Below are 72,089 nucleotides of genomic sequence, written 5' to 3'. Positions count from 1 at the left end.
ACAAAAAAGAGTTACAAAGATTATGAGAAATGTTTAAAAGTACACACCGATTAGGATACAATTTCAAATAAAACAAAAGGGAATAATTTTTAGAAATCTAACTTACTCAATCGTAGTTAGCCTTCTGTGTGGAGGGATTTCACAATGTAAGAGATATGGTGCATTCCCAGTTCCTGGCTGCTTCCCTCAGAAATGAACAACCCAGTGTGGGTGAGAGGGGCAAATATAACCCCCTCACAGCTTCGGCCCCCACTCTTTCCTTAACTCTCTCACTGCTGTATACCTGCGCAGTGAGAAACCAGATTTACTTTTTAAACAGCTGTATTCTTAAGTTTCAATAGGTCAGGTTTCTTGACCTGGCCTGGCTTTCTGTAATGTTGCTCCTAAGTAAAGTTTATAGCTTCTTAGATAAGGTAAGGGCCATAAACTAACCTCTGACTCCCCCCTATACATCAGTGTCCTCTACTCCCATATCTATGTAGCTATGAGTTCACTTAGAGGACAGGCTGGCAGCCATGTTGTGTCACAGACTCCATTACAATATACACGTAGACATTACATACAAGTCTTATATCGCTAAATGCAAATGAATGTCCCATTTGCCACACCCAAACATATGGACACTGAGCTAGAAATAAATCAGTGTGCACGTTCATCCATTGGATGGGGAGGTTAGGCTGCTTAAATATTAATCTGCACATAAGCAGGGCCATTCAGGGGGGGTGGTCTCCCAAGTCCCCCCTTAGGTTTTTCCACTGTGGTCAGGCCCCAAAAAGTATCCAGACCCGGCCCTGCATATTTACTACTAGCTCAGGTTTTATGGGGTCACACTGACTGGGCAAACACTACCGGCATAGCCGGCCCTAGGCATAGGCAAACTAGGCAAATGCCTAGGGGCACAAGCAGATTCTACTGATTAAAATGACATGTGGGCATGCCTATAAATAAACTGCAATGCTACGTTGCAGTTTATTCCTGGAAATCACTGTAATGTAGCATTTCGTACACAGATACAGTCACAGTTACACACAGAATATAGGCATGCCGCATATCATTTTAATCGGTATAAGCTTCTTGTGCATCCCAGCCACATTGTAATGCAAATAAGATGCCTTTTCATAAAAAAAAGGAGCCCGACGTTAGCAGAGCTGCCAGCTGACTCATGCCAGGCATCTCCTGCTGCATGGCATATTGAAGCAAGATGTATGAGGACACATCTGTATCCAAGCAGAGGCAGAGGTCACAGTGTTAGAGGCCATGTGAGTGCTGTGTATGGGTGGGTTGGTTGTGCAGTAGTGTTTGGCTTATATGTAAGGGGCTTTATGTGTGTCATGTGTATAAATGCATTAATAATGTGTGTCAAATGTATAAGGGGCACTATGTGTGTCATTATGTGTATAAGTGCACTAATAATGTGCGGCATATGTAAAAGGGGCATTATGTGTGTGGTATTATGTGTATAAATGCATTACTAACGTGTGGCATTATGTGTATAAGGTACACTACTGTGTGGTGTAACATATAGAAAGGGCACTACTGTGTGGTCTAATGTGAATATGAGGCACTACTGAGAAGTAACGTTTATAAGATAAAGTGGTACTACCGTGTGATGTAACGTGAATCAGGGACACTATTGCATGATAAAATGTGAACAAAGTTGCACTACTGTGTGGCGTAATTTGAATTGGGGCTACTATTGTGTGGCCATGCCCTTTCCCAGCAAGAACACACCCCTTTTTGGGGGCACTGTTCCTATTTAAAGTATAGGGGTAAGGAACCACAAAATGAGGACTGCTATGAGTGAGGGGTGATGGTGCTGGGAAAGGGGTGCAGGGTCAGAGGCGGAACTAGCGGCGGTGCTAGGGGGCACCAGCCAAAATCTTGCCTAGGGTATCATACTGGTTAGGGCCGGCTCTGACTACCGGGATCAGTATTATGAGTAGCCAGCTTTAATAAACTTTCTATAAATAACCATGCTATAAATTATAGATATAATATTTAAGTTGTATATCTATTTTTGTTTCTGGGACTGGAATGCACTCATTGTAAAAATGACATGTTTGAAAAAAACATAGTTTAATATAGCAATAACTATTTTTCCCATTTTCTTGCTGTTAATGCCATCATTATATGATGTTAATAGAATAGTTATAGGGATGGCATTTTTTATCATATTGAAGCTTCATAAATACACTTGCTCCATGCCTTTATTGACATAGGGTTCTATTTAGTAAAGGAAACAAAGGGGTATATTTACTAAAAATCGTATTTTCCCGAATGAGGTTAAAGTTCAATCACGAATGACATCGAAAGTGTAAAACTGCAACTTTTTGAATTTATTACGACTAATTTACTATGCTGTCGTATTCTGCATTTTCGTATTTACCGATGTCGATGTCATTCGTTTTTTTGGCAGTGTTTTACGGGAGTGAATTGTAAAACACTGCCGACTTTAACACAATGAATATCGGCCGGATCTGTGAGATCCGTGCTGGGCTTCATTGTGCACCTTTCGTAAAAAATTAAACATTAAACATTATTAAACTTTGTGGTCAGCGGTGAGGTTACTTTCGGTCAACCGCTGACCACAAAGTTCCCACCATTGGTTACAATGGAGCGCATAGGCGCTACATTGTATCACTGCCGTGTGCTGTCTGTCATACACTACAGGAGCACACAGCCAATCAGGAGGGTGCCACAACGTGGTGCTCCCTGATTGGCTGAAGGAACTCTCTTAGACAGAAGTCAGGGGGGGTTCCTGGCAGTCGGGGAAAGGGGTCCCATGTGAAAACATGGGGCCCCTTTCAGTGCGTGGTCGTGTATCCATTTTTTTATTTTGCAAAGTACGTGGATTACAAATCGAACAGAGGAGGACCCATCTACACTGGATTATGTGAGTATAATTTTCCCAACAGGTACCCCATGGATTCTACATAGAGAAGAGGACCGACCCTTGTGTGAACATAGGTAAGTATGTGTGTATGGAGGTGTGGATGTATGAATTAAAGTTTTACTTTCAAGGTGTGTGTCTTCTGTTTTTATTGGGGTATTTTTTTAGTAGTAGTACTACAGGTACCAGCGGGCCCGGTTTTCCACCGCATGCTGGTACTTGTGGTTCTCCAAGTACCAGCTTGCAGGGGAGGCTTGCTGGGACTTGTAGTACTGCTACTAAAAACAATATTCACATTTTGACAAAAAGGCTATCAGCCCCCCATCCGCAGCCCTTGGATGGGGGGGACAGCCTCGGGCTTCACCCCTGGCCCTTGGGTGGCTGGAGGGGGAGGACCCCTTGATTGAAGGGGTCCCCACTACTCCAGGGTACCCCGGCCAGGGGTGACTAGTTGGGTATGTAATGCCAGGGCCGCAGGGACCAATATAAAAGTGTCCCCCGGCTGTGGCATTACGTATCTGGCTAGTGGAGCCTGGTGCTGGTTTCAGAAATACGGGGGACCCCTATGCTTTTTGTCCCCCGTATTTTTGGAACCAGGACCAGGCGCAGAGCCCGGTGCTGGTTGTTTAAATATGGTGGAACCCCTGTCACTTTGTTTCCCATATTTTTTCAACTAGGACCGGCTCAAAGAGCCCGAGGCTGGTTTTGCTTAGGAGGGGGGACCCCACGCATTTTTTTTTTAAATTAACACTTTCCCACCCCTTCCCACTGAAAAACATGCACGGATCTCATGGATCCGTGCATGCCTATCCGAACACGGTAAAAAAAAGCAGGTCTGTTTTATTTTAGCACTTTTTCACGATTTGTATTTTTTCACGGCAGTGTTTGGCTATTGTCTGCAGTGTTTGTGAATTGCACTTTTTAGTAAATTACCGATTTCTACCAAATTCCAGGCGTATTTGACCGATGGTGTATTCATTCGTATTTTTTCCCTAGGACTTCCAAAAAAATACGAATGCCCTCATCACTGCCGTGATTTGAGTTTAGTAAATTCCCGAGATGACACTTTGAAGAAAAAACACCATCTCGGTCAAAATCGTACCCCAAATATACCCCAAAGTCTTTTCTTCATCAGTTTTGCTTCATCATTTCGGTTCCCACTAGTTAGAAAAAAGAAAAGTGCGGAGAAATCACTGGCTTTTCCGCCTTTTCTCTAATAATAGATTTCAATAGGGGTTGCAAGCGATCTTTAAGTAATAAAATGTGAGAAATGAAGCTTCTCTCTGCAACATAACACCATCTCAGGATTGCGTTATGTAAAGGGGGTACACACAGAGCGATGTCCAGCTAATTTCAAAGCAATCTGACTAAATTGCTTAGAAATTAGCTGAACATCGCTCCATGTGTAGGGGTGCAGGCGACAGCGATGCGCGGTCCTGCGCATCACTATCGCCGGTGCTAAATTGACCTGCACGCACTGCAGGCACAATCTAGCAGGTTGCTCATTTCACCGCTGGGTGAAATGAGCGGCTCCCTGTGAGCATCCCCCCCTCGCTCAGCACATTGCGCTGTGCTGTGCGGGGGGAGAGATGTGCGATGAGCGGTCTGTGTGCTGACTGCTCAGCACACATCTCTGGGGAAATCTCCCCGTCAGTACGGCACTTAAGTCCTCAGGGGAGATAAGCCAGAAGAGACTGTTCTTTACCAGCTTTCCCCCATGCTACGTTGCGCCCCTTGGCCCCTTCGGCTATGAGGCACATGCGCACACTGCAAATGCGGTCTTTCGCAAAGGCAAAAGTCGGCACTGGGCTTTGATATCTTCCCTCCGGGACTGACCTTTAGCGCTAGGTCTGTCCTGGCACCCCACAAAATGTAAATACAGAGATAAAAGGGAAGCAAAAAGCTGTGATGTTTTTATACCGCTTTCAATTTCATTTTTAAATAGCGCCTTGAATCTGGTAATACTTCACACAATGCTTTGATAAATAGGTTGCTGATTGTGTCAATTTCACTAAATAACAGACCAAATAGAAGGTAAGACAAAATACATAGATAGAAATAATTTCTCTCCTACCCACTAAACAAAGTTGAATTATATTCGTAGGCCTCTAAATAGAACCAGTCCATTACAAATTGTGCTGAGGGCAACACAACCAAACTAGTTTAACTATTTTCTATGGGTTAATTTATTATACAGTATATGAGCACAATAAATGTCTGATAATATGTATTGAAAAGTTGGAGTTTTAGTACACTATTGTTTAGCTAGTAACTCTGTGATAATAGCTTCCGCACCACCACCACACCAATGCTAGATGGGACACTTGCATAACCCTACACAATGGGGGTCATTCGCTGCCATTTTTTGCAGCGCAGCGAACAGGTTACTACTGCACATGCATATGCACCGCAATGCACAGGCGGGTACAAAGCGGATCATTGCTGGGCGATGGATTTAACAAAGAATCCATTCGCACAGCCGACCACAAGGAGATTGACAGGAAGAGGGCGTTTGTGGATGGCAACTGACCGTTTGCACACTTGCAAAGCGAAAGTACACTCCCCAGTGGGTGGTGACTATGCGTTTGCACGGCTGCTAAAAGTAGCTAGCGAGCTATCAACTCGGAATGACCCCCAATGTGACCCTTACATGCGCAGCGATAGTCAAGTGGTTACACGCTCATGCACCATGAGCGCCACCCCTCTGAGAGCCCCACTATAACTATAGTTTTTCTGTTAGCCACCATGTCCGAGCATATATATTTTACAGTGTATGTGTGCATTAAAGTATTATATTACTGTATACATACTGGGCTACTGCAGTGTGGATATGTATTTATTAATTATATTTTAAATGATTAGTGTTACCATCCTCAATGAAGATTTTATACAGAAGCACATTGCAATAGAACTTGGTAGGAATGTAATTATGCTGCAGAGGGTGATACAGATGGCAGCTGCTGCCCTGAATGAATTGAAGCTGGAGGAGACCTCAGCTCAAGCTCTGTTAATTAAGCGTTATAGCACAATACACCGAGGACTGGGCGCATTTCATTGGTGACATTTGTGAATAGTGACACTGTGCCATTAGAACAGAAGCCACTCCCCCCACCCCCCCTTCAATATCACCATTAGGTCAGGCCAGGGCTGCCTTTGTTGTATTCTTCTCTATGAGAAGCAGGTGGATTGAAGCCAGACAATTCTTATTGACCTCTGTTTTGTGGTTTAGAGAGATGTCATGTTTTATTTGTTATTTATGATATCTGAATAAATAATAATAAATAGGATAGTAATTATTTCCATATGTCACTGCTTTTTTAGGGTAGTTAGATGAAAAGGTCTACTATGATAATTTCTGTATTATCATAGATTTTTCTTACTCCTATTAGGGTCTTTTATGGGCAACATTGTAATGAGTATATTTGTAACAAAGTCTTTATATTTCTAAAGTTAACAGTAGCTTATAACCCCAGAGATTTCTTTGTATTCTTTATTTATTAACGTAAAAGTTGTGTTATCACTGCTGCTGGAATTTTCATGCTTGCAGTCACAGATAACACTGTAGCACTGTAAAACTGCATACTGTATCAATATATAAATGAGAAATACGTCTTTACCGTACTGTACTGACTTGACAAGTATAACAAACACCTTTACAAGTGGAATATACTTGGGCATGCTGATAATGAAACTGCACAGACAAATGTAATAGGTTACATGCATTGAGCACCTCTTACATCATTAACCTTTCCATACTGTGGTTTACAGTTACATAGTTTCACTTAAAGGTCTGTAATGTTTAATGTATATTCTTTTTTATCAGCACATTCTTACAACATGCTGACCACAGAAGTTTAGCATACTTCTGTGATGACCTTCTTTACTACATCTTAGTAGATGGTATGTGGGCTACCCTGAGAACAGCTTCTCCTAAACTGATTACCTTACACACCTAAAACATCTGTAGGTTAGGTAAGGTACAGCAGGCATTATTGACGCATTTCATATAACTGGAGAAGCATTACATTACAGTTATAGGAACATTTATGTAGACCACCCAACCATTAATCTGTGACTTCCTGAAGTGGACGGGATTAGCATGGTCTGGAGCATCATCCTCCCTTCGGAATGGCTCCCTTTGTCCAAACAAAAGTAGCATTTGTATTTTATCTCCCAATATTCCCTGTAACACTCGGATTACAATGCCATAAACCTGGACCATATATTTATTTTCAATGGGTGTTTTTATTAACAAATTTACATTTTTGTTTTCTCCATGTGTACCCTGTTTTGGAGTAAGCAAAGAATAACCTGAATTCAGACCAGCCATATTTCATGTTCTCATAGTAATTTGAATATTTTGCTTGGATAATATGAGTCTCCTGTTACTTTATCTTGCACCCTATGTCCACAGAGGGAGAGGGAGGAGATCGGAGTGATGGCTGCTAGTGTTGCTCCCAAGCATCCCCTCTAAATCAGTTGGTGTGAGTTCTCTGGATCATGTAAGCAATAGAGGTAACACAACAGGAAAGAGAGAGAGAGAGAGAGAGAGAGAGAGAGAGAGAGATTTATCAAATCATCTAAGGAGAACAACTAATCAGATACCAGCTATCATTTTATAGAATGTACTAGTAAGTGATAGCTAGAATCTGATTGGTTCCAGCATCTACATTTGTCTTCTTTCGAATGTTGATAAATATACCCCGATATCCCATAGGGGTAGATTTACTAAGGCTTCTAAAGCAGACAACTGGAGGTGTTGCCTTTAGCAACCAATCAGATTTTGTCTATCAATTTCTAGAATGCAATAGAGAAATTATAGCTAGAATTTGATTGGGCAACACTTCCACTTTTAATTTTTAGAATCTTTAGTAAATTTAGCCCATAGTCCAGGGACGAATTGGTCATAGGACTCACCAGGAAGATTCCTGGTAGGCTGACGTGTCTGTGGGGCCTGTTATGTGTGTTGTCATATGGCCCCACATGACAGGCAGCCCACCGCATTCATTACACTACATTGTACCCATTCACTCTGTTATTCCATCTCTGCAGTACAGCAACTCTGCCATCCAGTGACGCTGTAATAGCAACACAGTATGTTATACCTCTTGTGCTGCCCATGTCAGTCCACTTCTGCAAAATTTTACAGGGCCACTTTTAGTTCCCAATCCACCCTGCCATAGTCTTACATACTGTATGGGGGTGTACTCACTAAATGGGGAAATCTTATATATCTGGTTGCATGTGAAGCTATACTTACTATGTGATGATGTGTAGGGCTATATGTAACTGTACTGACTATGTGATGATGTGTGGGGCTATTCAGAAGTGTATTGGCAATGTGATGATGTGTGGGGATATACACAAGTGTATTGACTATGTGATGATATGTGGGGCTATTCAGAAGTGTATTGGCATTGTGATGATGTGTGGGGATATACACAAGTGTATTGGCCATGTGATGATGTGTGGTGCTATACAGAACTGTACTGACTATATGATGATGTGTGGGGCTATACAGAAGTGTATTGGCTATGTGATGATGTGTGGGGCTATACAGAACTGTACTGACTATATGATGATATGTGGGGCTATACAGAAGTGTATTGGCTATGTGATGATATGTGGGGCTATACAGAAGTGTATTGGCTGTGATGATGTGTGGGGCTATACAGAACTGTATTGGCTATGTGATGATATGTGGGGCTATACAGAAGTGTATTGGCTATGTGATGATGTGTGAGGATATACACAAGTGTATTGACTATGTGATGATGTGTGAGGATATACACAAGTGTATTGGCTATGTGATGATGTGTGGGGCTATACAGAAGTGTACTGACTATATGATAATGTGTGGGGCTATACAGAAGTGTATTGGCTATGTGATGATATGCAGGACTATACAGAAGTGTATTGGCTATGTGATGATATGTGGGGCTATACAGAAGTGTATTGGCTATGTGATGATGTATGGGGGATATACACAAGTATATTGGCTATGTGATGATGTGTGGGGCTATACAGAAGTGTATTGGCTATGTGATGATATGTGGGGATATACACAAGTGTATTGGCTATGTGATGATGCATGGGGATATACACAAGTATATTGGCTATGTGATGATGTGTGGGGATATACAGAACTGTACTGACTATATGATGATGTGGGGGGCTATACAGAAGTGTATTGGCTATGTGATGATGTGTGGGGCTATACAGAACTGTACTGACTATATGATGATATGTGGGGCTATACAGAAGTGTATTGGCTATGTGATGATATGTGGGGCTATACAGAAGTGTATTGGTTATGTGATGATGTGTGGGGCTATACAGAAGTATATTGGCTATGTGTTGATATGTGGGGCTATACAGAACTGTACTGACTATATGATGATATGTGCGGCTATACAGAAGTGTATTGGATATGTGATGATATGTGGGGCTATACAGAAGTGTATTGGTTATGTGATGATGTGTGGGGCTATACAGAAGTGTATTGGCTATGTGATGATATGTGGGGATATACACAAGTGTATTGGCTATGTGATGATGTATGGGGATATACACAAGTATATTGGCTATGTGATGATGTGTGGGGATATACAGAACTGTACTGACTATGTGATGATGTGTGGGGCTATACAGAAGTATATTGGCTATGTGTTGATATGTGGAGCTATACAGAACTGTACTGACTATATGATGATATGTGCGGCTATACAGAAGTGTATTGGATATGTGATGATATGTGGGGCTATACAGAAGTGTATTGGTTATGTGATGATGTGTGGGGCTATACAGAAGTATATTGGCTATGTGTTGATATGTGGGGCTATATAGAACTGTACTGACTATATGATGATATGTGGGGCTATGAAGAAGTGTATTGGCTATGTGATGATGTGTGAACTATATGTAAGTATTCAAGCTATGTGCATATAAGTTCTTCTATACACTTACACAGAAATTTGATGGGAGACCAGAACTACTTTGCTCTTCTAGTCTGCCACACCACTGGGATTCATTTTTTGTTGGGAGACAATTAACCTAACAGTATATTTTTGGATTGTGGGAGGAAACTGTAGTACCCAGAGGAAACCCACGCAAGCATGGGGAGAATATAAAAACTCCACACAGTTAAGGCCATGGTGGGAATCCAAGTGCTGTGAGGTAGTAATGCTACCCATTACACCATCCATATTAGATGATCCTCGGCTCATCCCTACACTTTGTACAAAGGATTTTTATTCATAAAGAAGTTTCCCTTCACCTGCCAGGAGCCAACATGAGCGACTGATCGGCTTCCCATATTCAGATGCTTATTCAGAAGAGCCATGCATGATAAAGTTCTTCTGCTTTACAGCTCACCACAAAAGAAACAGGGTATATGCATTCAGCAGCAAATCTATAATGGGTGCACCCATTTCTTTAATACTTACCTCTCCAGAGTCCCATGTCGGCAGCAACAGCGCTGCACAAATCACCAGGAAAATGTTGCGCAGCCATTTTCCCATTGTTTTGCGCTTGTGCAGTAGGGAAATCACTGGGAAAATGGCCACCACTTTGCCCAATATAAAGGCCATAGTAATCATTCACTCTCATAATTAATTTAGGATAACAGGCCGATACTGTACATCACAACCCATGAAGATAGCGTTAGCTAACTGGGCCAAGCTCTGTAATGCTTTCCATCATAATGCTGTTAAAATGAGCAGTAAAGCTCTGGGGGTGTGGATCATAGGTTTGACAGTAACTAGGTTGACAGTGACTAGGTCGACACCTGAAATAGGTCAACACGATCATTAGGTCGACATGGAAAAGGTTGTCATGGAAAAAGATCGACATGAGTTTTTTTATATTTTTTGGTGTCGTTTTCGTAAAGTGACCGGGAACCCCATTAGTGCACCGTGTCCCCTCGCATGGCTTGCTTTGCTTCAGTTACTATTCCCAGTCCTAGTCCACATGGATCGTAAAGTATTAAAAAGTTGAAAAAATGATTTTTCTTTAAAACTCATGTCGACCTTTTCATGTGTCGACCTTTGCCATGTCGACCTAGTGAAAAAACAAAAATCAGTAATCGGTACAGAAGGTTACCAATTGTGATCAACGGCGCTTAGTTAGAATACTATTTATTTAAATAGAAGATTGATTCAGCAGCTGAGTAAAACAACTTGCCAGGTTGCAACAATTAGAAACTAAAAGAAAAGGGAAGATACTCTGCGCTTGAAACAATATATGTAAAAATATATATGTGCAGTCTGACATAGAAGAAAGATTGACTCAGTGAGACTTAGATATATTATAAAACAATTTATATAGTGTCTCTAAGACTAAACATTTATAACATACAATACAACAAACAATTAATACATTCTCTCACACATAATAGAATGAATGAGAATTTAAGATTGTGTGCAACATGCAATAAAATTAATTGCTATACCCTTTCAAATGGTGATTATAATAGTCCGAATACTGGCGTCCCAGTATGTTATTATAATAAATTTGTAGCTCCCGCAATGAACTTTTCACAGTCTCAATTTAGTTTAATATTTATGTATAACTGAAGAAAAGGTGCAGCCTTTACTCAATGCTCCCGTGCTGGTTCCTGTATGTATATGCAGTCAGGGTCCTTTATAAGGATGGGATACACATGGAGCGGAGATATACCATTCAGTCACTGTTTAAATAACGGCAGATGACTGTCACCTTTTTCAAAGTAACATTTCGTTGGTATAAACTGTAATTAGCGCTTGTTCATAGACGGTAAGTCTAGCCGCCGCCAGAATGGCTCCTGGTAACAGGTGTTAGGCCCCACAGCGGGGGTCAGATGGAACTCGCCCGACCAATATTGGAGAGGCGTGCGGCAAGGATGGATCCAACGTGCGGCAGATAGCTACGGCTAAGGCTGTCACGGCTGTACTGAGCCGGCTGTGTTGAGCCGTGGACTGTGTTCGTGCGGCGGGTATCACCAATTGGAGAGCGTAACAGAGAGTGGCCGTCTATGAACAAGCGCTAATTACAGTTTATACCAACGAAATGTTACTTTGAAAAAGGTGACAGTCATCTGCCGTTATTTAAACAGTGACTGAATGGTATATCTCCGCTCCATGTGTATCCCATCCTTATAAAGGACCCTGACAGCATATACATACAGGAACCAGTACGGGAGCATTGAGTAAAGGCTGCACCTTTTCTTCAGTTATACATAAATATTAAACTAAATTGAGACTGTGAAAAGTTCATTGCGGAAGCTACAAATTTATTATAATAACATACTGGGACGCCAGTATTCGGACTATTATAATCACCATTTGAAAGGGTATAGCAATTAATTTTATTGCATGTTGCACACAATCTTAAATTCTCATTCATTCTATTATGTGTGAGAGAATGTATTAATTGTTTGTTGTATTGTATGTTATAAATGTTTAGTCTTAGAGACACTATATAAATTATTTTATAATATATCTAAGTCTCACTGAGTCAATCTTTCTTCTATGTCAGACTGCACATATATATTTTTAGTTATATTGTTTCAAGCGCAGAGTATCTTCCCTTTTCATGTCGACCTAGTGACCATGTTGACCGAATGACCATGCCAGTCTAATGCGTGTCGACCAATAGTGGTTGACCTAATGAGTGTCGACCTTATTGCTGTCGACCTACTGACCGGATACCAGCTCTGGAACTAGGGTTCCATTTCTGGTACAAAAAGAGGCATATGAAAACAGAGGTGAAGTGTGTAGAGGGGAAAACAGCAGGATAAAGATAGACCACCATTACTAAAGAACAAGTGAGAAAAAGTATAGGGCCCTACACATTTAACGATCCGCCGCCGAGCTGCCCGACGGCGGATACGGGCGACGGGCGACCCGGTGGCAGGGGGGGGGGAGTGACGGGGGGAGTGAAGTTCCTTCACTCCCCCATCACCCGGCTCCATAGAAGTGCAGGCAAATATGGACGAGATCGTCCATATTGGTCTGCATGCACAGCCGACGGGGCACCAGCGATGAACGAGCGCGGGGCCGCTCATCGTTCATCGCTTGTGCCTCCACACTGAAAGATATGAATGGTATCTCGTTCATTAATGAACGAGATCGTTCATATCTTTCAGTCAGATTGACCAGTGTCTGGGGCCTATAAGTGTATGGAAAGTGAATGCTGCAGAGGAGCCAAGAGATATAAATGTAATAAACGAGCTATGGAGAGGACATTGTGAAAATAAAACTTTATTACTCCTCCTAATCTCAGTGCCGCAGCTTTATACTCTTCACTACAGCACTTATAGAAAGCGAACACTTGTGCCTGTTAAACATTTGCAATTACGGTTTGGTGGATAGTGAGTTGCGCTCACGGCTGTGATGCCAGAACACCAGAAGAAATAGTAGTATTCCAGTTTCCTTCACTTTTTTTTATCCGTTCTATAACAAAAGCACAATTCTTCCATAATCCCTGTGTGTCACACGAGCACCTGCTACAGCTCAGCCTGAGTTCTGCTCAGAAGATTCTGATCTGGAAGTACTGGAAGTTGTAGTCATGTGTTTGTGGGAAACAACTTTTGCTAGTAGCTTTCAGAAAACGTGATAGAAAGTACTAATCATGGGCACAGAAATAATATTACTTTACAATGGGTGATTTTAAACATTTTTCATCATATTGGAATGCTCCTGATATTAAAGGTTGGCATGAGCAATGCCAGAGGTATGTTTGGTTTTCTCAGGGTGGTTCGCTAACCTGTGAGAACACAGGCACACCTGCTTATTCCCAGCCAGCTCAGTCACGCAACTATTAATACCCTACATTTACATAATGGGATACATTAAATGATTCATGTCAGAGAGAGAGAGCTGAAGTCTATGGAGAGAAATAGAAGCAGGGAAACTGACTGTATAAACAAAAGATTACCAATTGCCTTACTGGAAATATGCTCTAAAAATAGATCACTTGTAGTTCCATTGCAAAACACTTTCCAAAGAATGTAAATACACTACATGCTAAATCTCTATACATAATAAACCCAGTTAAATAAACTGGACACATTATGCTACTTTCACCGAGGTCGACATGATTACTAGGTCGACATGGTCATTAGGTCGACATGTACTAGGTCGACATGGAAAAAGGTTAACATGAGGTTTTTTTTTCTTTTTTTGTGTCATTTTCTTCCAAAATTGACGGGAAACCCCAATTAGTGCACCGTAACCCCTCGCATGGCTCGCCATGCTTCGGGCAAAGTGCCTCGCTCAGCTACCACTGTGCTCTGCACAGGTTACCATTCCCAATTGTAGTCCACGTGGATCGTTAAGTATGAAAAAGGTCAAAAAAGGAAAAAATTTGTGAAAAACTCATGTCAACCTTTTTCCATGTCGACCTAATGGGTGGTCTTCTGGTTGCCGGCGGCCGGCCTCCCGGCGCCCACCATCCCGGCGCCAGAATCCCGACCACTGGCATACCGACATCTTTTCTCCCTCTTGGGGGTCCACGCCCCCCCTGGAGGGAGAATAGATAGCGTGGCGCGCGTAATGCACCACCGTGCCCGCAGCGCTGCGAGCACAGCGAGCCCGCAAGGAGCCCATTTGCGCCCACCCAGCTGTCGGTATGCCAGTGGTCAGGATTCCGGCGCCGGTATGCTGGTCGCCGGGACCCCGACCGCTGGCAAACCATACCACACCCGACCTAATACATGTCGACCTAGTGATCATGTCGACCTAATGCATGTCAACCAAATGTGGTTGACCCAGTGTATGTCGACCTAATTGATGTTGACCTGATGACCGCAATCCAATTTTAATATGTGTAATCACTGCACTAGTATGGTTGTAGACTTGTGCAAAGGGGCAAACAAATGTAACATAACTTCTCTATCCCCAGTAAAAGGAAGAGGATGACAAAATACATACAATGATTAAAAAAAAACTATTTTTTAAATAATTGTATGTAATTTTCTCATATACTTCCTTTTTCTCATTTCCACCGCTTATCTTGCCCTTTCTATTTTCCGTATTGTCCAGTGTATACATTTTTTAACCTACTGGCAACTGAGATATTGTAGTCCAGCATCTTTGAGGGCAGCCCAGCATCTCTGGGGATTCTGGTCATGCCCAGTGTGGGTGCTTCCGGTGATGCTACAGCCCAATAGTGACGGGGGCACTTCCATGAGGCCATACTCACTTGCCGCAAAGTTACACAGCCTTCTCTGCAGCGTGGGATACATTGCCAATACCAAAGCTACTTTATACAGTTATCGTTCCAATGTACAGAGTATACAGTATGACACTTGTACCTATACAGTACAACGTATATGCCCACAGTACACATTGCTACCATGTCTACGGTTTATAATATGATCCAGTAACCTAATTAATCCTTACAGTAAAGCTCCGTGGCCTTAGTATACATTATACAGTAATGCTACTATCCTCCCAATACAAAGTACAATTCTACCACATGTCTCTATATTCATTAGTGCACTGAGTCAAGGTCATAACTAGGTCTGTGTGGCTGTTGCACCCACCCAGAGCACAAGGCAGAGGAGGTGACACCATTACTGTCACGTGACACCTATATATGGCATGCAGGATGCCTAGAACCACGCCATGCAGATCTTCCGAACAGCCGGCCCTAGCGTCCTTACAATGCATCGGGAGCTCAGCTCTGTCAGTATATAGACAATCTCACAACATATCCCAGTATACAGTGCATCTAGAGTGCATCTCCAGTATAAAAGTGCAGCTACAGATGGTCTCAGTAATCAACACAGCAATACCCTCAGTGCAGCTTCCATGCATCAGTGCAGCTTCCATGCATCAGAATGCAGTGCAGCTTTAGGTGGCTGCCTAGGGGTGCCGGCCACTGGAGGGCACCACTGAATTCATCTAGAAAAAAACTGAAAGATGTCTCTGTATGCAAGTCAGTAATGAAATTACAGATGGGGGGATGGAACACAATAAGGAGCATACAAATATATGTCCTGATGAAAATGTTGCATTTATAACATTGAAACGTTGACAAGCTTTGTGACTACGTCTCGTTTTATTCCCCGTTGATGGAGCCGTGACTGTGCCGCCGACTGGGTCTGTTGTTTAAAGACATCCCTGCTGGGGGTGTTATACGGAGGGCACCGGCTTTATTCATCAGTTTTATCTAGCATGGAGTGCTGCTGACCACCGCTATCTGTATGTCTGTGCGTATATATGTATGTATACACATACAATTAAAGGGATGTAGTTGGCATCACGGCAGACAGGATGCCAGCGTGCAGAATATCGGTGCCAGAATCTCGACATCAGTCAGAATGCCGATGCCGGAATCCCGACATCCGGCATCATGAATATTAGTATGCCGGGGAGGGTCAGGGTTAGGCTGCAGGAAGGGAGGGTAAGTGGGAAGGTTAATCAATTTAATTTAAAATGCCTGTATTATGGTGGTCAGGATGACGCTGGCAGTAATCTAACCAGTGGTGTCCCTTACCCAAGCCCACTTAAATATCCCCATCAGACCCCATATACAGTATTATACAGTATATTATGACTAGATGGCTCTCAAGTGAAAGCATATTGTTACAAAGTCACAAAATGCTGTGACTTTGTTTACAATATTCTTCATCACTTTAAAGGTCCTTGATGGTTTTCCATTTTCTTTGTATATGTATAATTATGCAATTCACTCCAGCCCACCTAGTGGCCACCTGCATCTCCCCTCCGGGAGGTGGTGGTGGTGGTGGGAGGAGGGGGGGGGGGGGGGGGGGGGAGTGTTGCAGGTTAGGATGAAGATTTGCCTAGGGTGCAGAAAGACCTTGCACCGGCCTGACTACAGTGACATGCCCAGTACATATTAGAGCTCCATCGCAGGTTTACAGTGTAGATCTCAGTTTACAGTACAGTTGTCATATCTTTAGCATTAATCACCATCTCCTTGTGCTGCCACTGAAAGGGCCATGTGCCGTATGCTACTGCTATTTTTGTTGTCATATTTAATGTATTAGCTACTTCTGATTCACTAATCTCCAATTCTCTGCCAAGTTCACAGAATGTCAGCTACCTAGAGCATTAGTAACCTATGACAGCAGGTTACTGTCATCTACCAGTGAGCCTTTTCCTTACCACTGCATCATGGTGGCAGGATGATCTATGCAACAAAATAACAACACTAAATACATAAAACATGCAGATTTATTTACCTACCTTTCCCCACATGCAGATTTATTACCCACCTTTGACACCTTTATGCTCCAGAGTGACTCTGCATGTTATGGGCCCTACACACAGGGTGATAATACTGAAAGATATGAACGATCTTGTTCATTAATGAACGAGATACCATTCATATCTTTCAGCGTGGAGGCACCAGCGATGAACGATGCGCGACCCTGCGCTCGTTCATCGCTGGTGCCCTGTCGCTTGTGCATGCTGGCCACTATGGCCAATCTTGTCCATATTTGCCTGCACTGCTATAGAGCCGGGTGACGGGGGGAGTGAAGAAACTTCACTCCCCCCATCACTGCCCCCCCCCCCCCCCCCCGCCAGCGGGTCGCCCGTCAGCCGTATCCGCCGTCGGGCAGCTCGGCGGTGAATTGCAAAGTGTGTAGGGCCCATTATTCATCATCAATTCTTACCTTACTGCTACCCTTGTCTCATCTGTACCTCTCATAGGCTATCCTGTCCACCGATTATCTGACATTACTTGTTTCAAGATATTTCATCTGCATGCTATCCTGATACCTAGGGGTATATTTATTAAAAAGTGTAGGGTTTCAAATGTGAAGATGTAGCCATAGCAAACAATCAGATTCTGGCTATTATATTCTAGAACGTGCTAGATAAATGATTAGTAGAATCTGATTGGCTGCTATGGCCAACATCTCCACATTTAAAAACCTGCACTTTAGTAAATATACCCCCTAGTCTCACTCTCTACTGCCTCACTTTTGATCCATTTGTATCTATTGCATCTCTTCTGCCCTCTAGCTGAACTTTGCTGCCAGACACTTGCCTCTCATCTGTCATTTGTCTTCTCCATGGGTGTTTTTATTTTTACCACTGACCCTCCTTTTGTCTTTTCTGCCCCATGGGCAAACGTAGGGGGATTTCAATATACGTCTTCACTTTGGAAAAAAACACAAAAGAAAATGCAATAGACAGCATATTTTTTACAATATTTGTGTTAACTAATATTGATTATCTATTATTCAATATTTTAAATACCAAATGTTCTTAGAATTTCATAAGACCGATTCTGCTTGTATTTGCAATTTATTTATTTATTATATTTTAAGATATTAGGGGTAATTCTGAGTTGATCGCAGCATCAAGTTTGTTAGCAATTGGGCAAAACCATGGGGGTCATTCCGAGTTGTTCGCTCGTTGCCGATTTTCGCAACGGAGCTATTAAGGCAAAAATGCGCATGCGCATGGTACGCAGTGCGCATGCGGTTAGTATTTTAGCACAAAACTTAGTAGATTTACTCACGTCCGAACGAAGATTTTTCATCGTTGAAGTGATCGGAGTGTGATTGACAGGAAGTGGGTGTTTCTGGGTGGAAACTGTCCGTTTTCTGGGAGTGTGTGGAAAAACGCAGGCGTGTCAGGGAAAAACGCGGGAGTGTCTGGAGAAATGGGGGAGTGGCTGGCCGAACGCTGGGCGTGTGTGTGTGACGTCAAACCAGGAACGAAACGGCCTGAGCTGATCGCAATCTGTAAGTCTCGAGCTACTCAGAAACTGCTAAGAAATTTCTATTTGCAATTCTGCTAATCTTTCGTTCGCAATTCTGCTAAGCTAAGATACACTCCCAGAGGGCGGCGGCTTAGCGTGTGCAATGCTGCTAAAAGCAGTTAGTGAGCGAACAACTCGGAATGACCCCCCATGTGCACTGCAGGGGGGCAGATATAACATTTGCAGAGAGAGTTAGATTTGGGTGGGTTATTTCGTTTCTGTGCAGGGTAAATACTGGCTGCTTTATTTTTACACTGCAATTCAGATTTCAGTTTGAACACACCACACCCACATCTAACTCTCTCTGCACTTGTTATATCTGTCCCCCCTGCAGTGCACATGCAGTGCACATGCATGCAGTGCAAATTTGCTGCTGCGATCAACTCAGAATTAGGCCCATTATCTGTTACCTGGCTTATGAGCCCTACACACTGGGCGATTACACTGAACGATCTCGTTCATTAATGAACGAGATGACGAGATAACGTTCATATCTGTCAGTGTGGAGGCACCAGCGATGAACGATGCGCGGCCCCGCGCTCGTTCATCGCTGGTGCCCTGTCGGCTGTGCATGCAGGCCAATATGGATGAGAACGTCCATATTTGCCTGCACGTCTACGGAGCCGGGTGACGGGGGGAGTAAAGTCACTGCCCCCCCCCTCCCCACCGCCGGGTCGCCCGTCTGCTGTATCGGCGGTCGGGCAGCTCGGCGGCACATCGCTGAGTCTGTAGGGCCCATGTGTGCTATACAATTTATACTTTTATCACCTACCACTGTTTGCTGAAACAACAGTGCCCTCCTGTCACGTGTGTCCATGTGCCAGTGTGAGCTACTGCTGTTGGTTACTGCTACTGTATGACACTGACCTATTCTGAGGGCAGAACACATTCTCGCTAATTAAGCCCCTGCTGTTGTACAACATTTAGTAAGTAAACACATGTTCTAGGAAAAGTATGGAAGATTCAATTGGGAGCAAGGTTTAACGAGGTAAAAAACCTCAATAACCTCGCACCCAATTTTGGACTACCACGGGTATGCGCGCACACGATAACCGTGGTATCCAATAAAAAAAATAATGGTCATGGGTTTCCAGTGCTGAAACCCCAGCGGTGCGTAAGAAAAAAACCCAGAAAAAGATGCCTCTCCCGGTGTTTCCACGGCTCCCGGGGGCTGCTGGGCAGGCACAAGGACTGCTGGAAGACGTAGTTCTCCCAGTGGCCATTTCTCTCTCTCTCTCTCTCTCTCTCTCTCTCTCTCTCTCTCTCTCTCTCTCTCTCTATATATATATATATATATATGTATATCTATCTATCTATCCATCCGGGATTCAAACCCATAACCTGTTGCATTTCAGTCAAACACCTTACTCATTGAGCTACTTTATCCTGCATAAAACTATGGGATTTCTAACTATAGATTTGCACTTAATAATCAGCACTGCAATTGAGCAGATCTATGTAGTATGCAGCCACACATCCAATCCCTTGCAGCCATACACTACTACTAGCTCAATGAATAGAGTGTCTGACTGCAATGCCACAGGCGATGGGTTCGAGTCCCGGCTATGTCAGCATCTGGAAATGTAAAAAGGACAGTGTGACAGAATAACAAAGAACTCGCAAGTTAAGTTCATGAATGTTGTATAGGTATTAGCAACGGCAGGGTGGGGAAGGAGACAGGGACGGTCAGGAGATGCTGGGCTTCAAAAGGGGGAAAGCTACAAGTGAAAGTAATTAATACAGATAATTGACAATTGCCACAAACAGCGCCCCCTACCCTGCAGCGTTATGTGTGGTGCCACACTCTCACATACCTAGTTATGGCCCTGGTCCTCATGGTTGCTCTATTTATCATAGACTATAAATTCAGGTAAATGTAATACAGAATGGCATTCCATGGAAAAGCAAAAGCAGACCTTCAAGACAAGTATTTCTTCACAACTCTGAGGGACAGCCTGCACATCTTACGACTTAATTTGTATTCAATTTTCACTCATCCCTAACCACATCTCAATATAACTAAAAGGAAATGTATTCTGTGATCAACAGGTTTCTCTAGTGTTGACTATTGCATTAGAGAAACCTCTGTAAATCATGCATGATCAGCTTATATTTAATGGCTGCATAAGTAACCAATTCAGGAAAACACATTTATTTAGCTTCATGCTATGTAGCATCTGTCTATGTCATTTACTGTGAACTGCTTTTAGCCAGAATCTGAACTTTATTTAATTTAATAACCTCTTGTGTTCTGTTGTTCATGATAGATATATATATATATATATATATAGAGAGAGAGAGAGAGAGAGAGAGAGAGAAATAGGAATAGCAACGCTCAAACCAAAATATCCAAGGTAGACTGCTGCTCAGATATCCATGAAAAAACAACTAAACTCATCCAATTAGCAGAGGCGTCACTGGGGTCATGACACTCAGTGTGCAAAACATCACCTCGGGTGCACTTACCTTCCCCCAATGGCCCCCTAACTCTCCCCTCCCACAGCCTAAACCTAACCCCTCACCTGCAGCCTAACCCTAACCCTCCCCGGGCGTGACTAACCCCCCCATTCCTGCAGCCTAAATCTAACCCTCCCTCCTCCTCGGTGCCTAACCCTAACCCCACCTCCCCGCAGCCTAAACCTAACCCCCCTTCCCGCAGCCTAACCATAACACTCCCCCCCAACCCCCCGCAGCCTAAACCTACCCCCTTCCCCCTTGTGGCTTTCCTGTCCTGCGTGTCGGGAGTGGAGCGATAGGGATTCCGGGTGTCGGTATATCTGGCAAAGTGATAGTATTTGGTATTACTCCATATTTTGATCAAAGTGTTATAGCTTTACTGAGTGTGGGCTTCCTTCTTTTCTGTGTCTGTTTCAAAATAAAATCTAATGTAGTTTTCTGTACTGTCTAAGAAGTCTATAGAAAACCTTTGGGGCATGGATTACAAAGCAGCCTTTGTTGAAGCCCTATCTTTATCAGAAATATTTGTTTTCACTGGATTTAGGAATTATCTCCCTTTAAGAAAATACCCAAATGTCATATTCCATGTATTACATACTTATTTATATATGCTGCAGGTCATCTACTACTGAGGAACCAAGAATAGTTGACTACGTGGAATTATTATGACCCTTTACTATGTGATAAAAAGACAGGATGACCTCTGACTACCTGACCTGACCTAATACACCTGGTAACCTAGCTTTCATGAGAATAGAGCTCACTGTTTATAGAACACCGTGCCAATATACATGTATGTATGAATAATAACAAAGGCTGGTAAATACTGTAAAGCCAAACAGAAACGAGGCCGCTAATCTGAAAGGTGAGGCAGTTATGAGAACTATCTCTCTCTAAAAGTCACAAGAACCAGAGAGACAAATGGATAGCAGGAATCCCATCCTAGATGTAGGCTAAGGAGTTTCTGCTGAACTACAAAGGGTTATTATCGCTTCCCTTTGTGTGTGTGTGTAATCCTCACATAAAAGTCTTCTCATAGAGGTAAAAATGATGAGATTGGTTGTCTTTGAAATAAGGAATAAGTGGTTTCAGGATATTATTGAGAACAATCTTTTTCAGATGTTATTGATACTCTGGAAAATATTAATCTCTCTGTAAGAGAAATGTGTATTTCAACACTTCAGCTTCCTTTCAAGTAACAATACATTGTTAGTAATTGTCTCTAATTTGTATAATTAGTCCCATTTAAAAAAAAAATGTACCCCAGACATTTTGTATTGAATACTGAATGTGTGTACTATTTGTTAATGGCAATAAGCAAAGTACATAGTATACAGCTGCGGATCCACCAAACAGCCCAGAACATAACCAGTATTATGGTTTATTGAGCAGTTGTGTGTTTGTACAGCCAGAGCCGTAACTAGGTGTGTGCGGAGGGGGCACCGCACATAGCGCTGCAGGCTAGGGGGCACTGTTGGCAACGCTTGTCAATGATCTGTTTTAATTACTTTCACCTGCAGCTTCCTCCCGTTTTGAAGCCCAGCATCTCCTGACTGCCTTTGTCTCCTTCCCCCATGCCTTCTGTCGCAAATATCTATACAACATTTATAAACTTAACTTGAGATTTGTTTGTTATCCAGTCACACTGTCATTTATTACATTTTTAAGACGCTGACATAACTTGATTCTAACCCATTGCCAATTACATTGCAGTCAGGCACTCTATTCATTGAGCTATTTGCCCTTGCATAGAAAGCTAGAGAATTCTTACTAATTGAAGCTTACCTTGTACTTTGTGAAAAAATGATCAACATTGCAGTTGAGCAGATCCATGTAGTGTGTGGTTGCAAGGAATTTGATGTGTGCCTGCACATTACATAGATCTGCTCAATTGCAATACTGATTTTTTTTTTTTACAAAGTACAAGTAGCTTAATATAGTTAGAAATCTCATAGTTTTTATGCAGGATCAAATAGATCAATGAGTAGGGAATGCAACAGGTTATAGGTTTGAATTCTGGGTATGGCAGTTTATTGAAATGTGTTATTTAACAAAAGGTATTGTAACTCAATAACAATGATTTTGGCATATCCCTACCCCCCGAGGCATGCATCTTGTCTCCCTCTATTGGAAAAATGGGGCGGGGGCCACTCCATACTTCAACATTTTGTCCCTACTTAGCACCCATTCTCATTCTGTCTGAAGTGAAACAAAAAATGTTTACGAAAGCTATTGTAGATTAAAATATATCTAAACTAGTGTATTACCAAAAATAAATAAATGTGTATTTGAAATAAATGATAACCTATAGCATCTGTCTTTTCCTTTGTTATGGGTTTAATTCTGCTGATATCCTATAATTGCTGCCTTTTTGGGGGGCAAACAGTACTTGAAAAACTATCTGCACAATTTTAGTATTACAGAAACCCAGACTTCAACCCACGGTCAGTGTCCGAGGTCTGACCGAGTTAAACCCAGGGTTTATGTGTGAAAGGGGTATTAGATATTAGAGTAAAGTGGCTAGCAACATTAGAATGATTAGGTTCCTCTCCCAGCTATAAATAATCAATACAGGAAATCTTGGTGCATACTGTACCTCTTTAGATGTGATCATGAAAAATATAGTTGATGTAGAGAATAAATAATAACACAGAAATAGTTATTTTTAGTGGTTATCAGTTATTACAACAGCCGTTAGATACATAAAAACAATATTTATTTATTTATTTATTATGATAAAACAAATGTCAGGTTCAATTAAAATATGTATAGTAGTAGTGTTTTTTTTTTACTGTGCTGAATGTAAACCAAAGGCAATGATTTCTAACAGAAATACACAATCTCCCCGCAAACATAAATCCTCAGTGTGCTGATGTTCTTAAATAGGAAATCACAACATGGGTGCCGTCACAACATGGGTGCCGTCCCTTAATTAATGTTCCCAATTGGCACTGATGTCAGTTATTGTACACAGTCTCCCTACAAGTGTGAGTTTTCACAGTTCGTTGCTCTAACGTATCACATTATGGATACTGTCCTAATTTGGTTCTGGCACTCACCCTGCCGGTGCTTGATTCGCCAGCTGATCCGGCCCTAACCAATTTGATGCCCTAAGCAAGTTTTTGTCTGGTGCCCCCTAGCACCGCCACTAGTTTAGCCTCTGACCCTGCACCCCTTTCCCAGCACCATCACCTCTCACCCATAGCAGTCCTCATTTTGGTGTTCATACACCCTATATTTAAAATAGGAACAGTGCGCACATTCGGCACACAGCTCAAAAAGGGACGTGTTTTTGTTGGGGAGGGCATGGCCACACAATAGTACCCCCAATTCAAATTTGCTACACAGTAGTTCAACTTTATTCACATTTTATCATGCGATAGTGCCCCTTATTCACGTTACATCACACAGTAGTACCACTTTACCTTATATACATTACTGGTCACATTAGTGCCCCTCATTCACATAACATCATGCTGAGCTGCTCCTTATTCACATTACACCACACCCTATTGCTCTTTCTTCACATTAGACCACACAGTAGTGCCTTTTCTATACGTTATGCCACACAGTAGAGCACCTTATACATATAATGCTTTTATACACATAATACCACACAGTAATACCCCTTACACATGACACACATAATGCTCCTTACACATGACACACATTAATAATATCCTTATGAACATAATGTGCCTTACACATTTGCCAACCTTATTAATGCCCTTATATACATAATGTCCCTTACACATATGCTGCACATTATTAATGCCCTTATACACATAATGAAACACATAAGGTCCATTACACATATGCTGCACATTATTAGTGTCCTTAAACACGACACACATAGTGCCCCTTAGACATACTGTATGCTGCACATTATGAATGCATTTATATACAACACACAATGCCGCTTACACATATGCCGAACACTATTGCACAACCGACCCACCCGCACACAGCACACACATGGCCGCTAATACTGTGACCTCTGCCTCTGCTTGGATACAGATGTGTCCTCATACATCTTGCCTCAATACGCCATGCAGCAGGAGATGCTTTTTTTGCCGAAAAGTCTGCACATGTTTTTTTCCAAAAATACATCTTATTTGCATTGCTATATGGCTAGGATTCACAACCAGCTTCTGCTGATTAAAATGATATGCGGCATGCCTATATTCCCTGTGCGACTGTGACTGTATCTGCATATGAAATGCTACATTACAGTGATTTCCAGGAATACACTGAAACGTAGCATTTGGTATGCCGATACAGTCACACACAGAATATAGACATGCTGCATATCATTTTAATCAGCAGAAGTTGCTTGTGCCTTTAGGTATTCCAAATGCCCTAGGCATTTGCCTAGTTTGCCTATGCCTAGAGCCGGCTCTGTTTGCCAGTGACAATGGTCCCCTCATGCAGTGTTTTTACCCTAGGTCACAGCGATGTATGCTTTTACATAATGGGCGTCCTCTTTCCAGTGCTGCTGCATGCTTCCTGGGTGTTGGGGCACACTCCTGGAACGCACAGTGGCTGCTTCCTTTTCCTTGCGTACCCACTTACAATGTTTGGTCTACCTGTATCTATTGGTGTAAGGTTCCCTCTACTGGGGCTTCATTAGTCTTCATCATTTACAGTTTCTATTTTGTGATGTACATGTAGGACTCAATACATAGGCCATATTAGAAAAACAATGAAGACATATGCACTCAAAATTGTCCCAACAAATATTACAATGTAACATACGGATGGAATGTTCTTAAATCCAATCTGGTCGCCTTCATAGGTAGAGGTCTTCACCAGATGGAGAATTCAATGGCACATATGTGATCCTCCCTTAGAAATTATAAGACAAGTCTCTGTAAATATAATGGTAAGTACACTGTATATTCTGATATCCGTACCTTTTTACTCTCAGTCTTCCTGATCTTTGCAGAGAGGTGAGTATTATTAATGTGCTCTAGACAATAGCTACGTTGCTTAAAATGAACACTTCACTTTATTTTCTAATAATAGGGTTCAAAGATGCCCTTAATAAACATTTGCTATCATCAATCTTACTAGCAATTAGTTAGCAATATATCTCCACAATTAATTGTACAACAAAGAAATAAAGATATTTTATTTCACAGCAACAAGTGGTCTCAGTACTTTTCCGTCCTGGAGGAGGAAAACACTTTTATGTTAAATGCAACACAATTACTAGCGTTAAGCAGGACCAGTTGGATACAATTGTGTTTAGCAACTTACACAGAAACAATATTATATGAAGCAAGCACTGTCACTAAATACATATATATCTATATTAGAAATTATACCAATCAATATTACCTCCCCACAAAGTCTATACTGCGCAGTTTAAATGGCCATAAAGTTGGTACACATAGAGTCCTTGTTAATTAACGGCATTGGATGTGTCACATAGTTAGTATAAACTCTTTGTATATTTGGCCCTCATTCCGAGTTGATCGTTAGCTGCCGTTGTTTGCTGCGTAGCGATCAGTTAAAAAACCGTCAAAACTGCGCATGCGTATGCACCGGAATGTGCACGCGCGGCGTACTGGTAAAAAGAGCATCGTGCTTTTGCACAGGTTCTAGTGATGCTTTCAGTTGCACAGCCGATCGCAAGGAGATTGATAGAAAGTGGGAGTTTCTGGGTGTCAACTGACCGTTTTCTGGGAGTGGTTGGAAAAACGCAGGCGTGGTCGGGCGTTTGCTGGGCAGGTATCTGACGTCATTACCGTGTCATTCATTGCAGCAATCATCGCACAGAATAAGTAACTACAGGGCTGGTCTTGTTTTGCACAAAATGTGTTTGTACCCGCTCAGCTGTACAGGCGTTCGCACTCCTGCAAAGCGAAAATACACTCCCCCATGGACGGCGACTATGCGTTTGCACGGCTGCTAAAAGTAGCTAGCGAGCGATTAACTCGGAATGAGGGCTATAATTAAGGACAATCCTGATTAAATCCTCTGTAGAGTTCTCTATCAGGTGTAGTGGAATTAAATTATATTATTGAGAATGGGAGCGCATATACAATTGATGAATATAAAAATTATTTATTAAATGCACATAAAAATATATAAAACATAAATGTGGATTTGATCTAAAAATTCCTAATGCTTAACACAAACCTATTTATTACTACCTGCTGTAATAGACAGGGTATTACACATAGAACACAATAAGAAAAATACAATGGTGTAATACTGATAAAAGTCAGTGGGGTCTATTCATGAAACAGTGAAGAGTGTGGTGAAGTGGGCCAGTGGAGAAGTTGCCCATGACAACCAATGAGCATTTAAGTAACATTACACAAAGCAGCTGACTGGTTGCCGTGGGCAACTTCTCCACACTTTTCACTGCTTCATGAATAGACCTCAGTGTCTGAGAAAGGGTGACTCTGGGGGTAATTCAGACCTGATCACTAGGGTGTGTTTTTTGCATCCCTGCTATCAGGTAGTTACCGCCTACAAGGGGGGGGCGGGGTATTAGATGTGTGTAGGTGTGCGAACGCTTCTGCTGGAGAGCTGCACAAACAGCAGCTGCGATGATCGAGGCCAGAGCTCACGTCAGGAATCCTCCCACAAAAAGCTGGGTCCTTCCTGCGTTTTTCCGGACACTCCCTAAAAATGGTCAGTTTCCACCCAGTCAGTCGCCGGTGCGATCGATATTTTCGCACGTATCCCGTCGCTGACCGGCGCTCCCCGTCACTGTAGACCGTCGCATCTGTGCATTGCGGTGCATACACATGCGCAGTTCAGACCGGATCGCCTTCTGTGCGAAAATGCACAGCAGCGATCAGGTCTGAATTAGCCCCTCTGTTGTTTGGTTATTGTGTTGCTTTGAAGTGTTGCACCAGAGTTATTATATTGTTATATGCATAGGCCATACTATTTGAACACTCATGGAATATCCCTTGGATGATTTGGAAGTTAACAGCTCACTTACAGAACTATAAAACATATTCGAAGTACACCCATGTTTCTCTAACGTCCTAGTGGATGCTGGGAACTCCGAAAGGACCATGGGGAATAGCGGGCTCTGAAGGAGGCTGGGCACTCTAGAAAGATTTATGACTACCTGGTGTGCACTGGCTCCTCCCACTTGACCCTCCTCCAAGCCTCAGTTAGATCTTGTGCCCGGCCGAGGTTGGATGCACACTAGGGGCTCTCCTGAGCCCTTAGAAAGAAAGTATAGATTTAGGTTTTTTATTTTCAGTGAGACCTGCTGGCAACAGGCTCACTGCAGCGAGGGACTAAGGGGAGAAGAAGCGAACTCACCTGCTTGCAGCCGGATTGGGCTTCTTAGGCTACTGGACACCATTAGCTCCAGAGGGATCGACCGCAGGCCCAGTCCTTGGTGTTCGGTCCCGGAGCCGCGCCGCCGTCCCCCTTACAGAGCCAGAAGCAAGAAGAGGTCCGGAAAATCGGCGGCAGAAGACATCAGTCTTCACCAAGGTAGCGCACAGCACTGCAGCTGTGCGCCATTGCTCCTCACACACACTTCACACTCCGGTCACTGAGGGTGCAGGGCGCTGGGGCGCCCTGAGAAGCAATTATAACACCTTGGCTGGCAAAAATACCACAATATATAGCCCCAGAGGCTATATATGTGGAAAATACCCCTGCCAGAATCCAGAAAAAAGCGGGAGAATAGGCCGCGGAAAAGGGGCAGAGCTATCTCCCTCAGACACACTGGCGCCATTTTCTCTTCACAGTGCAGCTGGAAGAAAGCTCCCCAGGCTCTCCCCTGTAGTTTTCAGGCTCAAAGGGTTAAAAAGAGAGGGGGGGCACTAAATTTAGGCGCAATATTGTATATACAAGCAGCTATGGGGGAAAATTCACTCAGTTATAGTGTTAATCCCCACATTATATAGCGCTCTGGTGTGTGCTGGCATACTCTCTCTCTGTCTCCCCAAAGGGCTTTGTGGGGTCCTGTCCTCAGTCAGAGCATTCCCTGTGTGTGTGCGGTGTGTCGGTACGGCTGTGTCGACATGTTTGAGGAGGAGGCTTATATAGTGACGGAGCAGATGCCGATAAATGTGATGTCGCCCCCTGTGGGGCCGACACCAGAGTGGATGGTTAGGTGGAAGGTATTAACCGACAGTGTCAACTCCTTACATAAAAGGGTGGATGACGTAACAGCTGTGGGACAGCCGGCTTCTCAGCCCGCGCCTGCCCAGGCGTCTCAAAGGCCATCAGGGGCTCAAAAACGCCCGCTCATTCAGATGGCAGACACAGATGTCGACACGGAGTCTGACTCCAGTGTCGACAAGGTTGAGACATATACACAATCCACTAGGAATATCCGTGACTTGATCCCGGCAATAAAAAATGTGTTACACATTTCTGACATTAACCTCTAAAAATGGGTTTTTATGTTTGGGGAGAAAAAGCAGGCAGTGTTTTGTTCCCCCATCAGATGAATGAATGAAGTGTGTGAAAAGCGTGGGTTCCCCCTGATAAGAAACTGGTAATTTCTAAAAAGTTACTGATGGCGTACCTTTTCCCGCCAGAGGATAAGTTACGCTGGGAGATATCCCCTAGGGTGGATAAGGCGCTCACACGGTTGTCAAAATAGGTGGCACTGCCGTTTTAGGAACGGCTACTTTGAAGGTACCTGTTGATAAAAAGCAGGAGGCTATCCTGAAGTCTGTATTTACACACTCAGGTACTAGACTGAAACCTGCAGAGCGTGCTGCTGCAGCGTGGTCGGTGACCCTGTCAAACATACTAGTTTGCTAACATGAGAACATATTAAAGATGTCGTCTTATATATGAGGGATGCACAGAGGGATATTTTGCCGGCTGGCATCCAAAATGAATGTAATGTCCATTCTATCAGGAGGGTATTAGAGACCTGTCACTGGACAGGTGATGCTGACTTTAAAAGGCGCAAAGAGATTCTGCCTTATAAGGGTGAGGAATTATTTGGGGATGGTCTCTGGGACCTCGTATCCGCAGCAACAGCTGGGAAGAAATATTTTTACCTCAGTTTCCTCACAGACTAAGAAAGCACTGTATTATCAGGTACAGTCCTTTCGGCTTCAGAAAAGCAAGCGGGTCAAAGGCGCTTCCTTTCTGTACAGAGACAAGGGAAGAGGGAAAAAGCTGCACCAGTCAGCCTGTTCCCAGAATCATAATTCTTCTCTCGCTTCCTCTGAGTCCACAGCATGACGCGGGGGCTCCACAGGTGTAGCCAGGTACGGTGGGGGGCCGTCTCAAAAAAATTTTCAGCGATCAGTGGGCTCGCTCACAGGTGGATCCCTGTTTCATTCAAGTAGTATTTCAGGGGTACAAGCTGGAATTCAAGATGTCTTCCCCCCGCCGTTTCCTCAAATATGCCTTGCCGACAACTCCCTCAGGCAGGGAGGCTGTGCTAGAGGCAATTAATAAGCTGTATTCCCAGCAGGTAATACTTAAGGTGCCCCTACTTCAACAAGGACGGGGTTACTATTCCACACGGTTTGGGGTACCGAAACCGCATGGTTCGGTGTGACCCTTTTTTATATTAAAAATCCTTGAACACATACATGAAAAAATTCAAGTTCAAGATGGAATCGCTCAGGGCGGTTATTGCAAGCCTGGACGAGGGGGATTACATGGTATCCCGGGACATCAAGGATGCTTACCTGCATGTCCCCATTTACTATCCTCGCCAGGAGTACCTCAGATTTGTGGTACAGGATTACCATTACCAAGTCCAGACTCTGCCGTTTGGACTGTACATGGCACCGAGGGTGTTACCAAGGTAATGGCCGGAATGATGATACTCCTTCGAAAAAGGGGAGTTTTTAATTATCCCGTACTTGGACAATCTCCTTATAAGGCGAGGTCCAAGGAGCAGTTGCTAGTCGGGGTAGCACTATTTTGGAAAGTGCTACAACAGCACGGCTGGATTCTAAACAGTCCAAAGTCACAGCTAGTTCCTACGACACGTCTACTGTTCCTGGGGATGGTTCTGGACACAGACCAGAAATAAGTGTTTCTCCCGGAGGAGAAAGCCAAGGAGCTGTCATCTCTAGTCAGAGACCTCCTGAAGCCAAAACAGTTATCGGTGCATCATTGCACGCGAGTCCTGGGAAAAATGATAGCTTCCTACGAAGCAATCCCATTCGGCAGGTTCCATGCAAGAACTTTTCAGGGGGACCTGTTAGACAAGTGGTCCGGATCACATCTTCAGATGCATCGGCTGATAACCCTGTCTCCAAGGACCAGGGTATCTCTACTGTAGTGGCTGCAGAGTGTCCATCTTCAAGAGGGCCGCTGGTTCGACATACAGGACTAGGTCCTAGTGACCATGGATGCCAGCCTGTGAGGCTGGGGGGCAGTCACACAGGGAAGAAACTTCCAGGGACTTTGGTCAAGTCAGGTGACTTCCCTACATAAATATTCTGGACCTGAGGGCCATTTACAATGCCCTGAGTCAGGCAAGGCCTCTGCTTCAAAACCAGCCGGTCCTGATCCAATCAGACAACATCACGGCAGTCGCCCATGTAAACCAACAGGGCGGCACAAGAAGCAGGATGGCGATGGCAGAAGCCACAAGGATTCTCCGATGGGCGGAAAATCATGTGTTAACACTGTCAGCAGTGTTCATTCCCGGAGTGGACAACTGGGAAGCAGATCTTCTCAGCAGACACGACTTCCACCCGAGAGAGTAGGGACTTCATCCAGGAGTCTTCCAAAGGATTGTACACCATTGGGAAAGGCCACAGGTGGACATGAAGGCGTCCCGCCTCAACAAAAAGCTATAAAAGATATTGCGCCAGGTCAAGGGACCTTCAGGCGATAGCTGTGGACGCTCTGGTAACACCGTGGGTGTACCAGTCGGTTTATGTGTTCCCCCTCTGCCTCTCATACCAAAGGTACTGAGAATAATAAGAAGGCGAGGAGTAAGAACGATACTCGTGGTTCCGGATTGGCCAAGAAGAGCCTGGTACCCAGAACTTCAAGAAATTATATCAGAGGACCCATGGCCTCTGCCGCTCAGACAGGACCTGCTGCAGCAGCAGGGGCCCTGTCTGTTCCAAGACTTACTGCGGCTACGTTTTGATGGCATGGCGGCTGAACGCCGGATCCTAAAGGAAAAGGGCATTCCGGAGGAAGTCATTCCTACGCTGATTCAAGCCAGGAAAGATGTAACTGCAAAACATTATCACCGCATATGGCGGAAATATGTTGCTTGGTGTGAGGCCAAAAAAGGCCCCAACAGAGGAATTTCAACTAGGTCGATTTCTGCATTTCCTACAAGCAGGAGTGTCTATGGGCCTAAAATTAGGCTCCATTAAGATACAGATCTCGGCTCTGTCGATTTTCTTCCAGAAAGAATTAGCTTCAGTACCTGAAGTTCAGACATTGTAAAAGCAGGGCTGCATATTCAGCCCCCGGTTGTGCCTCCAGTGGCACCTTGGGATCTCAACGTGGTGTTGAGTTTCTTAAAATCACATTGGTTTGAACCACTAAAAACCGTGGATCTAAAATATCTCACGCGGATAGTGGTCATGTTATTGGCCTTGGCTTCGGCCAGGCGTGTATCAGAATTGGCGGCTTTGTCATATAAAAGTCCTTATCTGATTTTCCATATGGATAGGGCAGAATTGAGGACTCGTCCCCAGTTTCTCCCTGAGGTGGTATCAGCTTTTCACTTGAACCAACCTATTGTGGTGCCTGCGGCTACTAGGGACTTGGAGGATTCCAAGTTACTGGACGTAGTCAGGGCCTTGAAAAAATTATGTTTCCAGGACGGCTAGAGTCAGGAAAATTGACTCGCTATTTATCCTGTATGCACCCAAAAGGCTGGGTGCTCCTGCTTCTAAGCAGACTATCGCTCGCTGGATCTGTGACACGATTCAGCAGGCGCATTCTGCGACTGGACTGCCGCATCCTAAATCAGTGAAAGCCCATTCCACAGGGAAGGTGGGCTCATCTTGGGCGGCTGCCCGAGGGGTCTCGGCTTTACAACTTTGCCGAGCTGTTACTGGGTCAGGGGCAAACACGTTTGCAAAATTCTACAAATTTGATACCCTGGCTGAGGAGGACCTTGAGTTCTCTCATTCGGTGCTGCAGAGTCATCCGCACTCTCCCGCCCGTTTGGGAGCTTTGGTATAATCCCCATGGTCCTTTCGGAGTTCCCAGCATCCACTAGGACGTTAGAGAAAATAAGATTTTACTCACCGGTAAATCTATTTCTCGTAGTCCGTAGTGGATGCTGGGCGCCCATCCCAAGTGCGGATTGTCTGCAATACTTGTAAATAGTTATTGCTAACTAAAGGGTTTTTGTTGAGCCATCTGTTGAGAGGCTCAGTTGTTTTCATACTGTCAAACTGGATATAGTATCACGAGTTGTACGGTGTGATTGGTGTGGCTGGTATGAGTCTTACCCGGGATTCAAAATCCTTCCTTATTATGTCAGCTCGTCCGGGCACAGTGTCCTAACTGAGGCTTGGAGGAGGGTCATAGTGGGAGGAGCCAGTGCACACCAGGTAGTCATAAATCATTCTAGAGTGCCCAGCCTCCTTCGGAGCCCGCTATTCCCCATGGTCCTTTCGGAGTTCCCAGCATCCACTACGGACTACGAGAAATAGATTTACCGGTGAGTAAAATCTTATTTTTTCTAATGTATTCATGTTACTACGTATTTTCTTCTAACTTAATACGAATTTTCATGTTTTTTTAATAAAACTTTTTAATATCAATGCCCTTATTTATCAATGAGTGATAAATTTCACTGTGAGTGATAAATTGCACCAGCAAATCATCATCAACTGTCATTTTTCAAACACAGTCTGTAACATGGTAGTTAAGAGCTGATTGGCTGGTGCAATCACAGTATTGTTTACTTTAGACAGTATTTTTTTTATCAGTATTATTAATGCTTTCTTTTAATTACATTTATGTATAAAAAATTTATAGGAGACTCTCAGGGTGTAAAAGACTAGCATAGTAAGGCAAGCCAGAAGTGCCTCCTCCCCAAACATGTGACCTAATGATGTCACACTGAGAGGGTGGAGCTGGTGGAACCGCGAAATTGAGCACTGGCTGGAGCTCTACAGGCTGCAGGAAGTGATGTATAACCGTGTCCTCCACAGGATGTACCGGGTACCTGCGACACCGATCTCACATCCCTAGTTGCAGCCCTGCAAGCCAGTACATCAGCACTATACAGTATGTTAATTCAAGCAATACAGTATGTTAATTCAAGTCTGTGATTTGTTTTTTGGGTCTTACATTATTAATTCACTTTATAATATTTCACTTCTGATCAACTAAGTTAAAATGTTGGCCCCTATGCATTTAGCATCCTACACCTGAACAGCAAATCTCAAGTAAGAATGCCGAAGCAGCAAGTGTCATTCACTGTAGGAATAAAGGAAATAATCCTCATCATCATAACTAGGCTATGAAGCATTAATCAGCCTCTCGCATTTGCCTCTTCTGTATCCTCAGTGCAACAGGCTCCTTAAATTTACTATTTCTGCAACAATGTGTGAAAACTGCAGCGGGAAGATCATTGGGTGAGTGCAGTGTGAGATAACATCCACCCAGTACCCATCATAACTTTCAGCTATCATGCAGATTTTCAGGTCATGCCAGGCTCCAATAAAGTGTGTCTGCAGAAGGATTTTGTGAATTTAGATTTAGCATACATGGTATGGGAGCCCGATGGACAGTAACAGAAGAATCAGATGCTAAGAGCTGCATACAGTATGACTGAATATATGTCCACTAAAGACATTCCTTCCAAACACCCTTGCATTTGATTTGAAGTTTCTTCTTTACCTGTGTTTTATCCCTAATCCGCAGTACTTATCAGTCCTACTTTAGAGTCAGTAGCGGATCTTGCCACGGGCAAGCAGGACTTTTGCCCGGGGCGCCGCCTTCCGGAGGGCGCCAGCGCCATCCGGAGGGCGCGGCACCATGGCAAGATCCGCTGCTGCTGTGCCCCCCGTTGGTCGCTCTTTCCCGCTGCCGCTGTCCCCCGCTGCCCCCCGCTGTGAAGGGAACTAGACGCGTAGCGTCTAGTTTCCCTTCATGGAGAGGACCTTTACTGTGCGGTGCGCGATGACGTCATCGCGCACCGCACAGCAAAGGTCCTCTCCACGAAGGGAAACTAGACGCGAGCGTCTAGTTTCCCTTCATGGAGAGGACCTTTGCTGTGCGGTGCGCGATGACGTCATCGCGCACCGCACATCATTTCACTACTGTTCAGGGGGCGTAAATGACCACGCCCCCTGTACGAAGCCACGCCCCCTTTGCCCGCCCGGGGCGCTGGAAGAAGCAGAACCGGCCCTGTTTAGAGTGCTTTCATCTGTGCAGCAGCCACTGAGTTCTATGAAAGCCAATAGAACTGAAACATTACATGGTCACCTGGTCAGCAGCTAAACCTGTGTCAGAGACCCTACATGAAGAGATGTTCTGGCTATATACTCCTCACTAGATCAAAATATAAAGAGAAAGGTGCCTGCTGGTAACTAAATGTCCACCCTAGTTCCTTATTGATGTGTTTAGAGTATACTTGGCTGATTAATCCTGGCTGATTGATCCAGGGTGTAGGACTCTAAGGGAGGAGGCTCAAAGGGTGCAGATATATAATTTTAATATCAAAGCCTGGACTTAGCCTGGACTAAATACAGTAGGCAAAGGACTGCGATCTCCTCCTAACATCTTATTCTCTCACCTACAGGTAATCAAAATAATTACTACAACTCTCAGCAGTTGCACAGTGATCTAGGACACTATACTCTACAGTGTCTGTTTGCTTAGGTAATCAAAATAATTACTACAACTCTCAGCAGTTGCACAGTGATCTAGGATACTATACTCTACAGTATCTGTTTGCCTAGGTTATCAAAATAATTACTACAACTCTCAGCAGTTGCACAGGGATCTAGGATACTATACTCTACAGTGTCTGTTTGCTTAGTTAATCAAAATAATTACTACAACTCTCAGCAGTTGCACAGTGATCTAGGATACTATACTCTACAGTGTCTGTTTGCTTAGGTAATCAAAATAATTACTACAACTCTCAGCAGTTGCACAGTGATCTAGGATACTATACTCTACAGTGTCTGTTTGCTTAGGTAATCAAAATAATTACTACAACTCTCAGCAGTTGCACAGTGATCTAGGATACTATACTCTACAGTGTCTGTTTGCTTAGGTAATCAAAATAATTACTACCACTCTCAGCAGTTGCACAGTGATCTAGGATACTATACTCTACAGTGTCTGTTTGCTTAGGTAATCAAAATAATTACTACAACTCTCAGCAGTTGCACAGTGATCTAGGACACTATACTCTACAGTGTCTGTTTGCTTAGGTAATCAAAATAATTACTACAACTCTCAGCAGTTGCACAGTGATCTAGGACACTATACTCTACAGTGTCTGTTTGCTTAGGTAATCAAAATAATTACTACAACTCTCAGCAGTTGCACTGTGATCTAGGATACTATACTCTACAGTGTCTGTTTGCTTAGGTAATCAAAATAATTACTACAACTCTCAGCAGTTGCACAGTGATCTAGGATACTATACTCTACAGTGTCTGTTTGCTTAGGTAATCAAAATAATTACTACAACTCTCAGCAGTTGCACAGTGATCTAGAATACTATACTCTACAGTATCTGTTTGCTTAGGTAATCAAAATAATTACTACAACTCTCAGCAGTTGCACAGTGATCTAGGATACTATACTCTACACTGTCTGTTTGCTTAGGTAATCTGGAGTTATTGTTTTGTGCAGAATGTAGCCTGTTTAATTGTTAGATATTTGGGGAATTTGGGATGTCCTCCTCCCATATCATTATTTGTTTGTTTTAGCTTTATTGCCCACCAGTGGGTGTTGGGCAATGGGTGGGGTTTTAATCAGTGAACCTATACCTTACACATGTTAATGTTAGTTCATATTAGAGTATACTTGGCTGATTGATCCAGGGTGTAGGACTCTAAGGGAGGAGGCTCAAAGGGAGCAGATATATAATTTTAATATCAAAGCCTGGACTTAGCCTGGACTTAAACTGGACGAAAAACTGAAAGAAAACATCAAACAACAACAGATGAACTACTTATCAATATCAACTGCATATGTAAATTTATCACCCTCCAACTTTCACTCTGTGAACACTATGCAACCCATTTGCAGAAAAGAACATATGTAAGATCTGGTTTCCATCCATAATCAGGATCACAAAGATCTTCTTTGGGACAATTGTGAGTTCATCTTCTCATCTACAAACACTTAAAAAATCTAACAGAATTACCATTGCTTCTTAACCCTTTCACAATCCTTTCATTTCTTACAGGCCAAATACATTTCTGCACCCACTTTATCTACGCTTTTGACTCATTTCATACTAAATCTACACCCATTGAGCCTACACTGCTTTTCTCACCTGCATTTCTGCAATTCTTCTGCTCTGATTCCCTTACAGTCTCCTCTCCTACTTCCACTTTCCCTCAACCTATTTACCTACTTAACACTATGTCAAGGCTTTCTTATACTCCCCACATCACTCAGTGTCTACCTAGTAATGTATCTTTATCCTTCCACCCTAGTCTCCTACACCTCCTCCTCTGTCTCCCCTCCATCCCTCTGTTTCCTTACCCCTCCTTTCCTGTTACCCCACTTTCATTTACCTCTGCCCCATGGTCCTGCTACCCAACAACTCAGCCCTGCTCCCTTTCTCCATTCCCTGTCACCTCCCCATACCCCCATCCACATCACACTGACCTCCCTCCCTGCCCACCTCCTGCAGTTTCCCCTCCCAGCTCAGGCACCCGCACCATCACTACTCTCTCATCATCCCTGCCCTCAAAGTTAATCTCACCTCATCGCTACAGCAACCTTGATAATCTCATTCACATCTCTCCCACAAACTCATACCCCATATCCTGTGCCCTCTGGAATGCCAGATCTGTTTGTAACAAACTGGTCCCCACTCATGACCTTTTCATTTCCAACTCCCTACACCTACTAGCCATTACTGAAACTTGGATTACGCCCTCTGACACTACTTCTCCTGCTGCTCTCTCTGCTGGGGGCCTCACATTCACACACACACCCCGACCTGGGGGTCGCCATGGGGGTGGTGTTGGGGTCCTTTTACCTTCTAGTTACTCCTACCAACTCATACCACCAGAACCATCCCTTACAGTCTCTACATTTGAGGTCCATGCCATACGCCTATTCCAACCAGTCCATCTTAGAGTAGCTGTCATTTACCGCCCCCCTGGCACTGCTTCCAAATTCATCGACAACTTTGCTTCCTGGCTTCCTCACTTCCTCTCTTCTGACATTCCCTCCATTATCCTAGGCGATTTCAACATCCCTATTGACATCCCCACACAATCCCCTGCCTCTAAACTCCTTAACCTCATCTCTTCACTTGGTCTCTCCCAGTGGACCTCCTCACCCTCCCATGTGAATGGCAGCTCACTGGATCTGGTCTTCACTCACCGCTGTGATATTTCTGATTTTTCCAACTCCCCATTTCCCCTCTCTGACCACCACCTGCTCTCCTTTAACCTATCTCTCTCGACTTCCCCATCTCTACCTCCTAAGGCTACCATCACTAAGCGTAACATTGAAGCTATTGACACCACATTCCTTTCCTCCCTGTTTGATTCACTTCTCTCTCCTATTCTCTCTCTTATGCCCTGAACAAGCCACTTCCACATACAATGCATCCCTTACTTCTGCTCTTGACTCTGTTGATCCACCAACCACTATTCACCCTCGCAAATTAACACCTTAACCCTGGCACACCAATTGCACCAGATATCTGCAAAAATGCTCATGTACTGCTGAGCGACACTGGAGGAAATCACGCTCTAAGGCAGACTTTCTCCATTTCAAACTTATGCTCTCATCCTTCAGTGCTGCCCTTTCTCTTGCTAAACAGTCATACTTCAAGAACCTCATCTCCTCCCAGTCTTCCAACCCCCGGCGCCTCTTTGCCACTCTCAACTCACTCCTCTGCCCACCTTCACCTCGTCTCCCTTCCTCACTCTCTGCTCTTGACTTTGCCACTTACTTCACATCCAAAATTTACTCCATACGTCAGGACATCACATCACACCAGACCATCAGTAACCAGTTTTCTCCCATCCCTTACCAACCCTTCCCATCCCTCGCACCTACTCTGACATCTTTCTCCAATGCATCTGGAGAGGAAGTCATGGCCCTCATTCGTTCCTGTCCCCTCACCACCTTCCCACTTGACCCTATCCCCTCCCGCCTCCTTCGCTACCTCTCTCCTTCTGCTTGTTCCCATCTTTCCCATCTTCTCAATCTGTCCCTCTCATCAGGCACTGTCCCCTCTGCCTTCAAGCATGCACTCATCTCTCCTATTATTAAAAAACCTACACTTGATCCAAACACTCTCTCCAACTACCGACCCATCTCTCTCCTCCCTTGAGCGTATTGTCTACAACCGCCTTACTTCCTTTCTTTCCTCACACTCACTGCTTGACCCATTCCAGTCTGGCTTCCGTCCTCTCCACTCCACTGAAACTGCCCTTACAAAAGTATGCAATGACCTCCATGTTGCTAAATCTAAGGGACACTACTTTATACTTATTCTACTTGATCTCTCTGCTGCTTTTGACACTGTGGACCATCCTCTCCTACTGCAAATTCTTCACTCCATTGGTCTGCGTGACACTGCTCTCTCTTGGCTGTCCTCCTACCTTTCTGACCGTTCTTTCTCTGTCTCCTCTCATGACTCCACCTCTCCCTCACTTCCAGTAACTGTAGGGGTACCCCAAGGTTCTGTCCTTGGTCCTCTTCTCTTCTCTCTCTATACGTCCTCACTAGGTAAGCTCATTAGTTCTTTTGGTTTCCAATATCATCTCTATGCTGATGACACCCAAATCTATCTTTCCTCTCCAGACCTCTCCCCTGCTCTCCTCACTCGTATCTCCAACTGTCTCTCTGCTACCTCTTCCTGGATGTCCCAGCGCCTTCTTAGACTTAACATGTCTAAGACAGAGCTGATCATCTTTCCTCCCTCCCTCATAACCTCACCTCCTACAATCTCATTATCTATTGATGGCACTACTATCTCCTCTTGCCCCCAAGTGCGCTGTCTTGGAGTAATCCTTAACTCCTCCCTCTCCTTCAAACCACACATTCAGCACCTCTCACAAACCTGCCATTTTCATGTAAAAAATATTTCAAGGATCAGACCCTTTCTGACCCAGGATGCTACTAAGACTCTTATCCATTCACTGGTCATCTCCAGACTGGACTACTGTAATTTGCTCCTGACTGGCATTCCTGACAAATACCTCTCTCCACTCCAATCTATCCTCAATGCTGCTGCCCGGCTCATCTTCCTCACCAAACACACTACGTCCACCTCTCCTCTCTTACTAGACCTTCACTGGCTCCCCTTCCCTTTCAGAATCCATTTCAAGCTTCTCACACTCGCTTACAAAGCCCTCACCCACTCCTCTCCCATCTACATCTCTGACCTTATCTCCCTTTACACTCCCACCCGTCCTCTTCGCTCTGCTAATGCATGCCGACTCTCCTGCCTACGGATTACTTCCTCCCACTCCTACCTCCAAGATTTTTCACGTGCTGCACCACTTCTTTGGAATTCCCTACCTCTCCCCCTCAGACTCTCCACCTCTCTACAAAACTTCAAACGATCTCTCAAGACCCACTTCTTCACCAAACCCAGCCAAATCTCATCCTAACCCTCTGTTCTACGCTCTCTATGTACCCCATCTGTGTCACCCCTGTCTGTCTACCCCTCCCCTTTAGAATGTAAGCTCTCACGAGCAGGGCCCTCTTCCCTCATGTGCTTATCCTTTCTTACTTTAATAATCTTCAACTGCACCACATCCAGCAGACTTCTGCCACCTGATACTTATTCCAGTGTCATCTGCTGATGTAACTATGTTTATTTACCCTGTACTTGTCCTATACTGTCATCAACTGTAAGTTGCTGTTTTCCTGTTTGATTATTTGTTTATGTGTTCTGTAATTGGGCGCTGCGGAACCCTTGTGGCGCCATATAAATAAAGGATAATAATAATAATAATAATAATAATAATAATATGTTGACTTTATTTGGTTATTGATGTGCATAGGAAGATTAAGAAACAAATGGTTTACAATTTAATTTTGATTGCTCCGTGACATATTTGGAACAATGATGTGCAGAAAAGGGCAAAGACAGGCACAGTGCCAGAGGCAGTGCTGCTCCTGTGCGGTATCTGGCTCTGCAGGGTGTGCTGAGCGGGGGTTTCCCAGTATCAAGTACCTGTGTGCCCCACACACCCATGATACATACTGTACGCCATTCTGTCAGACACATTTGTGAATGCCAGTAACCATGGCTAAACATGCTTTTCATATGTATGGGTGCAGTATGAGTTGCCGGCGGCCGGCTCCCCGGCGGCCAGCATACTGGCGCCGTGATCCCGACCGCAAGCTTGCCGACAGCGGTGCAAGTGCAAATGAGCCCCTTGTGGGATCGCTGCGATCGGCACGCTGTGCGCATGGTGGCGCGCGTATTCTTCCTCCAGGGGGGTCGTGGACCCCCAAGATGGAGAAAAGGTGTCAGTATGCCGGTTGTTGGGATTCCGGCACCGGTATACTGTGCGCCGGGATCCTAATAACCGGTATACTGAATACCACCCATCTGTACAATCCCCTTCTTCTTTCACAGTTAGATGTGCTTTCTGGTAGGCTAATCTATGGTCCTCAGGGCTACGAGATTTCGGTCTTACTACTTGGGTGTAAAAGGTTTAAACAACAGAAGTAATGGAAAAATGGAACAAACTTGGGTCAGGAACCAGATCAGCAGCTGAAGCATAAACAGCAGCAAAACAGCAATGTCAGTAACAGAACAAAGATTGCTGGAGTACAATCAAGGTCAAAGGTTCAAACTGAGGTACACAGATTAATAGTAGAATATTTCATCCCAGGCTACAGGTATGAGTGGTGCTAATATGCTCACACAGTAACTCTGCAGACACAGAACCATATAAAGGGGCTAATTCAGGTTGGACTGCAAATCGCGACCCAACCGAAATTATTGCAATCGCCCTGCACTTTCTGCAGGGGGGCTGCAGAAAATGCGATAGCCTCTGCCTGTCAATTAGGCAGAGGTTGTTGGGGGCAGGGGGCAGCAACACTCTGTTTCCAGGGCAGAGACGGAGCATTGCAGAGGCGGCCAAATGGGGAGGGAAGGCGCACGAACGGGGGCGTGATCGTGGTGGCTGCTTGACGTCGCACGCAGCTGCCACGATTGGGAACATGGCGGTGGGCCTTCTGCGGGCACAGCTAAGCCGTGCCGGCAGGAGGCATCCCTAATTACTGCGATGATGCAGAAATTGCGATGCGATTGCAATTTCTACTTCATCAAGGAGGGGGGGGGGGGGGGGCGGCACCCAGCATGCGAACCAAAGGACTGCAAATTCTGCTAATTAGCAGAATTTGTAATCCTTACTGAATTAGCCCCAAAGTGCACAAATTATGGCACTAGGGAGTAACGCATCCCGGGAATCCAGAAAAACAGGCATGACCCTCACAAAGAGCAGGCTGCCCCAGTAAGTGCTATTGTTTGATACTACCCAATCAGCATATTATTTGATATTGCAGCATAGTATGGTGCATTGCTTTTATTTGAGCTCAATAAAAGTCGATGTTGCAGCATTTCTGTCATACATTAACATGGAAGAAAAGATGCACAGCTGATATTATAACCTGGCATCTCATGCAAATGTGATCTTCAAACACACTTCAATGAGGGAAACTCTGACGTATTTCACCACAAAGTTGTTAGTGGAATTCAAGAGTTCTGGAGTAGTAGTAGAAAACAACTTCACACTTCAAAGCTCTTGGGAGCTAGATGACATAGTAAAACTCATTACCTGGAATGAAGATGTCAAAACCTCATCATTACATGATGAGTCATGGGCAGAGAATGGGCGGGAATAATACAACAGTAAGAATGTTTTCTCTTCATGAGTATTCAGCCAACCTAGATGAAAGGAACCTTTGATTCTGGTTATTGATACAGTATATGTTAAAGCAGAGCAGTGATCGCAGACAGGCTGCAGTGTGCAGCTCTGCGTCAGCCTGCAATAGAGCCATATATAATCCATAATGCATTTGGATTGAAGATCAAATTAGTGAACATATTTGGAATTGACCATTGTCTTGATTTCCTTGCAAGATAAAAGCCCATATGTCCCAAAGCTTCCTTGTGCGTACTTGCAATAAAATATACAATAACCAAATATTAACTCACATTATTACTATAATCATTCATGGGCACAACTGAGGTAAGCATTATATCCCTGTTTGTGATAATACAGCCCTGCATGGTTCATAGCATTAAAAAAGTCAAGAAAGCCCCTTTAACATAAATAATAATAATAATAATAATGATAATAAAAAACAAATTGTCAATTAAAGTGTCACACACCCATATCATTGGGCTACACTTAGAGAGGGTGTGGCCAGTGGCAAATTTCCCATTAGGCATGTGGGACATGTGCCTAGGGGAGGCATTTGTTGGGGGGTGGCACTTGGATGCTTGTATTGGTACTGTCAGCCCAAAAAGTACCAGTAACTGGAAATATTTGCACTGTACTGTACCATATGCCATTCTGAATGAAGTGTAAAGGCGTAAGACATGCACACACTGCCCCTGTAAGCTATCCTACTAAGTAAATATGAAAAAAAATATTTTATATACCCTTCACCACACTCAAGTGAGGACAGTTGAGGGAAAGGTCACCTGAGCACCTTTTGTGCCTGTGCTGTGCTGCTGCTGAGAGTGTGTAAGGCAATGGCTGAGCTGAATGACACGTACTGCCTCCTCCTCCCTCAAATGAAGCAGCAGCAGGTCATAGCTGCGCAGGGCACGGTGGACGTCATCATGATGTCATCATGTCTCTCCCGAGTCCATGGAGACACAGTGGGGGGTGGATCATTGGATTCTGCCTTGGCAGTCTTGCAGTCCCAGAAGGAGGCGGCAGCGCTCCCTTGCAGCAGAGGCGGGAAACAGAAGGCGGCAGGAGTGAGTGTCAGTATACCATAGTGTAGCGCCCTCAGTGGCTTTGCGCTGTAGGGAGGGCACCATTGGCACACACCTAGTTACGGCACTAGTGGAAAATGCAATTTGCTCAAATTTACTAAAAAAAAAAAAGGAAAAATATACCGCAAGGAGCCCTGTAACGCTGTCTTCAGATAGCATTTTCTGGGCTTTTCTCTGGTACCCCTATCCCTGCACAGCTTTCTCTGCCCCTACCCCAGCAACCTTCTGTGATCAGCCATGTGTGTATACTAGACCGCAGGCTGATCACTGTGTCAAAAAAAACAAAGAACACCTGCATACAGGGACCGGTGATCTGTGAGCTCTGGTCATCTGTTCCTGCTGTGACCCCATCATCTGACCAGTAAATTGAGCTGAGATGCTGAAAAGTGGCGGCACCTCTATTCACTTTACTGAATAATGATCACTGGGGTCACAGCAGGACCATAGGAGAACAGATGACTGGAGCTCACCGATCACCATGTCTGGGTACAGGTAAGTGTCCTCTGAGCAGTTCATCACCAGGATTCGCAGGAACAGAGCTTTCTCACAAGCTCTGTCCCAGTAGGCGATATAATTGATACATTCCTGCTATGTATTAAATTAACGCATTGTGGATTTGGGCGAATTTATCACATCCCATCTGCATCTGAGATGCGGAATGTGATAAGTATGCCCACAAGCGTATGGGTAGAGGCGGTGCAGTTGAATAGATGTATACAACTCTGCATTTTTTCTCCATGTACACCATCCAGGTGTTCAACTCAGAACTAACAGAATGGTTTTAATGTATAATAAATCCTCTCAAATGTCTGTCCACTGAGTTTACTGGTCTCACTTCTTTTTTCTTTCTTTCCTTAACTATCTGGATCCCACATCTTTCTTCTTAACAAATAAATCATTGTATATGTGTATATGGACAGTAAATGGGTAAGTATAATTCATATATACATACACACATACATACTCACAGAGGGGCTGATTTAGCCTTGGGAGCAAAGCAAAACAGGGGTTACACCACCCCTGGACAAACCATGTTGCAATGCATGGGGTGCACACATTTTTTTCATGCAGGGTAAACACTGGCTGCTTTTGCATGTATCCCACAAATGTTGGACAGCTTTACATTTACAGTTTAATTTAGAGTTCAGCTAGAATATGCCGCTCTTAGCTCTTAAATCTCTTAACATACATGATATGTACATGATATCAGGACTGCATGTAATTTCACTATACATGTTTATGTTACAGTGACAATAAATTATTCTTATCTTTATCTTATCTTTATCTATATTTAAATCTGCACTGCAAATCTACTCCTTTATTTGATTTGCTTCCAACTCCCAGTACAGTAAATTCAAATGATACAATAAGGATGAGCAGCACACTTCTACAATAGCGGTTTCCAGCGTTATTTCCTTGTGTTTAGTATGTAACAAAATTAAAGCAAAAAATATAATATGCAAACTGCAACACTGTATTTAATGGAATTTAATACCATTGTTCTATTTATTCTATAAAACTATCTAACAATGCTATTATTCTTTTACATTTTCCGTCTCCTTAGCTATTTTTAAACATAATGAGAATTTATAATAGTCTGCGGTTTAATTTTCAAACAATTGCAGATTTAATCAAGGATAGCACCTTTTCAGTTCTAAAAATACTCCGTGGGCGCAGATGAATAGTTTAAGAGATGCTGTAATCTTACAGGTTGTGGGGTTTTTTTGGAGAAAAAAAAATGATTAGCGACCAATTGATAATAAGCGTTCTCTTAATATTTCTGTTGAATGGTTACGATAATTAATATTTTTCATTTCTAAAGACAGATTTACCAAATGATCTGCATGTATGGAAACAAGAGAAGGTCCAGCGGTACCTGCTGTCTTGTGTGTTTGTTCTGGAGAGTGCCCATGATGATAATGCATGTGAAATTGGGTGGAAATAAATGTGAAAATAGATCAGAGTTCTACATTGTGCTGGGAAAGACCTTAAAGGTTTAACCAATTAGCAGTTATGTTTAAAAAAAATAAAGTAATTAGACTTACTTGAATATGACTACTTAAATAGCTTGATTGGGTTCAGATCTGGTGACGGCGCAGGCATTGACATTTGGATATCACGATTGCTAGTGTTACCCTTTGCTGTTTATTTTTCTTCCAACTATCCCTGCTTTCATCAAAATATATATATTTGTTCATGAAATATTAGCAGGTTCTATTGTACTGTTAGGAAGCACATGCTGAATTTACCCCAACAATAACCCCTACTTCAAGATCGCTGAGCTGTCCATTTGCAGACATGTTAGATATAATTATATGTAACTAGGGGGGGGGGGGGGGGGGGGGTCGGCGGCAGCATTTGTATACCAGACCCTGATCATAATGGAATATTATTTGCTTAAATAAAGCTTTAGCCACGCCTGCATGGAGCACTTGCTTTCAGTATGCTTGGTGTCCCCATTTACACTGGTGTGTCTACCTGTATGCCTTATTACCCTTCACGTATCCATTTGTGGTGTCTGTTCTTTTCCTCCATATCCAGCGTCTGGTAGTCCATAGCCTGGCCCAAACTCTTCTGCCAGGCTTGTAGAATAACTGTGAACTGCTCAATCTCACATGGCTGCAGAAGACTGAAGCCTGTATCACATGCAGTCTATAATTACTCATACTGTACATTAGAACAAAAAATGCAGAGCAAAACATTTCTGTCAATCTCTACATTGACTTTTCCAAGTAAAGCCCTAACTTGCCAGTAACCATGTCTACCTGTTGGATATCATCATATTAAGATCCACTATCTGAATCGATGTAGTGTAGGACTGAACAATTCGATTGACAGTAATCCCTGTTCCGATATTGCCGATATACCATGTTCCGGCATTTCCAGGGCTGCAGTCAATTGTGATGCAACGGCAACCTGAATGTCTCTTGTGCCTACACCCCAGTGCTATGTGGCCCACATTTGTGTTATCAAAGCCCTGTGTTTATGTGTTGTTTTCACCCTTGAGTGATACATGTGGCTTTCCAAACTGTTGCTATGTTACACCTGCTCACCGTGTAGCAGGCACCTCTCTCCCTCTCTCTCTCTCTCTCTCTCTCAGCGGAGATTCCCACAGCTCTCTTTGGCCAAGATTGATCAAACCTTGGAGAGTGATAAATTGCACAGTGATAAAGTATCATCCAATCGCTCCCAACTGTAATGGAGGTGGTTGGTTGGTACTTTATCACCGTCCAATTTATATCTCTCCAAGGCTTGATAAATCTGGGCCGTTCTGAGACAGTACTGAAGTCTCAGCCTAGGATGGCATCATTAGTGGATTCTGCTTAACAGCCACAATTTAGCACTTTTTGGGGGCAATTTCAAGTTGATCACAGCAGGAATTTTTTTAGCAGTTGGGCAAAACCATGTGCACTGCAGGGGGGGGGGCAGATATAACATTTGGGAGTTAGATTTGGGTGGGTTATTTTGTTTCTGTGCAGGGTAAATACTAGCTGCTTTATTTTTACACTGCAATTTAGATTGCAGATTGAACACACCCCACCCAAATCTAACTCTATCTGCACATGTTAAATCTGCCTCCCCTGCAGTGCACATGGGCCCTCATTCCGAGTTGCTCGCTCGGTAAAAATCTTCGCATCGCAGCGATTTTCCGCTTAATGCGCATGCGCAATGTCCGCACTGCGACTGCGCCAAGTAAATTTGCTATGCACTTAGTAATTTTACTCACGGCTTTTTCATCGTTCTGGCGATCGTAATGTGATTGACAGGAAATGGGTGTTACTGGGCGGAAACAGGCCGTTTTATGGGCGTGTGGGAAAAAACGCTACCGTTTCCGGAAAAAACGCAGGAGTGGCCGGAGAAACGGGGGAGTGTCTGGGCGAACGCTGGGTGTGTTTGTGACGTCAAACCAGGGACGACAAGCACTGAACTGATCGCAGATGCCGAGTAAGTCTGAAGCTACTCAGAAACTGCTACGAGGTGTGTAATCGCAATATTGCGATTACTTCGTTCGCAATTTTAAGATGCTAAGATTCACTCCCAGTAGGCGGTGGCTTAGCTCTGCTAAAATCGCCTTGCGAGCGAACAACTCGGAATGACCTCCATGGTTTTGCCCAATTGCTAACTAAATTCCTGCTGCTATCAACTTGGAATTACCCCCTTTAACTGAACAAAACCACAGCAGCACATACCATATATAATACTCATATGAAGAGCTGTTCATTTAGGATTTGCACCTTGTGTTATTCAGCAAAAGTTTATTTATTTTTTAATCCTTTTGACCTGCATATGTAAATTCCAAGGCATTATCCCTCTGATTATAAATATGTGTGTAGTTTGTGCAAACAAAACCTTTTTCTACCCATTTGTCAAACAACATGCCCGTAAGACTCACATCATGGAAAATACTTCAATTGCTGTATACTACAATAGGGATATTCTGAATAAGTCAAGCATGGCTTCCAGATCTATAAACAGAAAACAAACAATGCCTGGATCTTGTGCGCTGGAGATGATATTATTAGCATGATGCATCTTTTAAAAACCTAAAATCAGAAAACAGTGTCTAGGAGGCAGCTCTTGCACAGTGCCCTCCAGAGCCTGGACACTGTGAACGTGGGAAACAAAACTGTTTTTTTTTTTTTTTGCTTGTAAAAAATGTAAAGAGCAAAGAAGTGAAGCTGACCTGACCTTTCCTTTCATTACACTTCTTCGAAAAGAGAAAAAAAAAATTAGAGTGGAGTTTTTTACTACCCTTTTCACAGTATCATGTACATCATTTTACTAGTTAGAGTAATATATGTGCGTTAAAATGTAAACACCCCCACATGGGTTTCCCCCAACTGAGTTAGGGCACTGCTGCATTACTGTATGACTCACTATAATGTATACCTTCTCATAAGCTTAATCAAACAGTTTCTCAGCTATTCTAGTGGCACGGCTCTATGTTTTGAAATGACTAGTTTTGAAGTATACAGCTATCATGTGTACAGGACACATGTATCTTTTTAATGAAGAATGTGAACTAATTAATTAATAATTTTTTTCTTATACCCCTTTTACAAAGCCAGCTTTGAACACAGGTTATTGCACACGAGCGCGCATAACCCGTGTTGCTGTGCGGTGTAAAAGGGCCCAGTTGGAATAATCCAGGTCGAGTGACCCGGTATGCCAACTCGGGTAGCAAGCAGGATTGAACACGTGTGCTGTGTAAATGGGAAGCTGGGTCCTGTTCACTCTGTGTGGACGGGCGGCGCTTGGAGATCATGTGATCTCTAATGGCCACACCCGCTGCGTCACCGCTGATGTCACCAACCCGGCACTATGCCAGGTTGGAATCAGCGGCAGGGAGGGGACCGAGACGGGTCGCAGATGGGAAGCACCAGTGTCAGGTTCCCGGGTGCGACCCGCCTCAGGCGGTATAAAAGGGGTATTATATAGCGCAGCATATTCCGTTGCACTTTAATTAATCATGCACAATGAGTCATATAAATGTTTAATGCATTTTTATTTGTATTCCTGAGCTCTTGTATTTAAGGTACTTCTATTTTCTTGACTAATAGTTTTGAAAGTACAGTTATGATTATTTTGTATATTGTCATTTTATTTGTCATTATGTGTGATTGTCATGAACAAATTGTCCATGAAATGCATATCACTCTGCACCTCCTATACATGCATGCACACAGTTCCAGAGCATGTGTAGTATGAAAACATAATAAAAAGCAAAACAAATTTCCCCAGCACACTGCAATGGACCAGCAGAGATCTTAGATACATACATTTGCAAACGTAGGGTAAGCCACCAGCCACAGCAAGGTGTCTTTGCTCTCCTGGATCTACAGTAAAGGATAAAAGCACTACTTTTGTTCATACATTTAGGTATTTCTAATTGAGAGATAATTCAACTGGAGGCACCCTAGGATCCTCCAATATGGCACTACAAGGATCAGCATACCTTCCAGCAACTGATCCCATACATGCCTCTCAGCACAGTGATACACAGGATGGTAGCTGCTCACTCAATGTATTGGCCCATCACAGGTCCTGGAGGCTTACCATATGTTTGCAAATGTATGTTACTAAGATCTCTGCATGTTTATTATCATGTAGGATGCAAGACTCTTTTACTAGTCAATTGCATTGTGCATTGTGCTGGGGGAGTTTTTCCTGACGGGCCCCAGTGCAATGCACCTGCTGCATCAATGGTTGTTTCACCTCTGGCCCTGTGGACAGGTCCAATGTCGAATATGCCGTTGGAAGAGTTTATGAATTGTACCATTGTTAATAAACCACAATGTCCTATATTGTATTTTTTTTTTTTTTTACTAAATAAACATTCTGATTAAAGGAAACAAATATTTATGCAGTAACTGACATATATTTCCATTACGTGTTAGAAAAATAATAAATTTTGATATATGTTCCTCTGGTGGTGGGTAAAACATGAACTGATATCACAGCAGATTTACTATGTATTTCCTGTTTGGTCTTGCATCATGGACAGTAACAAAACTAGCTGCAGATGTGTACGAACCTATACAGGAAACTGTGAGAGGAAGCGCTCTGAACCACTGATCCCCTGGTAATGATTGCGTATCACAGAGGGCTTGCTGTCTCATAATAATGGAATATTCCATCACTCAGACTATGCTTTTTACTATTAATGATACTGTATCTTTTTCCTTGCAGGGACATTTTTGTTTACTAGGAACAGTGAGATGTCATCTTTAATTTTCTCTATATGGAACGGTTACGCCAACAGAAGCACACAGAAGCAAATGTTTACCACAAGAGCTTGCATGCATAACCCTTACCAACTGCACAGTGGGTGTGAATTACAGTGGATGTCACCTTTAGTTAGTTTTTACACGTTTCTTTAATCAAAATACAGATCAATAAACTTTAATGGTCATTTGCAATAGAAATGTTTAACTGCAGCCCTACAGCGTAAATTCTGTTTTGTGACTTTATTGCTACTTTTCTGTAGGAAGTGAAGGAGCATGGCAATGCCATCTGTGTCATTGTGACCTCACCATGCCACTGAGCAATGCCACAATTCAAACCAGTGCCACAATGATGTGATTTGCTGCAAATCATGCCTTTTGTTGCTTAGTACCCAATTGTTTGTTAGGCTGTTTAAACTTATTATTATTAATGATTTTTTAACACCCCCCCCCCCTTCCCATATAAGTTACCCTGGCCTACGCCCTCTGTAATCATCGCGCAGGATTTCATTGCTGGTATGGGCGGCAGTGAATCCCTATGCACCTGCTGCACCAATGGTAGTTCCGCCTCTGAGTGTAGTACTATGGCCCTCATTCTGAGATGATCGTAGCTGTGCTAAATTTAGCACAGCTACGATTATGAACTCAGACATGTGGGGGGACGCCCGGCACAGGGCTAATCCGCCCCGCATGTCAGTGCCACCCCCCCCCCCCCACAGAAGTGCAAAGGCATCGCACAGCGGCGATGCCTTTGCACCTCAAGAGTAGCTCCCGACCAGCGCAGCTTTAGAGTGCTGGCCGGGAGCTACTTGTGCCTCCCCGGCCCGCAGCGGCTGAGTATGACATCTCGCAGCCGCTGCGGGCCACTCCCCCCACGGTCCGGCCACGCCTGCATTGGCTGAACCGCGCCCATGAAATGGCGGCCAACACCGCCGTTCCGCCCCCTCTCGCCCCCTCCCGCCCCCTCCCGCCTAGCGACCGCCTCTGCCTGTCAATCAGGCAGATGCGATCGCAGCCTGCACTGGCGAATGTGCAGTGGATACCCGTTCACTCGGCTGCATTAAAAAGCAGCAGCGGGCGAACGGGTCAGAATGACCCCCTATGATCAAGTGCCCAGATCACACTTGACAGATGGCTCCACAGATATGTGCATACCTTAAAGAAAATCCAATTGTTTTGGGCCATATGTCAACGATGGTAAGACTATTATTGATGTTTTTCACCAAATTTTCCAGAATCATGTGTGATACCACAGTGTGTCTGCCCAGCAATGTTAACAAATATCACAGATCATTATTTTTGGCTATTGATCACAGAGTTCAGAGATACGATAGTCCATTAAAACAAACTTAATACAATGTCGTAAATAAGCCAGTGATATATTTATTATTAAAAACAGGAAAACAGCAACTTACAGTTGATGACAGTATAGGACAAGTACAGGGTAAATAAACATAGTTACATCAGCAGATGACACTGGAATAAGTATCAGGTGGCAGAAGACTGCTTGATTTGGTGCAGTTGAAGATTATTAAAGTAAGAAAAAGGATAAGCACATGAGGGAAGAGGGCCCTACTCGTGAGAGCTTGCATTCTAAAGGGGAGGGGTAGACAGACGGGGTACATAGAGAGCGTGGAACAGAGGGTTAGGATGAGATTTGTCAGGGTTTGGTGAAGAATTGGGTCTTTAGAGCCCGTTTGAAGTTTTGTAGAGAGGTGGAGAGTCTGAGGGGAAGAGGTAGCGAATTCCAGAAAAATGGAGCAGCACATGAGAAATCTTGGAGGTAGGAGTGGGAGGAAGTAATCAGTAGGCAGGAGAGTCAGTGTGCATTAGCAGAGCGAAGAGGACGGGTGGGAGTGGAGTAGGTGAGGGCTTTGTAAGTGAGTGTGAGAAGTTTGAAATGGATTCTGAAAGGGAAGAGGAGCCAGTGAAGGTCTTGTAAGAGAGGAGAGGTGGACGTAGTGCGTTTGGTGAGGAAAATGAGCCGGGCAGCAGCATTGAGGAGAGATTGGAGTGGAGAGAGGTATTTGTCAGGAATGCCAGTCAGGAGGAGATTACAGTAGTCCAGTCTGGAGATGACCAGTGAGTGGATAAGAGTCTTAAGGGCCATACACACTAGAAGATATTTTTGAAAGATCTGAAAGATAATGACGATTGTGAACGATATATCATTCACATCGTCTAGTATGTGTGGCCCTCCAATCAACGATGCGCGCACCCGCGCTCATTGATTGGAGGTCGGCGGTTGGCCGTGCTGCCTGCTGAATGTGATCATCAGGTCTTTTATCCCGCAATAAAGGCATTGAAACGTTGTCTAAACGCATGCCCTGCTGTTGTCCTTTATTCAAGCCGCTAGGAGTGCCGCACCTTTGGACTTTATGTGATTATTATTTGTGGAGGCACCCGGCACAGTAACGCGGTCTTAATGGGAGAGCCGGGCACTCTGCTCTGTATATATTTTATATATAATGAACCCATTATAATGAATTTTTTATTAAATTGGTGGCACAGTGGAAATTGGTGGGGCAGTGGGTGAAAAAAACTTAATTGGTTCCCCCTTCTACAGCCCTGCCCACACACCCAGAAATGCCTCGCCAACATTAAAATATGTAAAAAAGAAGGTGCCAATTCCAAATATATCTTTCATCTTTCAGATTGTTTGAAAAATTGCTTAGTGTGTACACTCAGTTTCGTTTGTCAGGGCTCTGGGAAGTTTAAGGGAAATTGCTCATCGTCCACATTGTTCATCTTTCACATTGGTCATGTCTTCTAGTGTGTAGGGCCCTTTAGTAGCATCCTGGGTGAGAAAGGGTCTGATCCTGGAAATATTTTTTAGATGAAAACGCCAGGTTTACGAGAGGTGCTGAATGTGTGATTTGAAGGAGAGGGAGGAGTCAAGGATTACTCCAAGACAGCGCAAACAAATCACTGTTTTGTTGTAGCATGTCAGTCAATCATACTGCAGAAGTTTGCCAAAACATATATCTGGATCTCCATAGAGAGAATGATTGGCTATTCTTGAGGGAAACTGTACTGCGTGAGTAGAACATTGGCTTCCTCTGACCTTAGCTGTACATGCGGTAAATGACTCTCAGATGGAGACTCTCATGGGTCGCATACAAGAAAATTGGCAATCAGGTACCACGATTACTAGCCTAAATATTGGGGTGGTACACTGAACTCCAATTTCATATATGCGCCTGTGACAGGACGGTACCGGACGAAAGCACTTGCCGCTTTCGCGTCCCGTTGGCTGCGCACAGAATGGAAGGTCAAGCCGCACGAGGCCTGACCACATAGGGGATTCCCGCTTACCGTCAGTAACCGCCTGTTACTGACTCCACCCACTGCGCTGTGGGCGGGTTCTCGCTGCCACCACCAAACTCCTAACCTGCCGTGGCGTTTGGAACCACGGTTCTGCTCTGTATGTGCCGACGCACTGCCTTACCACAGCTGTGTGGTGCTGACGAATCCCCACTAGCCACTTGCTAGGCCTCTACCGGTAGCTGGCGGAAGGCGGAGCTTGGAGACGCTAGGTACTTCCCTGGACAGCCGGAGGACGGGGCTAGGTTTGGCCTAACCCTGCTGGTCACAAGATGAAGCAGTCTTCTTGAGGCAAAGATGTTTATTGCTCAAATAACCTTTAAAAAGGCTCCTCCCTATTGCTAGGGGTAACAGCATACAATCAGATGTTTTCAGCAGAATAAGATGGAATAATACTACCTTCCTATGGGCCAGCTGCCCTTCTTTTATCCCTCTCCAAGACCCCTTACCACAGGGGGTAAGCCCGCCCTGTGGTGCACAACCAATCAATGTTTACCCATGAGCTGTGCATGCTCTGGTCTCATGCACAGCTAACATTGTTCCCTATGGACAGTGGGGAGTGGTCGGTCTCCTTTGACTCTCCCATCTGGGAGAGTCAGGATACTCCCCGGTGCCGTTCAGTCTGGCTGGGGGAAGTTTTCCCTCCTAAATCTGACCTCCAGAAACCTGCCCGGGACCCATCTCACTGCCTGCAGCCTGGATTTGGGCTCCAGAGCTGGGCAGCCTGGCTCCCCGGTCCAGGTCTCTAGTCCACTACGGCTGATCTCCATGGAGCTCCAAGAAACCACTCAGCTTGTTTCATAGCTGAGCTGCTTCTCTTTCTCCCTGTGCCCCTTGGAAATGTGAGGCTGGATGGGAAAGCATTCCGTTTTTGGGGAAAAGGTCTGGGAGTATCCATCAGCCTGCACAGCCATGGATTCCCCCCTCCTGGGACACACAACCAAGTAAGTGCAATTTACCTTTAAATACATTACATTTAAATCACACTGTACATGTTTATACATTTAAATACACTCTGAGCCTGCACAGGCTCCACATACCTAGGCACTGCAGTGCCTTACAACACACTGTACTTCCTATTATTTTACACAATGTCTGGTTTGTGAAATACTGTACTAGCCCTGCAGCCTGGCTGCTAGGGCTCTCTCAGTGCTGGAGGTATGGGGCTGGCTTCCCCCATCCTCCAGCCTGCCTTCCTGCCTCTGGGGTCCAGGGAGCTGACTCTCCCTGTCCCCCCAGCGTGGCACTACTCAGTGGCCTCGCCGCACGCAGCGGCGCACCCCCCTGTACCTAAGCCCGGCGGCCCGGGACACTTGTCCCGGCCGCCGTGACTCTGGCTTGTTTCAGCGCTGAGGCGCTCCCCCCCGGACCCCAGCGCTCACCATCCTAATTCACCCACGCCGCTAGGGAGCCGGCTAGCCCGGTCCCCCATGAGCGGCGCCTGTCTTGTAGCCTCGCCGCGCAGGGAGCCGGCTAGCCCGGTCCCCTGTATGCGGTGCTGATTGTGAGTGCCCTCGCCGCAGCGTCCGGCGGGGAGCCGGGCTGCGGCGCACCCCCCCCTCGCCGGCTAGCAGCCCGGGACGTCCGTCCCGGCTGCCGCGGCTGGCCACCTCCGACGGGCTGAGGCGCCGGGAGCAGAGCTCCCGGCCCCCAGCGGCGGCTCTTACAGAGAGCACTGCAGCGGGAGCCAAGCTCCCAGCCGCAGCGCTCACCCTTCTCCCCGGCGCGCACACTCCAGTGCACCCGGGGCTTCACCGACCACTGCCGGGAGCGGAGCTCCCGGACTCCGGCGGTCAGCGGCTGCCTTCTCTCCCCTGGCGCGCACACACTGCTGAGCGCGCCGGGGGGCTGTCCTCCCTGCCGTGGTCTCCGGAGCGGTCCGGGACCACGGCACATACAAAAAGCACACAGTTTTAAACATGTTTCTAAACACGGCGCCTAGCGCCCAATACATTTCAAATCTGGCGCCAAGCGCCCATTGTCCTTAAAAATGGCGCCGGGCACTAGGGGTTAACCCCTTCAGTGCCAAGGCGGCCATTTGCCTCGTGGCTGGGGCTCTCCGGCCACACTCCTCCCCCCCCATTCAAGCGGGTCAACCAGGGACCCATGTCCCAACGATTTGGGTCCTGGTCCCGCAGTCCGTTGGGGTGAAGGGGACGCTACCTGGGGGGTGTAGGCTCTGGCCTAGACAGTTCATCCATAGTGTAGTGGGCCTCTCTTCGTGGGTGCACAAGGTTCAAATAGTCCACCTGAAGTCCAAGTTCAAGGCTCCACCACAAAAGTCTGTCCAATTCCCCCAAGGTAGGTTGCAGCCACCTAACCGGTAGGTGGTAAGTCACCACGGTGGGGGGCCGGTTACAAACAAGTGCCACCCACGGTGTCCCAATTGTGGCATACCCCACCTCCCACAATAGCAGTATCCTGCTCAACCAGGCCACAGGGTGCTGCTGCCCATATGGCTCTTTCTGGCTCGGTACTGCTCCCAGTCCGTGCAGTGGCGCAATAGTTCGTAACACACAGTCCTGGTCAAGAATGTGCGCCATCAGCACTGGAGCGGGTACCCGAGCCTCCTTTAATGACTGGAATGCCAACTCGCAAGCGGGTGCAAAGTCCACTGACTTGGGAATGCCCTTCCTAGCCATCTCTGTCAAGGGGTTCACTACAGGACTAAAGTCAATGACAACATGTCCGTAGGGCCTTACAGGTTCTAAGGTCAGTACCGGTCTGGGTGATGTGGGTCGGGGACAGCCTCTGGTTGCCTCCACCCCCTCTGGTTTGGGCCTACCCCTGTCTCCTCCCACATGGTGCCCCAGGCACTGCACCTCCGTCATACCTAACTGGCAACTGTCTGCCCTAACCGTCAGATCTGCCCTCCAATCCTCCTCCGTCGACCTATGACTCGGGAAACCTACCCTGTCACCTAGGCCTACTCTTCCCTCCTCGTCCGCTACCTGTGCCACAGTGATGGCGGCCAGACCACCAGCCTCTGGATCCTGTGTGGCATCCACTACAGGGAGGCTGCGTGTCTTCCCCGATCTTCTGCGCACAGGCAGGGGACCTGCTATGTCCACAGCAACTTGCTGCAAGGGTTCTCCTATGGGCAGAGGCCCAGAGACAACACAACCGCTGGAGTGCCCAGGCTGCCAACGCATGGCACCAGCCTTACAGTTGGTCTGGGCGTCATCCGACATTCCAGACCACGGTAAGCTCTGTGTCGGGCACTTCAGGGTACGGTCTGTCTCCGGGTTACTGTCCAAAGGGGTTTCACTGGCAACTGACACCGGTTGCGCAGGAACGTTCCCTGAGGGGACCAGTTGGACACATTCCCTATCTGGTCTATCCCCTCCTACTTTCCTGTCTACCCTGTACCTTAACCCTTCCCGCCCGGTCAAACTTCCTGCCCCAACCCTGTCAAGGCCGCTGCCAGAGTGGCGCCTCATGCCTTTCGGGGATGGGTCAGAGAGTTGAGCCTCCCTAAACTCCTGCCTGTGGCCCTCAATCTCTCCTAAATTGGGACACTCTACAGGGGGATCTAGGTGGGGACTACTAGGGTCAGTCTGGTAGGGGTCAGTCATGGAAAAGTCAGTGTGGTTTCTCATACTCACCGCCGGAGTTGGCAAACCACTTGGGTCAGGAGTATCATTGGGCACCCCCACAGGATCAAACGAGCTGGAACCGACATCCTCTGCGTTGCTAGTGGACGTGGGCATACCAGAGGCAAAAGGCATGCGGGGTCGATGTGCTGATCTAGCCGCTGTAATCTTTTCCTCTGGGCTGGTTGAAGCTGTGGTTGGCTGTGCTGGCAGTTGTCTAGCAGCTGTAGTCTTTTCCTCTGGGCTGGGCTGTGCTGGAGTAGCTAATGTCAACGGTGGGTTTGGAACTTGACTCCGGGGAATGGCGCCAACAAACGTAGTGACGATCCCACCACCCAGGTCATTTCCTAGGACCACATCAGTTGGGAGACCATCCATGACGGCAACTTCTCGCAACTCTGGTCCAGCTCCCCAGTCCAGGTAGACTCTTGCCATGGGAACCGCTTTTTCTGTTCCTTCTGCCAGGGTGACCGTGGCAGTGCGACCCTGCAATACTGCAGCAGGATCTATAAGGTGGGGGCTCACCACAGTGATTGAGGCCCCAGAGTCTCTTAGGCCTTCTCCCTGCAGGGGTCCCACGTGGACTGGCTGCAGGTGCCTCCACATGTTGTGTAGGGGCTGTTTGGCCATGCAGGTGACTCTCTCCGCAGAGTGCACCTGTCTCTCGCCACACTCCATCGGACTGACTGGAGGGGGAACAGTCTCTGTAGGCTCATCTCCTCTCGTCAAACAAGCGATCCGGGCTCCAGCACTCGGATTTGGGGCACGAGTCTGGGGTGCTTGGGATGCAGGACAGTTCATCCTCAGATGTCCGATTTTCCCACAGCCGTAGCACTTCTTCTCCAGTCGTGGCACCGATGATCTCTGATCAGTTGCAGGGACGCTGCGGTGCGGTTGCTGGCCAAGAGCACCCGGGTTGGAAGATGCTTGTCTTTGGGGTTGATGAGCTGAAGAGGGTGGTCCCCTTGGTGGTACAGTCTGTTGGAGCTGGCTGCTGGCGGGGCGCTTCTGCCCCCGTGGCCGAATTGCCACATATTTGTCGGCTAATTGGGCAGCCATTTTTAAGCTGGGTGGCTCCCGATCTAGCACCCACTCCTTCACTTCTTGGGCGCACCTGCGGTAGAACTGCTCCCTGCAGATCAGGTCGATCAGTGCGTCCCATGTAGTGGCTTCCGAATCCTTCACCCACTTCACCACGTACTGCCGCAGCTGGGTGGCGAACTGCTCATGGGTGCTGCTAGGATTCTTGGGCAAGTCTCTGAACTTCTTCCTGTAAGACTCTGGAGTGATGAAGAATCGCTGGAGGAGGGCCTTCGCGACTTCGTCGTAGTTCCCACAGTCCTCCGTCGCCACTCCTCGATAGGCCTCCAAGGTCTCTCCATGCATAGTGGGCACAAGGTGTCTCACCCACTCTGACTTGGGTAGATCGTGTAGTTTGCAAGTCCTTTCAAAAACTTGTAAATGTCCATCAATGTCCCCATCACTGTCTGCAAACTTGGCAAACTGTATACGTCCTGATCTGTGTACAACAGCTGACAACGGCTCCCGGGATACCACGGCTTGTGATGCCCGCTCCGCATGCCACATCCGAATGACAAGCATGCGTTCTTGCTCCGTTGCCCTTTCCCCCAATTCCGCTAGCCGATCTGCTAGGGTATCCGGGCCGCCCCCCCTGGGACGTTGGGATCCTTGCCCTGCTAGGGATTGCTGGGAAACATTGCTGCTGTGAGAGAGGGCGGGGCTTGTGGTTCTCATCGGTTCCTTACGAAGGTCCACTGTTGGGCCGTCCTCTGCGATGCTGACGCCGTCAGTGCTTTCCACCTCCGCCCGATGAGACTCCTCCACGCTCCTGAGCGCCGCCTTCATGACGCTTCTGGACGCGTTGGAAGGGATATCCACACCCTTCCCCTGGCATACGATCTCCAGATCCTCCTTGGACATTCCGCTGAATTCCGCAATCTTGTGCGTTCTCCTGCGCTGCAGTTACTCCTCTCCTGAGTAACTCGGCTTCTCCAATCGGGTGATGAAAAGCCGCCTGGGAATATCCCACCACTATGCCACCAATTTCTGTGACAGGACGGTACCGTACGAAAGCACTCACCGCTTTCGCGTCCCGTTGGCTGCGCACAGAATGGAAGGTCAAGCCGCACGAGGCCTGACCACATAGGGCGCTTACCGTCAGTAACCGCCTGTTACTGACTCCACCCACTGCGCTGTGGGCGGGTTCTCGCTGCCACTACCAAACTCCTAACCTGCCGTGGCGTTTGGAACCACGGTTCTGCTCTGTATGTGCCGACGCACTGCCTTACCACAGCGGTGTGGTGCTGACGAATCCCCACTAGCTACTTGCTAGGCCTCTACCGGCAGCTGGCGGAAGGCGGAGCTTGGAGACGCTAGGTACTTCCCTGGACAGCCGGAGGACGGGGCTAGGTTTGGCCTAACCCTGTTGGTCACAAGATGAAGCAGTCTTCTTGAGGCAAAGATGTTTATTGCTCAAATAACCTTTAAAAAGGCTCCTCCCTATTGCTAGGGGTAACAGCATACAATCAGATGTTTTCAGCAGAATAAGATGGAATAATACTACCTTCCTATGGGCCAGCTGCCCTTCTTTTATCCCTCTCCAAGACCCCTTACCACAGGGGGTAAGCCCGCCCTGTGGTGCACAACCAATCAATGTTTACCCATGAGCTGTGCATGCTCTGGTCTCATGCACAGCTAACATTGTTCCCTATGGACAGTGGGGAGTGGTCGGTCTCCTTTGACTCTCCCATCTGGGAGAGTCAGGATACTCCCCGGTGCCGTTCAGTCTGGCTGGGGGAAGTTTTCCCTCCTAAATCTGACCTCCAGAAACCTGCCCGGGACCCATCTCACTGCCTGCAGCCTGGATTTGGGCTCCAGAGCTGGGCAGCCTGGCTCCCCGGTCCAGGTCTCTAGTCCACTACGGCTGATCTCCATGGAGCTCCAAGAAACCACTCAGCTTGTTTCATAGCTGAGCTGCTTCTCTTTCTCCCTGTGCCCCTTGGAAATGTGAGGCTGGATGGGAAAGCATTCCGTTTTTGGGGAAAAGGTCTGGGAGAATCCATCAGCCTGCACAGCCATGGATTCCCCCCTCCTGGGACACACAACCAAGTAAGTGCAATTTACCTTTAAATACATTACATTTAAATCACACTGTACATGTTTATACATTTAAATACACTCTGAGCCTGCACAGGCTCCACATACCTAGGCACTGCAGTGCCTTACAACGCACTGTACTTCCTATTATTTTACACAATGTCTGGTTTGTGAAATACTGTACTAGCCCTGCTGCCTGGCTGCTATGGCTCTCTCAGTGCTGGAGGTATGGGGCTGGCTTCCCCCATCCTCCAGCCTGCCTTCCTGCCTCTGGGGTCCAGGGAGCTGACTCTCCCTGTCCCCCCAGCGTGGCACTACTCAGTGGCCTCGCCGCACGCAGCGGCGCACCCCCCTGTACCGAAGCCCGGCGGCCCGGGACACTTGTCCCGGCCGCCGTGACTCTGGCTTGTTTCAGCGCTGAGGCGCCGGGAGCGTAGCTCCCGGACCCCAGCGCTCACCATCCTAGTTCACCCACGCCGCTAGGGAGCCGGCTAGCCCGGTCCCCCATGAGCGGCGCCTGTCTTGTAGCCTCGCCGCGCAGGGAGCCGGCTAGCCCGGTCCCCTGTATGCGGCGCTGATTGTGAGTGCCCTCGCCGCAGCGTCCGGCGGGGAGCCGGGCTGCGGCGCACCCCCCCCTCGCCGGCTAGCAGCCCGGGACGTTCGTCCCGGCTGCCGCGGCTGGCCACCTCCGACGGGCTGAGGCGCCGGGAGCAGAGCTCCCGGCCCCCAGCGGCGGCTCTTACAGAGAGCACTGCAGCGGGAGCCGAGCTCCCAGCCGCAGCGCTCACCCTTCTCCCCGGCGCGCACACTCAAGTGCACCCGGGGCTTCACCGACCGCTGCCGGGAGCGGAGCTCCCGGACTCCGGCGGTCAGTGGCTGCCTTCTCTCCCCCGGCGCGCACACACTGCTGAGCGCGCCGGGGGGCTGTCCTCCCTGCCGTGGTCTCCGGAGCGGTCCGGGACCACGGCACATACAAAAAGCACACAGTTTTAAACATGTTTCTAAACACGGCGCCTAGCGCCCAATACATTTCAAATCTGGCGCCAAGCGCCCATTGTCCTTAAAAATGGCGCCGGGCACTAGGGGTTAACCCCTTCAGTGCCAAGGCGGCCATTTGCCTCGTGGCTGGGGCTCTCCGGCCACAGCGCCTATCTGTAGGCTCTAGTACTGGCTGATCATTTGTTACTACTAACTACACAGCCATGTAATAAGCCCCCCAGGTCACTAATTCCTCTTTCACACCGCACAAATAACCTGGTATCGACCAGGTATATTGCCGGGTCGGCCCAGATCGCTGTGCGGTGTGAAAGGGGTCACTGACGAATTCCCGGGTCGCCTGACCCGGTAATTCATCCCGGGAATAAAGAAGGGTTATTCCTGTGTTATTACTGGGTTAGGTGCAGTGTGAACGGGTTGCCGGGTCAATTGCGACCCCGTACCCATTCACATCATAGGCAGCGGCGGCGTGGGTATGATCTCATCTTCCAACGCCACCTCCACTCCCAATGCCTGCTCTGTCCCCATTCCCGATTGCAACCCGACCCGGCTATAGGCCAATCTGGAAGGGTCCAAGGCCGGGTTGCACATGGGAAGGACCTGTTTCCAATTCCAGGGTGCAACCCGGCATTGCAATGTGAAAGCGGTATGAGCAACAGTTTCTGGTGGTTTCACTGGCAGTTTTGAAAACCCTGATTTACCTAGGCAGGGGTGATTTCTTTTACATGTTAAGAATACAAATGAATAGATTCAAAGATAATTAAAAAAATTATCAGGCAGTTATTTTTGCAATTGTTGCCACAGCCAACTAAAATAATTAGGGACTATGGGGGTCATTCCAAGTTGTCCGCTCGCTAGCAGTTTTTAGCAGCTGTACAAACGCATAGTCGCTGCCCACGGGGGAGTGTATTTTCACTTTGCAGAAGTGTGAACGCCTGTGCAGGTGCGCGGCAGCAAACACATTTTGTGCAGAACAAGACCAGCCCTGTAGTTACTTATTCTGTGCAATGATTGCTGCGATGAGTGACACGGTAATGACGTCAGATGCCCGCCCAGCAAATGCCTAGCCACGCCTGCGTTTTTCCAAACACTCCCAGAAAACGGGAGTAAAAAAATGTGTATACCAGCGCTGGCTAGCAAATTAATACAGAGATGGTTTGCTTCGTATGTAAAATTATGAACAATTTATTAACATTTCATATATAAAACAATTAAAAAAGGAATATATCCCTAATACCACTAATTGGTAAAATTCATTCGTCTTATCTGGATAGACTCGATTGTGCAATATACCACTTTCCTATGTGACCAAAGTCAAATCCTTAGGGCTAGGACAATCTCCCAAGATGTATGCACTGTGTTTTGCAGATAATTACCGGATCCACAGAATGATGAGCATCAGCATTAGGACAAGTCCATTTAAAGCTGTAGGTGTGGGCCAAACCGGTTGAGTATGATTTATCCAGTGATGGGAGAAAGAGTCCAATTTTTCCCAGAAAATGGTCAGTTGCCACCCAGAAGCTCCCACTTCCTGTCAATCTCCTTGTGTTCGGCTGTGCAATTGGAATCATCGCTAGAACCACTGCAAAATCACAGAGGACGTCATACCTGTACGACGTGTGTGCACATTGCGGTGCATATACATGCGCAGATTAGCTGTATTCTTCACTGATCGATACGCCGCTATCAACGGCAGTTAGTGATCAACTCGGAATGACCCCCTATATATTTATATTTAAGTGGCAGCTTTACACTAAACATTAGTGCCGCTTTAAATATGCAGCTCCAACCCACTCACAGGCAGCAACTTATATAAAGGTGCCGCTTCTTAAATATAACCCCAGGGGATATATATTTACTAAAATATGATTTTTGGTTAAGGTTTGGTCGATTTTTTTATTTTTTTATCGATTTTGTGTTTCAGGGTCTAAATCCCACATTTACTAACAGATGATTTTTGACATTGTTTAAAAAAAAGAATGTCAAAAATCATCTGTTTGTAAATGTGGAATTTAGACCCTGAAATACAAGATTGACAAAACATTGATCAAAAATTGACCCAGATCAAATTTTATTAAATATACCCCTAAATCCCACTTTTACTAACAGATGATTTTTTAAATTTTTTTTAAAAAGGATATCAAAAATCATCTGTTAATAAATGTGGGATTTAGACTCTGAAACAAAAAATTGATCAAAAATCGTTCAAAATCGAACTACTATGCGATGTAATGTGAGGAAGGGGCACTTCTGTGTACTGTAATTTAAATTGTGGGTACTATTGTGTAGCCATGTCCTTTTCCCACAGGCCACTCCCATTTGCAGCTGTCCTTCTCCAGCCGTAAATGCTGAGAGGCAGGAAGGACAGATGGGAGCTGACGGTCTGTCTATCTATCTATCTATCTATCTATCTATCTATCTATCTATCTATCTATCTATCTATCTATCTATCTATCTATCTATCTATCTATCCAGGGCCGCGACTAGGTGGCAGACAGCGCATATGCCATAAATAATGTGTAAAAGAGGGAACTCTTCCTGCCATAATGTGTAAAAGGTATCTCTGCCTGCTGTAATCTGTAAAAGGGGGACTCTACCTGCGGTAATGTGTAAAAGGGGGACTCTACCTGCCGTAATGTGTGATAGGAACCCTATTTGCCGTAATGTGTAAAAGGGGGACTCAGCCTGCCATAATGTGTGAAAGGGGACTCTGTGTGCTGTAATGTGTAAAAGGGGCTCTACTTGCCATAATGTGTAAAAAGAGGACTCTGCCTGCAGTAATGATTAAAAGGAGGACTCTACCTGCCGTAATGTGTAAAAGGGGACTCTACCTGGTGTAATGTGTAAAAGGGGCTCTAGATGGTGTAGTGGCGCTACTGTGCGGCATAATTTGAATAATGGAGACTACTGTGCAGGGTAATATGAATTGGTATTATTTTGTGCCCACGCCCCTATATTTTTGGCCCTATTTTAATTAAGGGGGGGGCGCCGCTGCTGTTTCTTGCACACAACACTAAAATGTCTAGTTACGGAACTGAGTAACATGAATAGACAGGTAATATTAGTTAAGCGGTGCTATTGGGGATGTCTACCAAATTCCAGGAGCAGGGGCATGTTTCTAGAGAGGAGGAGGCCCGTGTGCAGGCACCAGCTGGGCCCCCTCCTCTCTAACCCACGGCAGCATTGTATAGACTTTGGGCAGTGCTGTCCCAGAGTCTACAGCGCATGCGGAGAGCTCCGGGAAAATGGTGCAGCTGCCATTTTCCCAGTGATTTTTCTACTGCGTATGCGCGAATCACCAGGAAAATGGTGCTGCGCCATTTTTGTGTGTGATTTTGGCAGCGGTGGGTAAGTATTTCAATTAATGGGTGCAGGGTGTGCGGTGTGGGCTCCCGGGGGGCCGTGTGCATCGCACACACTGCACTCCTTATAAATACACCAGTGTGCAGGAGTTTTGTGGTTCTCTGTTCTTTTGTTGGAAGGAAGTTTTTTTCATGCAGTATTAATCTTCAGAAGATAAGGAAGAGTTGATCATCACAGGTTGACGACTATATTGAAAATATTTCTTGTATATGATGTTTCCAGTAAATGGGTTAATAAGTTCTGCATAACATCATAAACATCAAGGACTTAAGCACAGATGTTACACATGCGAGTGATTAATGAATTGACATCTTCCGTGATCTAAGGGAATATTCGAGAGAGGGGTTTGTGGGAACCGCACCGGTCTAACAGTGGTTTTTGTATGAATAGAAATCTGAGTAATGTCCTCTGAGAAACTGAAATTTATATTTTGGAATTGCTTCGGATTAGGGTAACTGTGCATATATAAAGATATTATCTTTTCTGGTGCACTAAGTTTGGTTACCATTCAGTGGTGCTCCCATGAGTCAAAAGTGTATTTAAAGAAAAAATACCAAATAAGAAGAAATGGAAAAGAAGTAGACTCTTTTTTGGGAGCACTCAACCTCAGAGGAACTGAGTATATCAATGTCTTATACTGATAAAATCATGATTTTAATAATTTCTTAATAAAATATATAGAAGTGTCGGAGTTCAATAAATATGTGATTCAAGACTATTGTGCAAAAATATTAGTATCAATTAGAGTAAATAGTAAGCAAAAATTGCTATAGTATAGTGTAAGCCGGAAGATTTGTCAAAAGGATGTCACCTTCTAGTCTCAATAGTGTCCGTCAAAAGAGTATATGACCTTCATTCATACTGCAAGAATCCCAAGTGGAAAAAATAGTTGCAGAAAATTAAATCATAGGTCATATGGATCCGAGTACCTATCTGTGACTTGAGATTGGGCAGCAAAATTTGTTTGCAGTACCAGGATGTTCCAAGGTGGTCTCCCATCCAAGTACTAGTCCGGCCCTCCACTGCTTAGCTTCCAAGATCGGAAGAGATTGGGCATCTCCGGTGGGGTATGTCCGCAATTTTTTAAGCTAGCCCTTTCATTTGTCACCTTGAGTAGGGAATGGAATTGGTCATATTTTCCACAAGAAAAAAAGGACACACATGTGACAATTAGGCTCAAAATGTATACAAATTGGATATAGCAATTGTGTGGCAAGAAAATATCAAGGCCATAGATATCCAAACAAGGTAAATCCTTCCTTATTTATACAGTACTATACACCAGTCAATTGTGAGTGAATAATAAACTCATTCTTATTCGTGCTGTCTAAATATGTCAAAGTGGGCATGTATTTACCACCATGAATAATCCCAGAATTACTACAAAGAATCCTTTATAGTTAATGGGTTTGCATCTATATTTTACTGACAACCAAAAATCCACCTTTGTTATATATATCTCTGAAGTATACAAGTGAAAGCAAAATGTTGCAGTAACAGGGTGTTCCAAAGTGGTCTCCCATCTATGTACCAACCCTGTCCACCACTATATAGCAGTCATGCTCAGATGCAATTAAGCACCTTTAGTGGGGTACATCCGCAATTGTATGCTTATTTATTAATTATATTAACCAGTTGTTAGATGGTGTCCTTGACCGCATCTTAAAACATTGTCCCTATCATATAATAAATACATCATATTGCACTGTTCATAAAATTATTATATAGACCAGAATGACTTTGATAGGGGATAAAGTGTTATGACCAGTCGACTAGGTCAGAGCATTTATGAAATGGCAAGACTTGTGGGGTGCTCAAGGTGAGCCGTTGTTGAGTACTGTACCTACCAACAGTTGTCAGAAGAGTGAAAAAATATGAACCTCCAATAAGGTGTGTGGTGGCCAATACTCACCAATGTGTGATTAAAGCTATACTGTCTCATATGAACCAACAGTATGGCTACTTATGCACAATTCACAGAAAAATTTAATGTTGGTTTCTCAAAGTATTGTGTCACAGTGCATCAAACATTGCTGCAAATGGGTCTGCGTAGCCACAGGCCAGTCAGAGTTCCGATACTATCACTTAACGGCCGGGTACGTGTGCACCATGTTCTGTACTTAGGGATAGAATGGCACTACTCTGGTGCTATTCTTTCCCTAAGCACATGATGCACATGTGGGAAGGAAAAGGATGTATTGTGGGAAGGATAATATGTCACTGGCAAGAATGTGATGCATTGGGCAATGTTCAGCTGGGAAACTCTGGGTCAGATTATTCAGTACATATGCACATTTCACACCGAGGATTGTTGACCGTTTGTATATCTTGTCAGGTAAAGATATAAACTGGGAGTGCCATTGAAAATGTGAAATATAATACGTATATATAATATTACAGCATATATAAACATAGTTTTGCAGCATGGTTGGCATAATGGTTAGCCTCACAGCACTGAGGTCTTGTCTTTGATTCCCACCAAGGGGATCCATTATGAAATACCGGCAGAAAGTAGAACCTCACCACAGGTTCTATTCTCACTCAGTTGGTGGCATGGACCCACCAACCGAGTGGGAATACTGGGCGGGTGCCGGTAAAATGTTGGGATTCCAGCGTCGGCATCCTGAATGCTAGGATCCCGACAGCTGGCATATTAACTGCATTCTGACCAAGTACCTATCTGTTTGGAGTTTCTATATTCTTCCCATGGGTTTCTTCTGGGTGCTACAGCTTCCTCCCATTCTTTAACAACATACTGATAGGATAATTGGATGCTGACAAAACAGGTACCCCTATTGTATGTGTGTGTGTGTCTGTGTACATGTGGTAAGGTATATGGATTGTAAGATCATGCTGGGCAGGAACTGATGTAAATATTGTTTGTAAAGTGCTGTGGACTATGTGTGTGTTATAAAGAGATAAGAGGGTTCGGTTCTCAGAGAACCGAACCCTACCGAACTTCACTACCCGAGCCCGGCTCGGGTTTTCCCGCCTGATTCGGAAACCAGAATGAGGCAAAACATCATCATCCCGCTGTCGGATTCTCGCAAGGTTTGGATTCCATATAATGAGCTGCGCATTGCCGCTATTGTCACTCCAGTCATGGAGAGTGTAGTGAGAGGACGTGTCTCCGTCCTCAGTGTTTGTGCGGGCGGGAAAGTGGGGTGGCGATTGTAGTGCTGTCTTGTGCTGCTCAGTCCAATGTAGTGTGTTAGCTGCATCAGTCAGTCCAGTGACCGGTCACAGTGGTGGTGTCCTCTGCTGCCATATGTCCAGTGCTGCTGTATAAGGGACTTACAGTATTGCTGTGTTGTCCTGCATCAGACCAGTGGTAGTGTCCTGTGCATCAGTCAGTCCAGTGACCGGTCACAGTGGTGGTGTCCTCTGCTGCCATATGTCCAGTGCTGCTGTATAAGGGACTTACAGTATTGCTGTGTTGTCCTGCATCAGACCAGTGGTAGTGTCCTGTGTATCAGTCAGTCCAGTGACCAGTCACAGTGGTGACGTCCTCTGCTGCCATATGTCCAGTGCTGCTGTATAATAAGTCCCTTACAGTGTTGCTGTGTTATCCTGCATCAGACCAGTGGTAGTGTCCTGTGTATCAGTCAGTCCAGTGACCAGTCACAGTGGTGGTGTCCTCTGCTGCCATATGTCCAGTGCTGCTGTATAATAAGTCCCTTACAGTGTTGCTGTGTTGTCCTGCATCAGACCAGTGATAGTGTCCTGTGCTGTATATTATTTACTCCAAATAAAGGGTTTTTAACATTTAATCCAAATATAATTTTTACACGGTTTGCCCTGTATAGTGCAGGGGTACGCTCTCCTGTGCCGCACATTGTGTTATATAACTCCAGAAAAATAATGGAGAACAAAAATTTGGAGGCTAAAATAGAAAAGCTCAGGGGGCCCCACAGCTATCACTGTATGGGGACCCAATATTTCTGTTGCCGGCCCTGGATGGGCCAGGTGGTTGTGTCGCTTAGCTTAGTCATACAGCAACCTCGGTGCACTTCTTTTTCTTCTTTGCATCATGTGCTGTTTGGGGACTAGTTTTTTGAAGTGCCATCCTGTCTGACACTGCAGTGTCACTCCTAGATGGGCCAATCGTTTGTGTCGCTTAGTTTAGTCATATAGCTACCTCATTGCACCTCTCTTACATCTTTGCATGATGTGCTGTTTGGGGCCTTTTTTTTTATATCTGCCATCCTGTCTGCCACTGCAGTGCCACTCATAGATGGGCCAGGTGTTTGTGCCGCACGCTTGTGTCACTTAGCTTAGTCATACAGCAACCTCATTGCACCTATTTTTCTTCTTTGCATGATGTGCTGTTTGGGGCCTAGTTTTTTTAAGTGCTATCCTGTCTGCAACTGCAGTGCCACCACTCCTAGATGGGCCAGGTGTTTGTGCCGCACACTTGTGTCGCTTAGCTTAGTCATACAGCCACCTCGGTGCAACCTTTTGGCTTAAAAACAATATTGTGAGATGTGAGGTGTTAAGAACAGACTGGAAATGAGTGGAAATGAATGTTATTGAGATTAATAATACCGTAGGAGCAATATTACCCCAAATTCTGTGATTTTAGCTGTTTTTATGTTTTTTTCAAAAATCATCCGGATCCAAAACCAAAACCAAAACACGAAAGGGTGGTTTTGGCAAAACCAATCCAGATCCAAAACACGAGCATGGAACCAGAACCAAAACCAAAACCCAAAACACGAAAAGTGCTCACCGCACATCTCTAGAAATAATTCCTAGTTCACTCTTTACATACAGTATATATATATATATATATATATATATATATATATATGTATATATAATATGTAAATAAAAATAATTTGCTGTATAATAAAAAAATTTCTGTAATTTTTTCCATCTGTCAGTAAAACAAATATCTTCCCTTTCAGTAAACTTTCATAGACTGGTCAGTAAAAATTATTTTGCGGAGCTGACAACCCTGTAATTGATGTCGTTTTCCTTAGGACAATTCCTGATACGATTGCCAACTCGGAATTCTGAGAATTGTGCACAGTAAAATCTTATCACTTTGTCACAACAGCATTCTGGGAAAACAGAAATACTGGAAAAAAAAAAAAACGCCCTCTAAGCTTATTGCCCTTTCCAGGGCTAAGAATTACTTTGTGTCTTCGTTTCTGTGTAAATATGGATATGTAAGCAAAGATCCTTTTGTATGTCCACATATGCAGAAAATGAAGTATTACTATTTTACTACAAGGTGCTGTGACCGCAGCTTATGGCAAAATGCCTTTAGAGTCCATTGTGATAAGATGTTATTTAACACCTCTTAGATAAGATATGAGTTTAAAGTAACAGAGTTCAACTGATTTCTGAGTATTGTTTGTATGAACCTGTTTAAGTACATTTATGGAAGACCGCTAAATCATAGTATTTTTCTGAGAAAGCACCAGCTGCCCTGAGATATTTACTTAGTTGTATTGACTTGGAAAATCTGCAGCTTTAATGAATATTTGAGTTTGAAAAGTTTGGCACAACACAGTGTTAATGATGTGATCACGGCTCTAAGCTGTGTTTAGGGTCGGAACTTTTATCCCCCTCATTTTGTAACATCTATCTGTCCATGTGTGACCTGTTTTGAAGTAGGTAGAGTCAGCGGTGTAACAGGGCAGCAGTGCGCTCTGTGCCGTCCACTATACCCGTGATGTTTTGATGACTGGGAAGTACGGCACTGCCCGGAGTGTCCTAAGGATGCTCAGGGCAGCTCAGCAGACTACAGGGTGTCTGCCCAATGCGTCCCTTGAATGCTCCAAATCAGAGCTGTAACTAGATGTTTTTTTGGTGCCATGTGCCAAAAAGAGCAGTGGTGCTATCGCCCCACCTTATTTTAAATAAGGACAGCGCATGCCTTTGTCGTGTGCAACTTTATTCACATTACACTATACAGTAGTGCCCCTTATTCACATCACACAACAGTAGAATTCCTTATTCATTTTACACCAGACAGTAGTGCCCCTTAGTCACGTTGCGCCACATCTGATTCCCTTATTAATGTTACACCACACAGTAGTGCTCCTTATAGCACACAATAGTGCCCATTATTCTCGTTACGCCACACAGTAGTGCTTCTTATACACTTTATACCACACAATAGTGCCCCTTATTCACATTACACCACACAGAAGTACCACTTATTTGTCACAACTCGCTCCTATTTTCTGTGCCGCTGTGTCACTTATCCCTGCTGCTGCACTGTGATCCACTGTCATGGCAAGGTGCCAGTGTACTCTTTCCATTCTAGGATGCATAGGCTTCAGTTTTTTTGGCCTGCTAATCCACAATCCACATCAGAACTAGCCAGGAGTACAGCTGTTCTGATCATTTGACCACTGTCCATCCAATCCTAGGCCAGACTAAGCCTCCATGAACCACATGACTCCACTCAGTCTCTCACAGCTAACCCAAGGGTATAAATTCTATCCGCTGGCTCTAGCAAATGGCCAGTGCAATGTTGTCCACAGCCTAGCTGGGTGCTATCTAGGGAGGCCAATCCTGGGGGCATTTTTAAAATCCCGGGATTAGGGATTGAAGAATGTTTAATCCCGGGATTCTCAGGATCCCGGGATTGCAGTAGGGATCAGTGTAGGGAGCAGGGAGAGTATATGTGGAGGGCAGCAAGGGAGGGTGGATGTAGGGAGTAAGCGAGGGTGGGTGTAGGGAGCAGGAAGGGAGGGTGGGTTCAGGGAGCAGCGGGAGAGTGGGTGTAGGGAGCAGCGGGAGGATCGGTGTAGGGAGCATGTAAGGAGCAGGAAGGGAAGGTGGGTGTAGCGAGCAGGGAGGATGTCAGG

At 45.2% G+C, this 72,089-nt stretch overlaps 1 long non-coding RNA gene and 1 pseudogene across 1 annotated transcript; one reads left to right on the top strand and one right to left on the bottom strand.

The window, feature by feature from the left end:
* The first annotated feature begins 21,990 nt into the window (after positions 1-21,990).
* LOC134903385 (uncharacterized) lies at positions 21,991-51,072 on the top strand. The gene is made up of 3 exons (XR_010175749.1): positions 21,991-22,108; positions 25,863-25,949; positions 50,838-51,072. It is a non-coding gene; the product is annotated as an uncharacterized LOC134903385 (long non-coding RNA).
* A 15,154-nt stretch (positions 51,073-66,226) lies between these two features.
* On the bottom strand, positions 66,227-66,346 carry LOC134939359 (5S ribosomal RNA; annotated as a pseudogene).
* Positions 66,347-72,089: the final 5,743 nt, after the last annotated feature.

Source organism: Pseudophryne corroboree, chromosome 1 (genome assembly GCF_028390025.1).
Source record: "Pseudophryne corroboree isolate aPseCor3 chromosome 1, aPseCor3.hap2, whole genome shotgun sequence".
NCBI classification, from domain to species: domain Eukaryota; kingdom Metazoa; phylum Chordata; class Amphibia; order Anura; family Myobatrachidae; genus Pseudophryne; species Pseudophryne corroboree.
Note: the sequence above shows the minus strand (reverse complement) of the source record. Positions and strands in the feature narration are given on the sequence as shown.